Source organism: Oncorhynchus kisutch, unplaced genomic scaffold (assembly GCF_002021735.2).
Source record: "Oncorhynchus kisutch isolate 150728-3 unplaced genomic scaffold, Okis_V2 Okis04b-Okis11a_hom, whole genome shotgun sequence".
Classification (NCBI taxonomy): Eukaryota; Metazoa; Chordata; class Actinopteri; order Salmoniformes; family Salmonidae; genus Oncorhynchus; species Oncorhynchus kisutch.
This window is the reverse complement of record NW_022261981.1, coordinates 11,623,582-11,695,670: the sequence shown is the minus strand read 5'-3', so window position 1 is coordinate 11,695,670 and position 72,089 is coordinate 11,623,582. Positions and strand designations below refer to the sequence as shown.

Sequence of the window (72,089 nt, the reverse complement as noted above, 5' to 3'; positions counted from 1 at the left end):
GGAAGCCTCCTTCAGACACGTCTGGTAGTTCTTCAAACCAAGTATTTCTTCAAACTGGCTGTTGTAAAACAAAAGGTTGGCATACATGAAACACTTCCAAATAAACTGGCCAGTAGGCCCATATATCCTCATTACTTACAATTGCACTTGTTCCACTGTCAAATCCAACAGCGTGTTGATTTGTTCATGGGAAATAAGTTTCCATTGAGGGTTGGCTTTTTCAGCATCATTTTCCTGTATTAATTGGATTCAGAACACAAGTTGAGTTTGGTTAGCAGGCCAAACTAGGTTAGCTCTAGCTATGATAACAGTTTGTCAAATAATAACCAGACAAATTATGTAGTAAATATTTCAAATAATATTAAATATTAATAGGGTTTTAACATATCTTCCTACTTTGGACGCAACGTCATTTCTATCGTTTGCATTTTTATCCGCTGACTTGTTGCTTTGTTTCGCTTTTGCAGACATGTTTTAGTCACCGGCGTTACCACGGCAACATTTCCAAGGTGAGCTTCCGCTCCGGGTGATGAGCTTCTGGGCAGTCTGGTCTATCGAGATGGATAAAGCTGATTCTAGAATCGCAGTGTTGTCAACTTAGCGACTTTGTCGCTATATTTAGCTAGTATTCAGACCCCTCTAGCGACAAATAAAAATAAATTAAAAAACGAACCGCCAATAGCTACTTTCCATACTGAGGAGTTGGCAACACTGTTAGATCTGTCTAGTCAACCTGTAACCAGTGCTGTCCGGAGCACCGTACTGGTACTTCTAATTTTGGCCGAATAGCATACCGTCTCCTCTATAAAACAAAGTCAATGAAAGGACAGTATCAAGACAGGCAGAAGCTGCTTCTCCAATAGAAAACCAGGCGTTGACACAGTGTCTGGCTGAACTCATGGGTAGAGGCATGTCTTCGGGTTAACGGTTGTCTCACACCGAACTGCGCAAGCCGTCAACTCAAAGGCATTTGTTTTTGATGAAAATGAAAACGTGTAATTTCTCTCTTTCACTTGGAGTAATAACATGTCCAGCTACTTAAGACACTAGCTTAAATCTATGTTGTGCTTTTAGATTGAGAAAAATTATCAAACAAGAATGAAGGCGGGTTCTGCAATGAAGAGTGGACATTCATTTCCTGATTCAGCTTCGTACAAATGTATTTTAGGGTTGCTTTCCAAACACTTAAACGACACCCCCTGTCCGCTCAGCCCTTAAATTAAGTGGACGCTTCTGATAACGTTTCATGACGTCTGACGAGTATACACTTGCAGGGCGAAGGAGGCAGGAATGATTTTTAAATGGACCGTCCTTTCCCGGAAAGGTGTCACTCGTTCGTTCCGCGACGATTGTGTTTTCAGCCACCGGTAGTTTATGGGTGCTTTACATACGCTACAGTCAATTATGATTGCATGTCTACTTATATTAACTATATCATTATTAATATACGCCTACTGTATGAGACCTAGCAAATTAACTAACTAACGTTAGCCTGCCTAGTTGGAACTTCTGAAGAAAGAAATGTTTTTATTTCTACAATTTCCAAAAGCTAACCAAACAAAAACATCATGACTTTTATGAGACGTGTTCGTGCATTACAGACAATGCAATCGCCATCACACTGACCCATCAAATCTAATTTAAGTCACATGCGCCGAATACAACCTTACAGTGAAATGCTTACTTACGAGCCTCTAACCAACAATGTAGTTTAAAAGTATTATTTGGGGTGGGGTTTTTTCTCTGACTTGCACTGTCAACTGTGAAACCTTATATAGACAGGTGTGTGCCTTTCCAAATCATGACCAATCAATTTAATTTACCAGTTGGACTCCAATCAAGTTGTAGAAACATCTCAAGGGTGATCAATGGAAACAGGATGCACCTGAGCTCAATTTTGAGTCTCGTAGTCAAAGGTCTGAATACTAATGTAAATAAGGTATTTATGTGTTAATTTTTTATAAATTTGTTTTCGATTTGTCATCATGGGGTATAGTGTAGATTGATGAGAAAAAAAAATAATTGTATCAATTTTAGAATAAGGCTGTAACGTAACAAAATGTAGAAACGGGTCTGAATACTTTCCGAATGCACCGTATAATAATACTTCCTACATGCAACTCCCTTAAACATGTAACACTTACTTTTACTCAACTAATTGCTTTGCAATGTCGCGCTTGCATTTTGCCACCAGCAGCACCCATTGGGTATTCGTTGTGCAGAGGCTGTTTGAACGTTAAATGACGAGACAGAGGCATTGATGCGAGTAACCAGTCTTGTTCAGTACATGACAACACATCCGGGTATCTCAAGCACCCCGGTAAAACACAAGAGTTGCAGTGATGAACATTTACCAACAGAAGGCATCACTGTGCCATCTTACACCCATAACATCTTCCATTTAATAAAATAGGACAGGAGGAGTCAATTCACTAACAAAACAAACCTAGTAACAATTTCCAACATGAACAGTTTATTAAAAAAAAAAAAAATTCAGGTAACAACAACACATTTTGATATTCTCTTCACTTTTATCTCTGTCAACAATCCCTGATGGGAAACCTACAGATTAAGTATTTTTGGTGGCTGGCCCAGACGCCCGCAGCGTGAAAAGACAGGGGGCTTGTCTGCAAGGACTGCGGGTTCCCGCACAGGCGTGTCACCTGAATGTCTAAGGGGAGAATTGATGGGCGAGGGAGCGGCCGACCTGTGATCCGCTGGCTCTTCGCCCAGTGCCTCAGGCCCCATGTGACTTGCTGGGGTTCTGTCTTTTGTCATGCGACCCCTTTGGCCATCAGGGTTCTGAATAGGTGCTGGCTCAGCAATCCGAAGGTCAACCCTGTTACGACGGTACATTGATCCATTCACTTCGACCAAGTAGGAGCGTGGTGCAACTTTCTGTACACAGGATCCGAGTCTCCAGAGGCCTGTCCGGTCCCCTGGTAGTGGCTTCATTCGCACTGTTTCACCCACCCTGAGCTCAGGTAAGTCTTTTGCTGATTTGTCGTAGATGAACTTGGAGACCTGTCTTCTGTGACGTAGCTTCACCAGCACGTCTGTCACCACACATGGCTCCAGGAGAGTGCTGGCTACTGGCAGAGCTGCTTTTACGCACCGTGCCATGAGGCGCTGTGCTGGGCTGCTGTCCATGCCTTCTGTCGGGGTATTGCGCCACTGCAGGATTGCTTTCCAGGCATCTTTGCCCTCTCGCAGATCCTTTTTGCAGAGGTTCTTTGCGATTTTTACTGCGGACTCCGCCTTCCCATTAGCTTTTGGGTGTAGTGACATGCTCGAATTCCCATTCTGCAGCAAATTTTCGGATCTCAACTCCGGAGAATTGGGGTCCATTGTCTGAAATTACCCTATCTGGCTGGCAATAGCGGGCAAACTGAGCCTTGTAGCGTTTGATCGTTGTCTCTGCTGAGAGGTCGGGGAGGAGGTCGATCTCCCAAAAGTCTGAGTAATGATCGACTATCAGCAGAAAGTCTTTGCCACTGTGCTGGAAGAGGTCTAAACTTACTATCTGCCAGGGGCGCATCGGTAGCTCGTGGGACATCATCGTCTCTCTCTGTTGCTCAATGGCATATTCATTGCAGACTGTGCATTTACTGACATAGTCTTTGATTTCACTCTGCATTCCTGGCCAATATAGTGTGTCACATGCTTGTCTGTAACAGGCCTCACCTCCTATGTGACTTGAGTGCACGCGTGCCAACATCTCAGGGCGCAGAGATCGGGGAATAACGACTCTCTGACTCTTGAATATTACTCCGTTTTGAACACTGAGCTCCTCTTTGACTGGCCAATATTCTCTGACGGCTAAAGCAGTTTCTTCCCTGCAGTCGGGCCAGCCCATCAGAATCACAGACCTCAATGCCTGGAGTTGCCCGTCCCTGTCTGTGTGCTGTCTGATTTGTATAAGGCACTGGTCCGTAACATTATGGTAGTCAGCCTGGTTGATGTGTTCAACATCCACTTGCTCTGTTTGTAAGCTGCACACTGCATGTTGTTCATGCATGGAGCGTGTGTGAGTGCCTGATGCAGTAGCCCTGCTGAGCGTGTCACTCACATACATCTCTGGCCCTGGCTTATACACCACCTTGAGGTTGTAGTTTTGTAGGGCCAGTAGCATGCTCTGCAGTCGTTTTGGGGCATTCAGGAGAGGCTTGCTGAATATAGCAATAAGGGGCTTGTGATCTGTCTCTGCGGTAATATTGTCACGCCCGTACAGGTAGTGGTGGAAGTGTTGGCATGCAAACACAATGCTCAGGCACTCCTTCTCTATCTGGGCATAGTTCTGCTCTGTTGGGGTGAGTGCCCTAGAGGCGACTGCCACAGGCTGGCCCTCCTGCATGAGGCAACAGCCAAGTCCATACTGGCTTGAGTCACTCTGAATCGTGACAGGTTTTGACACGTTGCAGTATCGCAGTACGGGTGTCTGGGTGACCAGTTGTTTTATTTCCCTCACCGCTGCATCATGTTTTGGGACCCAAAGCCAGATGGTGTCCTTGTCCATGAGCCTCCTCAGTGGCTCACACACTTCAGAGAGCCGCGGTAGGAATTTGGCCAGGTAGGTGACGAATCCGACGAAGCGCTGCACTCCCTTCACGTCAGATGGGTGGGGCATTTCCAAGACAGCCTTGACTTTTTCAGGATCCGCCTTCAATCCGGTGGAGGACAAGATGTGCCCATGAAAGTGGACCTCAGGCACTTTAAACTGAAGCTTTTTTATGCTTAGCCTTAGCTTGACCTGTCTGCATCTGACCATCAGGGCCAGCAGCTTGGCGTCATGGTCACATTCTGCCTCCTCATCACTGTCCCCACAGCCCACTACGAGGATGTCATCTGCTATGGGTTCCACGCCACTGAGTCCCATCAACAGCTCATGCTGTTTCCGCTGATACACCTCTGGAGCCACAGAGACACCAAACGGAAGCTTTAACCACCTCTTCCTGCCCCAGGGTGTCCAAAAGGTGGTCATGTAGCTGCTGTGCTCGTCGAGCTTGCACTGCAGGAAGGCATCTCTGGCATCCACGAGCGTGAAGACTCTGGCCTTTGGGAGCTTGTAAAGAACATCCTCCAACGTGGGCATAATGTAATGTGAACGTCACAGAGCCCGGTTGAGGTGTTAGGATCAATGCATATCCGTAGCTTGTCTGGTTTCTTGACGATAACCATATTGCTTATCCAGTCCGTAGGCTCGGTGACGGATATGATGTCGCCATCTGCTTCGTATTTGTCAAGCTGAGCCTTCGTAGCTGCTTTCATGGCCACTGGTACATTGCGGGGTGCACACTGGACAGGCTGGATTGCTGCGTCCAACTCAAAGTGGACTTCCCCAGGAACTGACTCGACCGGTGCATTGAAGACATCATGGTACTTGCTTAGGAGTGTCTCCTTGCTCAGGGGCCCAGCCTTAACTTTGTCTATAATGTTAAGATCAGCTGGGATGGTGAAGTTAATAAGTCCAAAGCGCTCGCATGTAGAACCTGACAGTAATGGCTGTTGACTAGCCTCAACTATTTCAAACTCAAGGGTGTATTTCTGGCCACGTAAAACACACTCTGTCACAAACAGGCCTAAAGAGGTCATGAACTGGCCTGAATACAGTTTCAGCTTGGTGCTACTCTGTGTGAGTTTGTCTCTGGGCGCGAGCCTCATTTTGTCTTTAAGGCTCATAACGTTGCATGTGGCCCCTGAATCTAGCTGGCATTACTGTGGTTTATTATTAAGTAGCAGAGTGACAAACCACTTTAGTCCTTTTGCCCTCACTGCCCCTATGCACTCGCTAGCATATACATCCTCTGTGCTGTCGTTCCCTTCATCTGTGTTTGTTTCCATGGAGTGCACTTTACCCTCCTTTCTCTTGCTTTTCATGCAGGCCCTTGCGAAGTGATTAGCTGTACCACAGGATTTGCATATTTTTCCATAGGCTGGGCAGTGTTCTTTTCCTTGTCCATGAGAAATGCCACAATATCGGCATGTATTGGGGTTGTCTACTGCAGAGTTGGCTGTAGTATTAGCATTAGCTGTGGCAAAGGGGAATTTCTTTACTGGCTGCCTGAATGTAGCATTGACATTGTCCGTATGTTGCCTTTCTAGCTCCATGGACCTTATCCGTATATCAGTAAGCTCTGCTGCACGGCATGTCTCCACTGCCAAGGCCAGCGTCAGGTCACGTTCTCTCAGCAAACGTCTGCGGGTGCCCTCATCAGTTATGCCAAGCACAATCTTATCTCTGATCAGTTCATCTCTTAAAGCACCATAGTCACATGTAGATGCCTTTTCCCTTAACCTAGTGACAAAGCTGTGAATGGACTCCCCATCCTCCTGTTTGCAACGACCGAAAACATAACGCTCGTAGATGACGTTCTTTGCTGGCGTATAGTAATGTTCAAGAGCATCAAGAATAACTATAGCGTTACCTTGCTGAGCTGCTGTTAGGTTCAGGTTGTGTTTGTATACGTGTCGGCATTCAGTTCCCATTATAGTCCTCAAGGTGGCAGCCACTACCTCATCTTCCTTTTCCAGAAGTCCCGTTGCTAGCGCATAGTCCTCCCATTCACCTCTAAACGTATCCCAGTTTGTGCTCCAATCCCCGCTGAGCTTCATAACGGCGGGAGGGGGAATGTCTAACCTGCCATGTCTAACCGGTGCTAACAACAATGAAGCTAACTAGCAAACTCACTCTAGCTAAGGCCAATTCCGGGCGAAATTTTACACAAATAAGCATTTGTTTGTAAACCAGAGCAGGTGACTCTAATTTGCGGAAAGCATGGTTAGTTATCCGACTCTGACACCATGTTTGAACGTTAAATGACGAGACAGAGGCATTGATGCGAGTAACCAGTCTTGTTCAGTACATGACAACACATCCGGGTATCTCAAGCACCCCGTTAAAACACAAGAGTTGCAGTAATGAACATTTACCAACAGATGGCATCACTGTGCCATCTTACACCCATAACAGAGGCGTGCTTAAACGGTCCCTTTTTCAACAGTGTGTTGAGGTGGCTGACAGCGAGCAGACTAGAAGCATGCCCCGTTAATGAGGCAGCTGGAGTTGTATAGTATTTCTCCGACCAAGACAAAAAGATGATAGTGAAGTTTATCTGTGCGGTTGTTACCCGGTCGCTATTCCTCCTCATCTCTCTGATAGGAGTATGGAGGGTGGTCTGGGTTAAGAATAATGCTCTTTATTGGTTCTTGACGATCCTTTATCTTCCGCTGGTGGTCGAGATGATTTTAACCCTGAAGAGAAAAAAATTACAGGATTATAAATGGTAAATCTAAATAACATAGAACTGTGAAATTACTTTTTCTTAAAGTTTAGTAGCCTTGACTGTTTGTTTTTAATACCTTTTCATGTTATCTTTCCGTGTCTCCAGGTTTTCTCCTGCCATCTTCCTGTTCCTCATCAGTATCATTCCATCTCTATGGATTCTAGAGTTACATCATCAACAGAACAAAGCTACTGATTCCAGGGTAAGGACTTTGATCTTCTGTTTTATTTAGGATGTTTAATCATTTATTCCTTCACTTTAGTTGTACATTTATTTGTAACTTGCATAATGAGCGGAAATCATATACTGTACTCTGTGTAAATAATGCTGAATGGAATCATATACTGTACTCTGTGTAAATAATGCTGAATGGAATCATATACTGTACTCTGTGTAAATAATGCTGAATGGAATCATATACTGTACTCTGTGTAAATAATGCTGAATGGAATCATATACTGTACTCTGTGTAAATAATGCTGAATGGAATCATATACTGTACTCTGTGTAAATAATGCTGAATGGAATCATATACTGTACTCTGTGTAAATGATGGTGAATTAAATCATAAACTGTGTGTAAATGATGGTGAATTAAATCATATACTGTGTGTAAATGATGGTGAATATAATCATATACTGTGTGTAAATGATGGTGAATTAAATCATATACTGTGTGTAAATGATGGTGAACATAATCATATACTGTGTGTAAATGATGGTGAATGTAATCATATACTGTGTGTAAATGATGCTGTTTCTTTTCTATTGTCCATACTGTAGGCTAGAACACAGTATCGTATCAATTTAACTCATGTACTGTATGTCTGTTCATCCTCAGTGTGACAAACTGGATTCATCTGAAAACATAAAGAGCCTGTTAAACATGTGGAGAGGGAATTCCACCAATGGCAGCGAGACGTTACTCCAGGTGGGCAGAAGCCACAGTGTTTCCTGTGTCCTGCAGGTTTTTCCTACAGGCCTGTCGAGACAGAGGCGGTCTTTAACACCAGTTTGTTTGGTAATGCTGCTGGTGCACCTCAAAGACTTTATTGTGAGCTCTGACTTTTTATAACTAAAATAGATCTACAGAAGTTGTTTTTTAACGAAACAACCCTTAATAAAAACTATTACAAGCTTAGTCACACAGGACTTTTATTCATGCGGCAGCTGCTGGCTGTAGTACCCTCCCCTGGCCTGAACTGGGCTCTCCCTTAACCTCTTAGAAAACATTCATTCATGTTTTTAAGGAGATTTTGAGATACTGATCTTTAATAATAACCTCTCTGGTTGGAGTTACCTAGCCATTAGTAACCTCTAATCAGTTATACTAACCACTATGTGTCTCTCTGGTTGGTGTTACCTAGCCATTAATAACCTCTAATCAGTTATACTAACCACTATGTGTCTCTCTGGTTGGTGTTACCTAGCCATTAATAACCTCTAATCAGTTATACTAACCACTATGTGTCTCTCTGGTTGGTGTTACCTAGCCATTAATAACCTCTAATCAGTTATACTAACCACTATGTGTCTCTCTGGTTGGTGTTACCTAGCCATTAATAACCTCTAATCAGTTATACTAACCACTATGTGTCTCTCTGGTTGGTGTTACCTAGCCATTAATAACCTCTAATCAGTTATACTAACCACTATGTGTCTCTCTGGTTGGTGTTACCTAGCCATTAATAACCTCTAATCAGTTATACTAACCACTATGTGTCTCTCTGGTTGGTGTTACCTAGCCATTAATAACCTCTAATCAGTTATACTAACCACTATGTGTCTCTCTGGTTGGTGTTACCTAGCCATTAATAACCTCTAATCAGTTATACTAACCACTATGTGTCTCTCTGGTTGGTGTTACCTAGCCATTAATAACCTCTAATCAGTTATACTAACCACTATGTGTCTCTCTGGTTGGTGTTACCTAGCCATTAATAACCTCTAATCAGTTCTACTAACCACTATGTGTCTCTCTGCTTGGCCCAACAGGGTTCAGTATCTCTGTTATCGTCAGTGTGCGCTAACGACTGGATCCTGGCCCTGCACCAGACCCTGTTGATCCTGCTGGTCATAGGGAAGTGGCTGCTCCCTGTTGCAGGAGGGGTGACCAGGGATGAACTGTCTCAGCTCCTCCTCCTCTTCGTAGGCACTGCCGCTGACATCCTGGAGTTCACCTCAGAGACACTGTTGGATGTCAAGTGAGTCCCTAAACCCTGACCTCTAACCCCTAACCCTTAACCCCTAACCATAACCTGACATCCTGGAGTTCACCTCAGAGACACTCCCTGACCTCTAACCCCTAACCCTAACCTCAGAGATACTGTCTAATGTCAAGTCAGTACCTTAACCCCGACCCCTAACCCTTAACCTCAGAGATACTGTCTGATGTAGATATTTTAAGTCAGTAGACATTATATGTAGCATGGGTGCCAGTCTGTTTCTGCACTCTTCTTGCATGACAATTCCATAATGAACAGAAACAGACTGGACCCAGGCTATAGTACCATGACAATTCCATTAAGAACAGAAACAGACTGGACCCAGGCTACAGTACCATGACAATTCCATTAGGAACAGAAACAGACTGGACCCAGGCTACAGTACCATGACAATTCCATTAGGAACAGAAACAGACTGGACCCAGGCTACAGTACCATGACAATTCCATTAGGAACAGAAACAGACTGGACCCAGGCTACAGTACCATGACAATTCCATAATGAACAGAAACAGACTGGACCCAGGCTACAGTACCATGACAATTCCATTAGGAACAGAAACAGACTGGACCCAGGCTACAGTACCATGACAATTCCATTAGGAACAGAAACAGACTGGACCCAGGCTACAGTACCATGACAATTCCATTAGGAACAGAAACAGACTGGACCCAGGCTATAGTACCATGACAATTCCATTAGGAACAGAAACAGACTGGACCCAGGCTACAGTACCATGACAATTCCATTAGGAACAGAAACAGACTGGACCCAGGCTACAGTACCATGACAATTCCATTAGGAACAGAAACAGACTGGACCCAGGCTATAGTACCAGTGCAGATAAACATACATGTGAATGTTTCTGCATCTTCACACCCTTAACAATGTTAAACCATGTCTCCCGCAGGGACAGCAGTCCCAGCATGGTGTACGTCATCCTCGGAGTCTGGACGTGGAGTATGTTCCAGTTTCCTCTCCACCTGTCAGGTACTGTGTGTTTCTATCCTGGCTCCTCTTATGGTTACAGTAACCATGATGTTATTGCTCTGTTATACAGGTGATTACAGTAACCATGATGTTATTGCTCTGTTATACACGTGATTACAGTAACCATGATGTTATTGCTCTGTTATACAGGTGATTACAGTAACCATGATGTTATTGCTCTGTTATACAGGTGATTACAGTAACCATGATGTTATTGCTCTGTTATACAGGTGATTACAGTAACCATGATGTTATTGCTCTGTTATACAGGTGATTACAGTAACCATGATGTTATTTTTTTGAATTTTTTATTTCACCTTTATTTAACCAGGTAGTTGAGAACAAGTTCTCATTTACAACTGCAACCTGGCCAAGATAAAGCGAAGCAGTTCGACACAAACAACAACACAGAGTTACACATGGAATAAACAAACATACAGTCAATAATACAGTAGAAAGGTCTATATACAGCATGTGCAGATGAGGTAAGATTAGGGAGGTAAGGCAATAAATAGGCTATGGTGGAGAAGTAATTACAATATAGCAATTAACCTGAAATGGTACTGGAATGGTAGGATGTGCAGAAGATGAATGTGCAAGTAGAGATAATGGGGTGAAAAGGAGAAAGATAAATAAATAAATACAGAATGGGGATGAGGTAGATTGGATGGGCTATTTACAGATGAGCTACGTACAGGTGCAGGGAACTGTGAGCTGCTCTGACAGCTGGCGCATAAAGTTAGTGAGGCAGGTAAGAGTCTCCAATTTCAGAGGTTTTTGCAGTTCGTTCCAGTCATTGGCAGCAGAGAACTGGAAGGAGAGGCGGCCATAGGAAGAATTGGCTTTGGGAGTGACCAGTGAGATATACCTGCTGGAGCACGTGCTATGGGTGGGTGCTGCTATGGTGACCAGTGAGCTGAGATAAGGCGGGGTTTTAGCTAGCAGAGACTTGTAGATGACCTGGAGCCAGTGGGTTTGGCGATGAGTACGTAGTGAGGGCCAGCCAACGAGAGCATACAGGTTGCAGTGGTGGGTAGTATATGGGGCTTTGGTGACAAAACGGATGGCACTGTGATAGACTGCATCCAATTTGTTGAGTAGAGTATTGGAGGCTATTTTATAAATGAGTCGAAAGCCTTGGCCAGGTCGATGAATACGGCTGCACAGTAATGTCTCTTATCGATGGCGGTTCTGATATCTTTTAGTACCTTGAGCGTGGCTGAGGTGCACCCATGACCAGCTCTGAAACCAGATTGCATAGTGGAGAAGGTACAGTGAGATTCGAAATGGTCAGTAATCTGTTTGTTAACTTGGCTTTCAAAGACCTTAGAAAGGCAGGGTAGAATAGATATAGGTCAGTAGCAGTTTGTGTCTAGAGTGTCTCCCCCTTTTGAAGAGGAGGATGACCACGGAAGTTTTCCAATCTTTGGGAATCTCAGACGATACGAAAGATAGGTTGAACATGCTAGTAATAGGGGTTGCAACAATTTCGGCAGATAATTTTAGAAAGAGGGGGTCCAGATTGTCTAGCCCGGCTGATTTGTAGGGGTCCAGATTTTGCAGCTCTTTCAGAACATCAGCTATCTGGAAGGAGAAGTGGGGTGTGTGGAGGGTGCCGGGCAGTTGACCAGGGTAGGGGTAGCCAGGGGGAAAGCATGGCCAGCCGTAGAAAAATGCTTATTGAAATTCTCAATTATTGTGGATTTATCGGCGGTAACAGTGTTTCCTAGCCTCAGTGCAGTGGGCAGCTGGGAAGAGGTGCTCTTATTCTCCAGAACTTTTTTGAGTTTGTGCTACAGAATACAAATTTCTGCTTGCTCTGTTATACAGGGAATTACAGTAACCATAATGTTATTGTACTGTTATACAGGGAATTATGGTAATGACAATATTTTCCACCAGAATTTCTTGGGACCCCACTGCAAATATATTTACATTTATTTTATTCAGTCAGTATGTGGCGATATTTACACGCAGATTCTGGATTTCAATGTCACTAACTTATCCCACATGACCAGCTGACCAATGTCTCTTCTCTCCCCAGTGTCTAGCTCCAGACCTGATGAATATTCAGAGGGGGACCAGGGTGTGTCTCTGCTGGCCAGACTAAGGACAGATATCTGGAGCATGGTGGAGAGCCTCTTCGTCCAGGACGGACCCTTCCTGGTGGTCCGCCTCACCCTCATCCTCTACTTCCACGTCATACACCAGATGCTCATCTTCTTCGCCATCAAGAACTTCCTGGTGGTCATTCTGAACTTCTACCGTCTGTTTGCCATCTACTGCGACTACAAGGCTTCAGGTTGATCTGGGGTTATTGTCATGACTTCCTCCGAAGTCGGTCCCTCTCCTTGTTCGGGCGACGTTCGGCGGTCGACGTCACCGGTCTTCTAGCCATCGCCAATCCACCTTTCATTTTCCATTTGTTTTTTGTCTTGTCTTTCCACACACCTGGTTTCAATTCCATTCATTACATGTTGTTTATTTAACCCCATGTCCTTGTCCGGAATTATGTTTGTAAGTGCTTGTGCACGTTATGCTGGTGTGCGACGCGTTTTTGTACCATTTATTGATTGTTCTGTTTTCCGGTGGTTTTTATGATTAAACTGCGCCGTTGGAAACACAGTTTTTGCTCTCCTGTGAACTGATAAATATCTCTGGGTGGTAGAGGATTGGGTTAGGGTGGATAGAGGGCTGACAGCAGAGGTGTCTGTCTGAACTGATAAATATCTCTGGGTGGTAGAGGATTGGGTTAGGGTGGATAGAGGGCTGACAGCAGAGGTGTCTGTCTGAACTGATAAATATCTCTGGGTTAGGGTGGATAGAGGGCTGACAGCAGAGGTGTCTGTCTGAACTGATAAATATATGTGGGTTAGGGTGGATAGAGGGCTGACAGCAGAGGTGTCTGTCTGAACTGATAAATATCTGTGGGTTAGGGTGGATAGAGGGCTGACAGCAGAGGTGTCTGTCTGAACTGATAAATATCTGTGGGTTAGGGTGGTAGAGGGCTGACAGCAGAGGTGTCTGTCTGAACTGATAAATATCTGTGGGTTAGGGTGGTAGAGGGCTGACAGCAGAGGTGTCTGTCTGAACTGATAAATATCTGTGGGTTAGGGTGGTAGAGGGCTGACAGCAGAGGTGTCTGTCTGGATTTTTAACAGTCCTTTACCGGCCTGGACTCTTTTAGGCCCGAGGTACAGGACATTTCTGGAGGAACCAGAACTCATTGTGTTATATTGTTATGTGTGTGTGATCATTTGTTGGTAATACAACACACAAAATAATAGTTGTTTTTGAAGTTCTTTCCAATGTTTTAAGGGTTTATGAAAAGTGTATTTCCATCCTGACTTTTACATAAGTCCTTTGTATTGGTGTAGACTTGACGGACCAGATGGGACTCATTCCTGTTACGGCTTTCTTCCGTCGAAGGAGAGTCGGACCAAAATACAGCGTGATAATGATTCATGTTTAATGAAATGAATAAACACGACAAACACAAAAACGGAACGTGTGAAAACCTATACAGCCTGTCTGGTGACAACTAACACAGAGACAGGAACAATCACCCACAAAACACACAGTGAAACCCAGACTACCTAAATATGGTTCCCAATCAGAGACAACGAGAATCACCTGACTCTGATTGAGAACAGCCTCAGGCAGCCATAGACTATGCTAGACACCCCTACTCAGCCACAATCCCAATACCTACTAAAACCCACAATACCACAACACAACACAAAATAACCCCATGTCACACCCTGGCCTGACCAAATAAATATATAAACACAAAATACTAAGACCAGGGCGTGACAATTCCCTCCCAAACCAAAAGGAGAAACCAATGTTTTCTCTGGTAGGCACAACCTACCTGGCACCCCTATAAACAATAACCTCAAGTCAAAACCCTTACAGTGCAGTAATATCTAACAATTTCACAACATATACACACAAATCTAAGTAAAGGATTGGAATATAGAAATATATGGATGAGTAATGTCAGAGCGGCATAGACTAAGAGTGTGTAGATGAGTAATGCAAGATATGTAAACATTATTAAAGTGATTAGTGATCCATTTATTAAATTGCCCAATGATTTCGAGTCTGTGTAGGCAGCAGCCTCTCCGTGCTAGTGATGGCTGTTCAACAGTCTGATGGCCTTGAGATAGGTGTTTTTCAGTCTCTCGGTCCCTGCTTTGATGCACCTGTACTGACCTCGCCTTCTGGATGGTAATGGGGTGAACAGGCAGTGGCTCGGGTTGTTGTTGTCCTTGATATTTTTGTCCTTCCTGTGACATCTGGTGGTGTAGGTGTCCTGGAGGGCAGGTAGTTTGTCCCCGGTGATGCGTTGTGCAGACCTCACTACGCTCTGGAGAGCCCTACGGTTTTGGGAGGTGCAGTTTCCGTACCAAGCGGTGATACAGCCCGACATGATGCTCTCAATTGTGTATCTATAAACGTTTCTGAGGGTTTTAGGTGCCAAGCTGTTGCACCTTCACCACACTGTGTGGGTGGAACATTTCATTTTGTCAGTGATGTGATGCCTAGGAACTTGAAGCTTTCCACCTTCTCCACTGCGGTCCTGTAGATGTGGATAGGGGGGTGTTCCCTGCTGTTTCCACAATCATCTCCTTTGTTTTGTTGACGTTGAGTGAAAGGTTATTTTCCTGGCACCACACTCCCAGAGCCCTCACCTCCTCCCTGTAGCCTGTCTCGTCCCCCTGTGGGGCCCCAGTGTTGAGGTTCAGTGAAGTGGAGGTGTTGTTACCTACCTTCACCACCTGGGGGTGGCCCGTCAGGAAGTCCAGGACCCAATTGCACAGGGCGGGGCTCAGACCTAGTGCCTCGAGTTTAATGATGCGCTTGGAGTGTACTGTGGTGTTGAATGCTGACCTATAGTCAATGAACAGCATTGTTAAGAGGTATTCCTCTTGTCCAGATGGGATAAGGCAGAGTGATGGCGATTGCATCGTCTGTGGATCTATTGGTTGTGGTAAGCAAATGATTTGTACAGCCTGTGTGGGGAATGTCAGTGAATGGTTTTAATCAGTAGTCAGTATAGCTAGATAGTAGCAACGCTCATAACAGAAGAATGTAATTCCATGTCGTTTTATTATGCTGCATCTTTATTTTATTCAACAGTTTAATGTATGGCCAAGCGTTGCCTTAGCAGTTCAATCAAGTACTGTACAAATATTTTATCTTTCATTTACAATCTGTAGAAACTATGAGAATAGAACGTTTCAGAACTTGTGTGAAACATCACAGCACAGTGGAGAAAAACAATATGACAAATATAAACGAAATGGATGGTGGTCAGAGATAGATGGGAGGGGTTGAGGGGAGCTGAAGGGTGGGACTGGATGGTGGTCAGAGATAGATGGGAGGGGTTGAGGGGAGCTGAAGGGGGGGACTGGATGGTGGTCAGAGATAGATGGGAGGGGTTGAGGGGAGCTGAAGGGTGGGACTGGATGGTGGTCAGAGATAGATGGGAGGGGTTGAGGGGAGCTGAAGGGGGGGACTGGATGGTGGTCAGAGATAGATGGGAGGGGTTGAGGGGAGCTGAAGGGGGGGACTGGATGGTGGTCAGAGATAGATGGGAGGGGTTGAGGGGAGCTGAAGGGGGGGACTGGATGGTGGTCAGAGATAGATGGGAGGGGTTGAGGGGAGCTGAAGGGTGGGACTGGATGGTGGTCAGAGATAGATGGGAGGGGTTGAGGGGAGCTGAAGGGGGGGACTGGATGGTGGTCAGAGATAGATGGGAGGGGTTGAGGGGAGCTGAAGGGGGGGACTGGATGGTGGTCAGAGATAGATGGGAGGGGTTGAGGGGAGCTGAAGGGGGGGACTGGATGGTGGTCAGAGATAGATGGGAGGGGTTGAGGGGAGCTGAAGGGGGGGACTGGATGGTGGTCAGAGATAGATGGGAGGGGTTGAGGGGAGCTGAAGGGTGGGACTGGATGGTGGTCAGAGATAGATGGGAGGGGTTGAGGGGAGCTGAAGGGTGGGACTGGATGGTGGTCAGAGATAGATGGGAGGGGTTGAGGGGAGCTGAAGGGGGGGACTGGATGGTGGTCAGAGATAGATGGGAGGGGTTGAGGGGAGCTGAAGGGGGGGACTGGATGGTGGTCAGAGATAGATGGGAGGGGTTGAGGGGAGCTGAAGGGTGGGACTGGATGGTGGTCAGAGATAGATGGGAGGGGTTGAGGGGAGCTGAAGGGGGGGACTGGATGGTGGTCAGAGATAGATGGGAGGGGTTGAGGGGAGCTGAAGGGTGGGACTGGATGGTGGTCAGAGATAGATGGGAGGGGTTGAGGGGAGCTGAAGGGTGGGACTGGATGGTGGTCAGAGATAGATGGGAGGGGTTGAGGGGAGCTGAAGGGGGGGACTGGATGGTGGTCAGAGATAGATGGGAGGGGTTGAGGGGAGCTGAAGGGGGGGACTGGATGGTGGTCAGAGATAGATGGGAGGGGTTGAGGGGAGCTGAAGGGTGGGACTGGATGGTGGTCAGAGATAGATGGGAGGGGTTGAGGGGAGCTGAAGGGTGGGACTGGATGGTGGTCAGAGATAGATGGGAGGGGTTGAGGGGAGCTGAAGGGTGGGACTGGATGGTGGTCAGAGATAGATGGGAGGGGTTGAGGGGAGCTGAAGGGTGGGACTGGATGGTGGTCAGAGATAGATGGGAGGGGTTGAGGGGAGCTGAAGGGTGGGACTGGATGGTGGTCAGAGATAGATGGGAGGGGTTGAGGGGAGCTGAAGGGTGGGACTGGATGGTGGTCAGAGATAGATGGGAGGGGTTGAGGGGAGCTGAAGGGGGGGACTGGATGGTGGTCAGAGATAGATGGGAGGGGTTGAGGGGAGCTGAAGGGGGGGACTGGATGGTGGTCAGAGATAGATGGGAGGGGTTGAGGGGAGCTGAAGGGTGGGACTGGATGGTGGTCAGAGATAGATGGGAGGGGTTGAGGGGAGCTGAAGGGTGGGACTGGATGGTGGTCAGAGATAGATGGGAGGGGTTGAGGGGAGCTGAAGGGTGGGACTGGATGGTGGTCAGAGATAGATGGGAGGGGTTGAGGGGAGCTGAAGGGGGGGACTGGATGGTGGTCAGAGATAGATGGGAGGGGTTGAGGGGAGCTGAGGGGGGGGACTGGATGGTGGTCAGAGATAGATGGGAGGGGTTGAGGGGAGCTGAAGGGGGGGACTGGATGGTGGTCAGAGATAGATGGGAGGGGTTGAGGGGAGCTGAAGGGGGGGACTGGATGGTGGTCAGAGATAGATGGGAGGGGTTGAGGGGAGCTGAAGGGGGGGACTGGATGGTGGTCAGAGATAGATGGGAGGGGTTGAGGGGAGCTGAAGGGGGGGACTGGATGGTGGTCAGAGATAGATGGGAGGGGTTGAGGGGAGCTGAAGAGGGGGACTGGATGGTGGTCAGAGATAGATGGGAGGGGTTGAGGGGAGCTGAAGGGGGGGACTGGATGGTGGTCAGAGATAGATGGGAGGGGTTGAGGGGAGCTGAAGGGTGGGACTGGATGGTGGTCAGAGATAGATGGGAGGGGTTGAGGGGAGCTGAAGGGTGGGACTGGATGGTGGTCAGAGATAGATGGGAGGGGTTGAGGGGAGCTGAAGGGGGGGACTGGATGGTGGTCAGAGATAGATGGGAGGGGTTGAGGGGAGCTGAAGGGGGGGACTGGATGGTGGTCAGAGATAGATGGGAGGGGTTGAGGGGAGCTGAAGGGGGGGACTGGATGGTGGTCAGAGATAGATGGGAGGGGTTGAGGGGAGCTGAAGGGGGGGACTGGATGGTGGTCAGAGATAGATGGGAGGGGTTGAGGGGAGCTGAAGGGGGGGACTGGATGGTGGTCAGAGATAGATGGGAGGGGTTGAGGGGAGCTGAAGGGTGATTATATATGGGTGGTTATAACATTTTGGAATATACAGAGCATTCAGAAAATATTCAGACCCCTTGACTTTTTCCACCTTTTGTTACGTTACAGCCCGTTTTCCTCATCAATCTACACACAATACCCCCTAATGACAAAGCAAGAACAGAAATACCTTAATTATATCAGCATTCAGACCCTTTGCTATGAGATTTGAAATTTATCTCCGGTGCATTCTGTTTCCATTGATCATCCTTGAGATGTTTCTACAACTTGATTAGAGTGAACCTGTGGTAAATGAAATTGATTGGACATGATTTGGAAAGGCACACACCTGTTTATATAAGGTCCCACAGTTGACAGTTCAAGTCAGAGCAAAAACCAAGCCATGAGGTCGAAGGAATTGTGCGTAGAGCTCTGAGAAAGGATTGTGTCGAGGCACAGATCTGGGGAAGGGGATACCAAAACATTTCTGCAGTATTAGGGGGTCTGAATACTTTTGGAATGCACTGTATAATGTCTCTAACTCTGTGGTCTGTTATGGGAGCTATAATGTCTCTGTAACTCTGTGGTCTGTTATGGGAGCTATAATTTCTCTGTAACTCTGTGGTCTGTTATGGGAGCTATAATTTCTCTCTAACTCTGTGGTCTGTTATGGGAGCTATAATGTCTCTGTAACTCTGTGGTCTGTTATGGGAGCTATAATGTCTCTAACTCTGTGGTCTGTTATGGGAGCTATAATGTCTCTACCTCTGTCCTCAGTTATGGGAGCTATAATGTCTCTAACTCTGGTCTGTTATGGGAGCTATAATGTCTCTAACTCTGTGGTCTGTTATGGGAGCTATAATGTCTCTGTAACTCTGTGGTCTGTTATGGGAGCTATAATGTCTCTGTAACTCTGTGGTCTGTTATGGGAGCTATAATGTCTCTGTAACTCTGGTCAGTTATGGGAGCTATAATGTCTCTGTAACTCTGTGGTCTGTTATGGGAGCTATAATGTCTCTGTAACTCTGGTCAGTTATGGGAGCTATAATGTCTCTGTAACTCTGGGCAGTTATGGGAGCTATAATGTCTCTGTAACTCTGGTCAGTTATGGGAGCTATAATGTCTCTGTAACTCTGGTCAGTGATGGGAGCTATAATGTCTCTGTAACTGGTCAGTTATGGGAGCTATAATGTCTCTGTAACTCTGTGGTCTGTTATGGGAGCTATAATGTCTCTAACTCTGTGGTCTGTTATGGGAGCTATAATGTCTCTCTAACTCTGGTCTGTTATGGGAGCTATAATGTCTCTGTAACTCTGGTCTGTTATGGGAGCTATAATGTCTCTGTAACTCTGGTCAGTTATGGGAGCTATAATGTCTCTGTAACTCTGGTCAGTTATGGGAGCTATAATGTCTCTGTAACTCTGGTCAGTTATGGGAGCTATAATGTCTCTGTAACTCTGGTCTGTTATGGGAGCTATAGTGTCTCTGTAACTCTGGTCTGTTATGGGAGCTATAATGTCTCTGTAACTCTGGTCTGTTATGGGAGCTATAATGTCTCTGTAACTCTGGTCAGTTATGGGAGCTATAATGTCTCTGTAACTCTGGTCAGTTATGGGAGCTATAATGTCTCTGTAACTCTGGTCAGTTATGGGAGCTATAATGTCTCTGTAACTCTGGTCTGTTATGGGAGCTATAATGTCTCTGTAACTCTGGTCAGTTATGGGAGCTATAATGTCTCTGTAACTCTGGTCAGTTATGGGAGCTATAATGTCTCTGTAACTCTGTGGTCTGTTATGGGAGCTATAATGTCTCTGTAACTCTGGTCAGTTATGGGAGCTATAATGTCTCTGTAACTCTGGTCAGTTATGGGAGCTATAATGTCTCTGTAACTCTGGTCTGTTATGGGAGCTATAATGTCTCTGTAACTCTGGTCAGTTATGGGAGCTATAATGTCTCTGTAACTCTGGTCTGTTATGGGAGCTATAATGTCTCTGTAACTCTGGTCAGTTATGGGAGCTATAATGTCTCTGTAACTCTGTGGTCTGTTATGGGAGCTATAATGTCTCTAACTCTGTGGTCTGTTATGGGAGCTATAATGTCTCTACCTCTGTCCTCAGTTATGGGAGCTATAATGTCTCTAACTCTGGTCTGTTATGGGAGCTATAATGTCTCTAACTCTGTGGTCTGTTATGGGAGCTATAATGTCTCTGTAACTCTGTGGTCTGTTATGGGAGCTATAATGTCTCTGTAACTCTGTGGTCTGTTATGGGAGCTATAATGTCTCTGTAACTCTGGTCAGTTATGGGAGCTATAATGTCTCTGTAACTCTGTGGTCTGTTATGGGAGCTATAATGTCTCTGTAACTCTGGTCAGTTATGGGAGCTATAATGTCTCTGTAACTCTGGGCAGTTATGGGAGCTATAATGTCTCTGTAACTCTGGTCAGTTATGGGAGCTATAATGTCTCTGTAACTCTGGTCAGTTATGGGAGCTATAATGTCTCTGTAACTGGTCAGTTATGGGAGCTATAATGTCTCTGTAACTCTGTGGTCTGTTATGGGAGCTATAATGTCTCTAACTCTGTGGTCTGTTATGGGAGCTATAATGTCTCTCTAACTCTGGTCTGTTATGGGAGCTATAATGTCTCTGTAACTCTGGTCTGTTATGGGAGCTATAATGTCTCTGTAACTCTGGTCAGTTATGGGAGCTATAATGTCTCTGTAACTCTGGTCAGTTATGGGAGCTATAATGTCTCTGTAACTCTGGTCAGTTATGGGAGCTATAATGTCTCTGTAACTCTGGTCTGTTATGGGAGCTATAGTGTCTCTGTAACTCTGGTCTGTTATGGGAGCTATAATGTCTCTGTAACTCTGGTCTGTTATGGGAGCTATAATGTCTCTGTAACTCTGGTCAGTTATGGGAGCTATAATGTCTCTGTAACTCTGGTCAGTTATGGGAGCTATAATGTCTCTGTAACTCTGGTCAGTTATGGGAGCTATAATGTCTCTGTAACTCTGGTCTGTTATGGGAGCTATAATGTCTCTGTAACTCTGGTCAGTTATGGGAGCTATAATGTCTCTGTAACTCTGGTCAGTTATGGGAGCTATAATGTCTCTGTAACTCTGTGGTCTGTTATGGGAGCTATAATGTCTCTGTAACTCTGGTCAGTTATGGGAGCTATAATGTCTCTGTAACTCTGGTCAGTTATGGGAGCTATAATGTCTCTGTAACTCTGGTCTGTTATGGGAGCTATAATGTCTCTGTAACTCTGGTCAGTTATGGGAGCTATAATGTCTCTGTAACTCTGGTCTGTTATGGGAGCTATAATGTCTCTGTAACTCTGGTCAGTTATGGGAGCTATAATGTCTCTGTAACTCTGGTCAGTTATGGGAGCTATAATGTCTCTGTAACTCTGGTCAGTTATGGGAGCTATAATGTCTCTGTAACTCTGGTCAGTTATGGGAGCTATAATGTCTCTGTAACTCTGGTCTGTTATGGGAGCTATAATGTCTCTGTAACTCTGGTCTGTTATGGGAGCTATAATGTCTCTGTAACTCTGGTCAGTTATGGGAGCTATAATGTCTCTGTAACTCTGGTCAGTTATGGGAGCTATAATGTCTCTAACTCTGGTCTGTTATGGGAGCTATAATGTCTCTGTAACTCTGGTCTGTTATGGGAGCTATAATGTCTCTGTAACTCTGGTCTGTTATGGGAGCTATAATGTCTCTGTAACTCTGGTCAGTTATGGGAGCTATAATGTCTCTGTAACTCTGGTCTGTTATGGGAGCTATAATGTCTCTGTAACTCTGGTCTGTTATGGGAGCTATAATGTCTCTGTAACTCTGGTCTGTTATGGGAGCTATAATGTCTCTCTAACTCTGGTCTGTTATGGGAGCTATAATGTCTCTAACTCTGTGGTCAGTTATGGGAGCTATAATGTCTCTAACTCTGGTCAGTTATGGGAGCTATAATGTCTCTGTAACTCTGGTCAGTTATGGGAGCTATAATGTCTGTAACTCTGGTCTGTTATGGGAGCTATAATATCTCTGTAACTCTGGTCAGTTATGGGAGCTATAATGTCTCTAACTCTGGTCTGTTATGGGAGCTATAATGTCTCTGTAACTCTGGTCAGTTATGGGAGCTATAATGTCTCTGTAACTCTGGTCTGTTATGGGAGCTATAATGTCTCTGTAACTCTGGTCTGTTATGGGAGCTATAATGTCTCTCTAACTCTGGTCTGTTATGGGAGCTATAATGTCTCTAACTCTGTGGTCAGTTATGGGAGCTATAATGTCTCTAACTCTGGTCAGTTATGGGAGCTATAATGTCTCTGTAACTCTGGTCAGTTATGGGAGCTATAATGTCTGTAACTCTGGTCTGTTATGGGAGCTATAATATCTCTGTAACTCTGGTCAGTTATGGGAGCTATAATGTCTCTAACTCTGGTCTGTTATGGGAGCTATAATGTCTCTGTAACTCTGGTCAGTTATGGGAGCTATAATGTCTCTGTAACTCTGGTCTGTTATGGGAGCTATAATGTCTGTAACTCTGGTCAGTTATGGGAGCTATAATGTCTCTAACTCTGGTCTGTTATGGGAGCTATAATGTCTCTAACTCTGGTCTGTTATGGGAGCTATAATGGAATGTAGGACTGAACAAATCACCAGACTTCAAAGCCTTGTTTATAACAAGATGTTAACAGCTGATTGGCTTCAGTTGAAGTTGTTTACTCTTCACTTCCTGAATAATTAGCTGGGTTGAAGTCATTCTACACAATCCTATATTAAGTTCTGTTTATGTGAAATGGGTTTTTATTTGATGTGGAGTTGATAGTTACCTGCAATCTGACATTAATATAGCCTTTCTTCTGTAAATAAAGCATTGGTGAATTCCATGACAAATCTGCTTATCAGAATGTCTGTTGGGAAATCAAGATGGTCATATATCAAACGGAAATAAAATTCCATTCTGATCTCTCATGTACACTTTGTCTTCAAAACATTAGGAACACCTGCTCTTTCCATGACAGACTGACCAGGTGAATCCAGGTAAACGCTATGATCCCTTATTGATGTCACATGTTAAATCTACTTCAATCAGGGAGGAGACAGGTTATATAAGGAGTTTTAAGCCTTGAGACAATTGAGACACGGATACACAGAGGGTGAATGGGCAAGAAAACAGATGTAAGTGAGACACGGATACACAGAGGGTGAATGGGCAAGACAACAGATGTAAGTGCCTTTGAACGGGATGTGGTAGTAGGTGCCAGACGCACCAGTTTGAGTCAAGAGCAGCAATGCTGCTGGTTTTTCCTGTGTGGATCAAGAATGGTCAACCACCCAAAAGATATCCAGCCAACTTGATACAACTGTGGGAAGCATTGGAGTCAACATGGGCCAGCATCCCTGTGGAACGCTTTTATCATTTGGCCGCCTTTCGTTCCAGTACTCTGCTGCCTGTGACTGGAACGAATTGCAAAAATCGCTGAAGTTGGAGACTTTTATCTCCCTCACCAACTTCAAACATCAGCTATCTGAGCAGCTAACCGATCGCTGCAGCTGTACATAGTCTATTGGTAAATAGCCCACCCTTTTCACCTACCTCATCCCCGTACTGTTTCTATTTATTTACTTTTCTGCTCTTCTGCACACCAATATCTCTACCTGTACATGACCATCTGATCTTTTATCACTCCAGTGTTAATCTGCAAAATTGTAATTATTTGCCTACCTCCTCATGCCTTTTGCACACATTGTATATAGACCCCCCCTTCGTTTTCTACTGTGTTATTGACTTGTTAATTGTTTACTCCATGTGTAACTCTTTGTTGTATGCTCACACTGCTATGCTTTATCTTGGCCAGGTCGCAGTTGCAAATGAGAACTTGTTCTCAACTAGCCTACCTGGTTAAATAAAGGTGAAATAAAAAAATAAAAAAAAAATCAACTTCAAAACGGGGTGCAATTCCATATTGGGAATCTAAGGTTCCTAATGTTTTGTCCACTCAGTGTAGATGTAGGACAGAATCATTATACTGTTTAAGGAAAAGTAATGATATCATCTGTCCTCCAGGAGGAGGTATTGGGTCACTAAACAACAATAGTAATGACATCATCTGTCCTCCAGGAGGAGGTATTGGGTCACTAAACAACAATAGTAATGACATCATCTGTCCTCCAGGAGGAGGTATGGTCACTAAGCAACAATAGTAATGACATCATCTGTCCTCCAGGAGGAGATATTGGGTCACTAAACAACAATAGTAATGACATCATCTGTCCTCCAGGAGGAGGTATGGTCACTAAGCAACAATAGTAATGACATCATCTGTCCTCCAGGAGGAGGTATGGGTCACTAAACAACAATAGTAATGACATCATCTGTCCTCCAGGAGGAGGTACAGTAGACTGTTACATCATACAGTACAGTAGACTGTTACATCATACAGTACAGTAGACTGATACATCATACAGTAGCCTGCTACATCATACAGTAGACTGATACATCATACAGAACAGTAGACTGCTACATCATACAGTAGACTGCTACATCATACAGTAGACTGCTACATCATACAGTAGACTGCTACATCATACAGTACAGTAGACTGCTACATCATACAGTAGCCTGCTACATCATACAGTAGACTGCTACATCATACAGTACAGTAGACTGCTACATCATACAGTAGACTGCTACATCGTACAGTAGACTGCTACATCATACAGTAGACTGCTACATCATACAGTACAGTAGACTGCTACATCATACAGTACAGTAGACTGTTACATCATACAGTACAGTAGACTGTTACATCATACAGTACAGTAGACTGCTACATCATACAGTACAGTAGACTGCTACATCATACAGTACAGTAGACTGCTACATCATACAGTACAGTAGACTGCTACATCATACAGTACAGTAGACTGTTACATCATACAGTACAGTAGACTGTTACATCATACAGTACAGTAGACTGCTACATCATATAGTACAGTAGACTGCTACATCATACAGTACAGTAGACTGTTACATCATACAGTACAGTAGACTGTTACATCATACAGTACAGTAGACTGTTACATCATACATTACAGTAGACTGTTACATCATACAGTACAGTAGACTGCTACATCATACAGTAGACTGTTACATCATACAGTACAGTAGCCTGCTACATCATACAGTACAGTAGACTGTTACATCATACAGTACAGTAGACTGTTACATCATACAGTACAGTAGACTGCTACATCATACAGTAGACTGTTACATCATACAGTACAGTAGACTGCTACATCATACAGTACAGTAGACTGTTACATCATACAGTACAGTAGACTGTTACATCATACAGTAGACTGTTACATCATACAGTACAGTAGACTGCTACATCATATAGTACAGTAGACTGCTACATCATACAGTACAGTAGACTGCTACATCATACAGTACAGTAGACTGTTACATCATACAGTAGACTGCTACATCATACAGTAGACTGCTACATCATACAGTAGACTGTTACATCATACAGTACAGTAGACTGCTACATCATACAGTAGACTGTTACGTCATACAGTACAGTAGACTGTTACATCATACAGTAGACTGCTACATCATACAGTACAGTAGACTGCTACATCATTCTATATTAGTGGGTTAGGGTCTCCGACTGTAGTCTACAGCTCATATCCTATATTAGTGGGTTAGGGTCTCTGACTGTAGTCTACAGCTCATATCCTATATTAGTGGGTTAGGGTCTCCGACTGTAGTCTACAGCGCATGTTCTATATTAGTGGATTAGGGTCTCCGACTGTAGTCTACAGCGCATGTTCTATATTAGTGGATTAGGGTCTCCGACTGTAGTCTACAGCTCATATCCTATATTAGTGGGTTAGGGTCTCTGACTGTAGTCTACAGCTCATGTTCTATATTAGTGGGTTAGGGTCTCTGACTGTAGTCTACAGCTCATGTTCTATATTAGTGGGTTAGGGTCTCTGACTGTAGTCTACAGCTCATATTAGTGGGTTAGGGTCTCTGGCTGTAGTCTACAGCTCATATTAGTGGGTTAGGGTCTCTGACTGTAGTCTACAGCTCATATTAGTGGGTTAGGGTCTCTGGCTGTAGTCTACAGCTCATATTAGTGGGTTAGGGTCTCTGACTGTAGTCTACAGCTCATATTAGTGGGTTAGGGTCTCTGACTGTAGTCTACAGCTCATATTAGTGGGTTAGGGTCTCTGACTGTAGTCTACAGCTCATATTAGTGGGTTAGGGTCTCTGACTGTAGTCTACAGCTCATATCCTATATTAGTGGGTTAGGGTCTCTGACTGTAGTCTACAGCTCATATTAGTGGGTTAGGGTCTCTGGCTGTAGTCTACAGCTCATATTAGTGGGTTAGGGTCTCTGACTGTAGTCTACAGCTCATATTAGTGGGTTAGGGTCTCTGACTGTAGTCTACAGCTCATATTAGTGGGTTAGGGTCTCTGACTGTAGTCTACAGCTCATATTAGTGGGTTAGGGTCTCCGACTGTAGTCTACAGCTCATATCCTATATTAGTGGGTTAGGGTCTCTGACTGTAGTCTACAGCTCATGTTCTATATTAGTGGGTTAGGGTCTCTGACTGTAGTCTACAGCTCATGTTCTATATTAGTGGGTTAGGGTCTCTGACTGTAGTCTACAGCTCATATTAGTGGGTTAGGGTCTCTGGCTGTAGTCTACAGCTCATATTAGTGGGTTAGGGTCTCTGACTGTAGTCTACAGCTCATATTAGTGGGTTAGGGTCTCTGGCTGTAGTCTACAGCTCATATTAGTGGGTTAGGGTCTCTGACTGTAGTCTACAGCTCATATTAGTGGGTTAGGGTCTCTGACTGTAGTCTACAGCTCATATTAGTGGGTTAGGGTCTCTGACTGTAGTCTACAGCTCATATTAGTGGGTTAGGGTCTCTGACTGTAGTCTACAGCTCATATCCTATATTAGTGGGTTAGGGTCTCTGACTGTAGTCTACAGCTCATGTTCTATATTAGTGGGTTAGGGTCTCTGACTGTAGTCTACAGCTCATATCCTATATTAGTGGGTTAGGGTCTCTGACTGTAGTCTACAGCTCATATCCTATATTAGTGGGTTAGGGTCTCTGACTGTAGTCTACAGCTCATGTTCTAGTGGTGTGGGGGCTGTGCTTTGGCAAAGTGGGTGGGGTTATATCCTTCCTGTTTGGCCCTGTCCGGGGGTGTCCTCGGATGGGGCCACAGTGTCTCCTGACCCCTCCTGTCTCAGCCTCCAGTATTTATGCTGCAGTAGTTTATGTGTCGGGGGGCTGGGGTCAGTTTGTTATATCTGGAGTACTTCTCCTGTCCTATTCGGTGTCCTGTGTGAATCTAAGTGTGCGTTCTCTAATTCTCTCCTTCTCTCTTTCTTTCTCTCTCTCGGAGGACCTGAGCCCTAGGACCATGCCCCAGGACTACCTGACATGATGACTCCTTGCTGTCCCCAGTCCACCTGGCCATGCTGCTGTTCCAGTTTCAACTGACCTGAGCCCTAGGACCATGCCCCAGGACTACCTGACATGATGACTCCTTGCTGTCCCCAGTCTACCTGGCCATGCTGCTGCTCCAGTTTCAACTTCCACCTGACTGTGCTGCTGCTCTAGTTTCAACTGTTCTGCCTTATTATTATTCGACCATGCTGGTCATTTATGAACATTGAACATCTTGACCATGTTCTGTTATAATCTCCACCCGGCACAGCCAGAAGAGGACTGGCCACCCCACATAGCCTGGTTCCTCTCTAGGTTTCTTCCTAGGTATTGGCCTTTCTAGGGAGTTTTTCCTAGCCACCGTGCTTCTCCACCTGCATTGCTTGCTGTTTGGGGTTTTAGGCTGGGTTTCTGTACAGCACTTTGAGATATCAGCTGATGTACGAAGGGCTATATAAATAAATTTGATTTGATTTGATTTGATTTGATTCTATATTAGTGGGTTAGGGTCTCTGACTGTAGTCTACAGCTCATATTAGTGGGTTAGGGTCTCTGACTGTAGTCTACAGCTCATATTAGTGGGTTAGGGTCTCTGGCTGTAGTCTACAACTCATATTAGTGGGTTAGGGTCTCTGACTGTAGTCTACAGCTCATATTAGTGGGTTAGGGTCTCTGACTGTAGTCTACAGCTCATATTAGTGGGTTAGGGTCTCTGGCTGTAGTCTACAGCTCATATTAGTGGGTTAGGGTCTCTGACTGTAGTCTACAGCTCATATTAGTGGGTTAGGGTCTCTGACTGTAGTCTACAGCTCATATTAGTGGGTTAGGGTCTCTGGCTGTAGTCTACAACTCATATTAGTGGGTTAGGGTCTCTGACTGTAGTCTACAGCTCATATTAGTGGGTTAGGGTCTCTGACTGTAGTCTACAGCTCATATTAGTGGGTTAGGGTCTCTGGCTGTAGTCTACAGCTCATATTAGTGGGTTAGGGTCTCTGACTGTAGTCTACAGCTCATATTAGTGGGTTAGGGTCTCTGACTGTAGTCTACAGCTCATATTAGTGGGTTAGGGTCTCTGACTGTAGTCTACAGCTCATATTAGTGGGTTAGGGTCTCTGACTGTAGTCTACAGCTCATATCCTATATTAGTGGGTTAGGGTCTCTGACTGTAGTCTACAGCTCATATCCTATATTAGTGGGTTAGGGTCTCTGACTGTAGTCTACAGCTCATGTTCTATATTAGTGGGTTAGGGTCTCTGACTGTAGTCTACAGCGCATGTTCTATATTAGTGGGTTAGGGTCTCTGACTGTAGTCTACAGCTCATATTAGTGGGTTAGGGTCTCTGACTGTAGTCTACAGCTCATATTAGTGGGTTAGGGTCTCTGACTGTAGTCTACAGCTCATATCCTATATTAGTGGGTTAGGGTCTCTGACTGTAGTCTACAGCTTATATCCTATATTAGTGGGTTAGGGTCTCTGACTGTAGTCTACAGCTCATGTTCTATATTAGTGGGTTAGGGTCTCTGACTGTAGTCTACAGCGCATGTTCTATATTAGTGGGTTAGGGTCTCTGACTGTAGTCTACAGCTCATATTAGTGGGTTAGGGTCTCTGACTGTAGTCTACAGCTCATATTAGTGGGTTAGGGTCTCTGACTGTAGTCTACAGCTCATATTAGTGGGTTAGGGTCTCTGACTGTAGTCTACAGCTCATATTAGTGGGTTAGGGTCTCTGACTGTAGTCTACAGCTCATATTAGTGGGTTAGGGTCTCTGACTGTAGTCTACAGCTCATATTAGTGGGTTAGGGTCTCTGGCTGTAGTCTACAGCTCATATTAGTGGGTTAGGGTCTCTGACTGTAGTCTACAGCTCATATTAGTGGGTTAGGGTCTCTGACTGTAGTCTACAGCTCATATTAGTGGGTTAGGGTCTCTGACTGTAGTCTACAGCTCATATTAGTGGGTTAGGGTCTCTGACTGTAGTCTACAGCTCATATCCTATATTAGTGGGTTAGGGTCTCTGACTGTAGTCTACAGCTCATATCCTATATTAGTGGGTTAGGGTCTCTGACTGTAGTCTACAGCTCATGTTCTATATTAGTGGGTTAGGGTCTCTGACTGTAGTCTACAGCTCATGTTCTATATTAGTGGGTTAGGGTCTCTGACTGTAGTCTACAGCTCATATTAGTGGGTTAGGGTCTCTGACTGTAGTCTACAGCTCATATCCTATATTAGTGGGTTAGGGTCTCTGACTGTAGTCTACAGCTTATATCCTATATTAGTGGGTTAGGGTCTCTGACTGTAGTCTACAGCTCATGTTCTATATTAGTGGGTTAGGGTCTCTGACTGTAGTCTACAGCGCATGTTCTATATTAGTGGGTTAGGGTCTCTGACTGTAGTCTACAGCTCATATTAGTGGGTTAGGGTCTCTGACTGTAGTCTACAGCTCATATTAGTGGGTTAGGGTCTCTGACTGTAGTCTACAGCTCATATTAGTGGGTTAGGGTCTCTGACTGTAGTCTACAGCTCATATTAGTGGGTTAGGGTCTCTGACTGTAGTCTACAGCTCATATTAGTGGGTTAGGGTCAGATGGGGCTTCAGGTTTAAACTTCATCAAATATATTTGGGCTGTTGTGGATGAGTTTTCAGCAATTGCGGTGCGGGTGAACAAACAGCAGGTAATATAATTTTACCAATCATCAATCTACACACAGTACCCCATAATGACAGAAAACTGAAATATTACATAAGTAAATGTCTAAAAACCTGTTTTTGCTGCATCATTATGGAGTACTGTGATGTCATTATGGGGTACTGTGATGTCATTATGGGGTACTGTGATGTCATTATGGGGTACTGTGATGTCATTATGGGGTACTGTGATGTCATTATGGGGTGCTGTGATGTCATTTTAGGGTACTCTGATGTCATTATGGGGTACTGTGATGTCATTATGGTACTGTGATGTCATTATGGGGTACTGTGTGTAGATTTGATTTAACAAGGCAAGTCAGTTAGGAACAAATTCTTATTTACAATGACCGCCTACACCGGCCAAACCTTCCCATAACTTGGACAATGCTGGGCCAATTGTGAGCTGCCCTATGGGACTCCCGATCACAGACGGTTATGATACAGCCCGGGAAAGAAGAGAGGCTGTTCAGTGCTCCCAGTCCCAGTCCCAGTCCCATCTATAGTAGAGAGGCAGTTCAGTGCTCCCAGTCCCAGCTATAGTAGAGAGGCTGTTCAGTGCTCCCAGTCCCAGCTATAGCAGAGAGGCTGTTCAGTGCTCCCAGTCCCAGTCCCAGCTATAGCAGAGAGGCTGTTCAGTGCTCCCAGTCCCATCTATAGTAGAGAGGCTGTTCAGTGCTCCCAGTCCCAGCTATAGCAGAGAGGATGTTCAGTGCTCCCAGTCCCAGTCCCAGCTATAGCAGAGAGGCTGTTCAGTGCTCCCAGTCCCAGCTATAGTAGAGAGGCTGTTCAGTGCTCCCAGTCCCAGCTATAGTAGAGAGGCTGTTCAGTGCTCCCAGTCCCAGCTATAGCAGAGAGGCTGTTCAGTGCTCCCAGTCCCAGCTATAGCAGAGAGGCTGTTCAGTGCTCCCAGTCCCAGCTATAGCAGAGAGGCTGTTCAGTGCTCCCAGTCCCAGCTATAGTAGAGAGGCTGTTCAGTGCTCCCAGTCCCAGCTATAGCAGAGAGGATGTTCAGTGCTCCCAGTCCCAGTCCCAGCTATAGCAGAGAGGCTGTTCAGTGCTCCCAGTCCCAGCTATAGTAGAGAGGCTGTTCAGTGCTCCCAGTCCCAGCTATAGTAGAGAGGCTGTTCAGTGCTCCCAGTCCCAGCTATAGCAGAGAGGCTGTTCAGTGCTCCCAGTCCCAGCTATAGCAGAGAGGCTGTTCAGTGCTCCCAGTCCCAGCTATAGCAGAGAGGCTGTTCAGTGCTCCCAGTCCCAGCTATAGTAGAGAGGCTGTTCAGTGCTCCCAGTCCCAGCTATAGTAGAGAGGCTGTTCAGTGCTCCCAGTCCCAGCTATAGTAGAGAGGCTGTTCTGTGCTCCCAGTCCCAGTCCCATCTATAGTAGAGAGGCTGTTCAGTGCTCCCAGTCCCAGCTATAGCAGGGAGCCTGTTCAGTGCTCCCAGTCCCAGCTATAGCAGAGAGGCTGTTCAGTGCTCCCAGTCCCAGCTATAGCAGAGAGGCTGTTCAGTGCTACCAGTCCCAGTCCCAACTATAGCAGAGAGGCTGTTCAGTGCTCCCAGTCCCAGCTATAGCAGAGAGGCTGTTCAGTGCTCCCAGTCCCAGCTATAGTAGAGAGGCTGTTCAGTGCTCCCAGTCCCAGCTATAGTAGAGAGGCTGTTCAGTGCTCCCAGTCCCAGCTATAGTAGAGAGGCTGTTCAGTGCTCCCAGTCCCAGCTATAGTAGAGAGGCTGTTCAGTGCTCCCAGTCCCAGCTATCTGAAGAATGCTGTGTGGTTTTGATGTGTCTGACATATCTATAAAATGCCGTGTTGTTCTGATGTGTCTGACATATCTACAGAATGCTGTGTTGTTCTGATGTGTCTGACATATCTACAGAATGCTGTGTTGTTCTGATGTGTCTGACATATCTACAGAATGCTGTGTTGTTCTGATGTGTCTGACATATCTACAGAATGCTGTGTTGTTCTGATGTGTCTGACATATCTATAAAATGCTGTGTTGTTCTGATGTGTCTGACATATCTACAGAATGCTGTGTTGTTCTGATGTGTCTGACATATCTACAGAATGCTGTGTTGTTCTGATGTGTCTGACATATCTATAAAATGCTGTTGTTCTGATGTGTTGTCATCTTATATACAAGGAAAAAGCTAATTGCGTCCCATTCATTTAAATTGCTGCGGCTCATATCTAACGGATCACTGCTTTAACCTGTTAGTTTAGATAAGACAGTTTTACTTGACAGAATTTGAATGGATGCAAACAACAGGATGCGGAAAGCATGAATGATTCTGATTGGCCCTTGTCTCTACTTCAGCCCTTCCAACTGCTCTGTCTAGTCTATCACATGATTATGTTCCGTTTCCAATCTCTGTATTATTACAATGGAAGGCTTACATAACTCATTTTAATATTAATGACGCTTTTTGCAGCTGTCCTTTTTAGTGCCTGGACTTCAATGGCAGTGTCAGTTGAAACATAGTGGTCCAGATACTACTGCTTGCCCGGTACAGTATATCATTAGTGCACAAGATATTTACCTTGTTGTTAATACCACTTCAGTTATAACTTTATCAAATGTTTACATTCTGTATAACATATTTCTCTAAAATGATAAACATGTCTCCTATATTCACAGATGGCGTCGGTCGAAACGCTCAGCTCAGCAGCGTCCCTCCCTGCCCGGTTTCTCTCTGTCTCCAGCGGGACAGGCTATACAGACAAGCCTGGTGTCCACATGGATTTTGTATGTTGCGCAGTTTAAAAGTGAAGGGTGTGTGGAGACAAATGAATTCGGTTCAGTCAGTCGTCCTGATAAGCCCTTCCGATAAAGTTTAGCAACAGACGCAGCATGGCACTAGTTCAAACTTGTAAAAGAAAGTGATGTTTATTTCGATGGCCGACGGAGAAATTACTTGTAGTATTGGTCACCATCTTCAATTTGTTCCATCTCACTTGATTTTATTACGAGTAGGATAGCAGCCTACACGATAAATAACTTGTAATAGTGGTAGTAACTGTCGGGATGTCACCGTGATACAGTCTACACTGCTCAATGGGGAGAGTTTGCGCGGCAAGCCGACATCACAACATTTTTATTTAATTTAACAAGGAAAGTCTGTTAAGAACAAATTATTATTTACAATGACGGCCTACCCCGGCCAAACCTGGACGACGCTGGGCCAATTGTGCGCCGCTCTATTGGACTCCTAATCACCGCCGGATGTGATACAACAGGGGCCACATCAGTGTCATCGCTCCTGCTGGAGGTGGAAGTAGATAGATATAGTGTAGCCAATATCAGGTCAGGGTGAAAGCTAAAGCACATTCATTGTAGTGGTTTTCGCCGAAAATGTACAACTATGGCATTAATGTCGGTCTAAAGAGACATTTATATCTAAATAAATAAATAACACTATTAGTCCGGTAGAACGGAATGATTCTGAACACTCCCACGTCCCAACTTCGACAGACACGTTTCAAATGATCACTGACATTTCTAGACAAAAACATAAATCCGCTAACTGAGAATCAGGATGACTGACTGAACCGAATCCGTTTGTCTCCACTCGACTCTCAACTGCGCTCCAAACGTCATCAATTTAGGCACCCGGCGTACGCGTATAACCTCTCCCGTCGCGGGCTGAACCACCTGGTTTTCTGAATGAAACCGTAGCTCGCCTCCCGCTATAAATAGAACTGACAGGGCTTGACGTCACCATGGAAGCCGCATCACGTCGTTTTGTTCCGTGCTGTTGTGGCTGCAGATTATTTTTTCCCCCGAAGCGCTTTCGGATGGGGACGGACGGAGTACTTCTGAAGGCAGCCCGAACAATCAAGCTAGATACATAGTAGTGGTTATTGTTACATTGGGAGAAAAGGATTAACGTTCAACAAGCTGGGCCGTGATACCAGTTACGAAATGATCTTGCAGTATTTGCCTAGCTAGCGGCGAGCGATTCTTATTTGTACAGGAGCCATCGAGCTACCTGCAATTATTGAATCGCACTCTGAACTCCTGCCTGTAGTTTTGGTTGACCAGATCACACTCACTCAGCCCTAGAGAACGGTAGGTGCTTCTGTTATGACATCTTGGCCAACTGGAACGAAGACTAGGGTGTCGTCCTCTCTGTTATTTCATTACAGAGCTGTGCCTGGCACTTACACGGTAGTTGAGTCGAGAGGCACTTCAACTCATTTTAATGTGGATACAAATTATATCATGCAAGGACATCATCCTTGTTACATTATTTGATTGATTTCATTATTTGAGTCCCAAGTTAGTGTCAATTTCGAGTAAATTACAGCAGTCTGGTTGTGAAACACATTGTGGAGGTTTGGAAACGTTTAAAGACTTTGCACCTAAATGACATCACAGAGTGATTATGCCAAGCAGCAGACTCCCATCAACTATCTTCTGAAATTATAAACAAGTCATGTTTAATTATTTAAAAAATGTATGTAGCTAATTAGATTAGTTTATTAGTCACATGCACAGGGTCACAAATGTAATTGCAGGGTACAGTGAAATTCTTAAATTCTGACATGTTGTTACACTCAGGCCCCTCTTTCAGAGTAGCATCACTGGTGCTGACTAGGCTTGTTTCCTCCTCTGTCAGAGTAGCATCACTGGTGTTGACTAGGCCCGTTTCCTCCTCTTTCAGAGTAGCATCACTGGTGTTGACTAGGCCCATTTTCTCCTCTTAGCTACTGAGGTCAACTGTTCTGAATGTCATACAGTAGGACTAAATCCTACCTTTCAGCTGGCCCCTCTTTACCCGAGACCTGTCAGCTGGCCCCTCTTTACCTGAGACCTGTCAGCTGGCCCCTCTTTACCTGAGACCTGTCAGCTGGCCCCTCTTTACCCGAGACCTTTCAGATGGCCCCTCTTTACCCGAGACCTTTCAGCTGGCCCCTCTTTACCCGAGACCTTTCAGCTGGCCCCTCTTTACCCGAGACCTGTCGGCTGGCCCCTCTTTACCCGAGACCTGTCGGCTGGCCCCTCTTTACCCGAGACCTGTCGGCTGGCCCCTCTTTACCCGAGACCTGTCGGCTGGCCCCTCTTTACCCGAGACCTGTCGGCTGGCCCCTCTTTACCCGAGACCTGTCGGCTGGCCCCTCTTTACCCGAGACCTGTCGGCTGGCCCCTCTTTACCCGAGACCTGTCGGCTGGCCCCTCTTTACCCGAGACCTGTCAGCTGGCCCCTCTTTACCCGAGACCTGTCAGCTGGCCCCTCTTTACCCGAGACCTGTCAGCTGGCCCCTCTTTACCCGAGACCTGTCAGCTGGCCCCTCTTTACCCGAGACCTGTCAGCTGGCCCCTCTTTACCCGAGACCTGTCAGCTGGCCCCTCTTTACCCGAGACCATTCAGCTGGCCCCTCTTTACCCGAGACCATTCAGCTGGCCCCTCTTTACCCGAGACCATTCAGCTGGCCCCTCTTTACCCGAGACCATTCAGCTGGCCCCTCTTTACCCGAGACCATTCAGCTGGCCCCTCTTTACCCGAGACCATTCAGCTGGCCCCTCTTTACCCGAGACCATTCAGCTGGCCCCTCTTTACCCGAGACCTGTCGGCTGGCCCCTCTTTACCCGAGACCTGTCGGCTGGCCCCTCTTTACCCGAGACCTGTCAGCTGGCCCCTCTTTACCCAAGACCGTTCAGTTGGCCCCTCTTCTGACCTCAGACAATACTAAACAACAAGTGTAAATTCAACAGTAGTGTAACGGCTGAAGCAAACACAAAGCTTGGTTGGTCCATAGTCCCTACTCTGTTGAAGAGCTAAACTGATTTGTTTTGGATGCAGGGCTGCGGATTAGAGCCAGTTTCCTCCTCCTCCCTCTATTCCCTGACCTCTGGATGTGTTCTGCAGCAGTGTGGTTCTAGAGCAGCAGAGTGACAGATTAGTGGACCTCAGTGTTAATACTATCCTGTTGCCATGTCATCAGTATAATCATAAGAATGTGAATAGCTGCTTATTAGAATGTGTTTCAGGGTTGTTTTGAATGAACTGAGTGAAAATGAAGTCTTAATTTAAACGTGTACCTACATTACGTTGTTCATCTGCGTTGTTTAGGCGATCTACTACCTGACGTTGCATCATCATCATCCAATGTGATTGAGCCTGTTTTCTCTCCTGTCACACAGGGCCCTGAACAATAGTATGGACTACGAGAGACCCAATGTTGAGACCATTAAGTGTGTTGTGGTGGGGGACAACGCCGTAGGGAAGACACGGCTGATCTGTGCTCGGGCCTGCAACACCACTCTGAACCAGTACCAACTACTGGCCACACACGTCCCTACGGTCTGGGCTATAGACCAGTACAGAGTGTGTCAAGAGGTACAAACCTAACCCTGACCCCTAACCCCAACACACGTCCCTACGTTCTGGGCTATAGACCAGTACAGAGTGTGTCAAGAGGTATAAACCTAACCCTGACCCCTAACCCCAACACACGTCCCTACGTTCTGGGCTATAGACCAGTACAGAGTCTGTCAAGAGGTACAAACCTAACCCTGACCCCTAACCCCAACACGCGTCCCTACGTTCTGGGCTATAGACCAGTACAGAGTCTGTCAAGAGGTACAAACCGAACTCTGAACCCTGACCCCTAACCCCAACGCACGTCCCTACAGTCTGGGCTATAACCAGTATAGAGTCTGTCAAGAGGTACCATACCTAACCCTGACCCCTAACCCCAACACACGTCCCTACGTTCTGGGCTATAGACCAGTACAGAGTGTGTCAAGAGGTACAAACCTAACCCTGACCCCTAACCCCAACACACGTCCCTACGTTCTGGGCTATAGACCAGTACAGAGTCTGTCAAGAGGTACAAACCTAACCCTGACCCCTAACCCCAACACGCGTCCCTACGTTCTGGGCTATAGACCAGTACAGAGTCTGTCAAGAGGTACAAACCTAACTCTGAACCCTAACCCGAACACATGTCCCTACGGTCTGGGCTATAGACCAATACAGTCTGTCACTACCTGTCTCTCTACACTGCAGCTGAAACAGCCCTACCTGTCTTCAAACAGCCCTCCCTACCTGTCACCAAACAGCCCTCCCTACCTGTCACCAAACAGCCCTCCCTACCTGTCATACCTGTCATCAAACAGCCCTACCTACCTGTCATCAAACAGCCCTACCTACCTGTCATCACTCACCCCCCTACCTAAGAAAGCCTGTCCCTTTAAGAACTCAGCGATGATGTCACAGCTATCACGAGCTGGCATAGTGTTCAGTTCATTACCAAGTGCAGCTCGCTACCTACTGCTGTGAACACAAATCTGACCAATTTATTAATCACTGCGTGATTACCAGAACTGTAATTAAGGTATATGTTTTACTGATGAAAGATGTCAGTAGTTTAAGAATATTTCTTTCATTATTACAGCATTATATATCTTGTTTTTATGCTAGCTATCTAACATTATTAGCTACATTTTCGCCTATAATTGTTAGCTGGTTAGTCTGTTGCTAGCTACTTGTATTTTTGTTTCACTCATTGGATTATTTTAACAGATGGAGACTGTATCTTGTTATTGCAAAGTGAATGTGCCTTATCTTAGTATTGATGCCATTGTATTCATGTTTATTATTTCCAGACCACATGGATAAATGGACAGTTAATTGGATAATGACAGCTGAGTGACATGGCACAGATCTGCAAACATTGTTAATCTCCAATCAACATTATAGAACCCTAAACTGAGGAACTGCCTCTCTAACAGGAGTACAATCTCCATAACTTCACCGACTCAATCAGTGTATAAATTAAAGGCATCACCCTCTAATTCAAGACCTACTTGATCACTCAAGTGATCATCACTCACCCCCCAGCCTGTCATCACTCACCCCCCAGCCTGTCATCACTCACCCCCCAGCCTGTCATCACTCACCCCCCAGCCTGTCATCACTCACCCCCCAGCCTGTCATCACTCACCCCCCAGCCTGTCATCACTCACCCCCCAGCCTGTCATCACTCACCCCCCAGCCTGTCATCACTCACCCCCCACTTGTCATCACTCACCCCCACCTGCATTCTATGTACAGTATTTTAAATTAATCTAGTTTAAAAATCTGTATGTTTTCTAATATATGTCTCTGTGTGACCCGCTGTAGGTGTTGGAGCGCTCCAGGGATGTGGTAGATGAGGTCAGTGTGTCTCTCAGGCTGTGGGACACCTTTGGCGATCATCATAAAGACAGACGCTTCGCATACGGAAGGTAAGACTGACACCTGGGGCTGGGATGCTGTGGCTGGCATGCTGAGGCTGGCATGCTGAGGCTGGCATGCTGAGGCTGGCATGCTGAGGCTGGCATGCTGAGGCTGGCATGCTGAGGCTGGCATGCTGAGGTGTATTTTTCTGGAATGGCTAAGGATGAGTAGGGGTGGATTGGGTAGGGATGGGATGGGTAAGGGTGGGTAGGGATGGGATGGGTAAGGGTGGGTAGGGATGGGATGGGATGGGTAGGGATGGGATGGGTAAGGATGGGATGGGTAAGGATGGGATGGGTAAGGATGGGATGGGTAAGGATGGATGGATGGATGGGTAGGGATGGGATGGATGGGTAAGGATGGGTAGGGATGGGGATGGATGGGTAAAGGATGGGATGGATGGGTAAAGGATGGGATGGATGGGTAAAGGATGGGATGGATGGGTAAAGGATGGGATGGATGGGTAAGGATGGGATGGGTAAGGATGTGTACGGATGGGATGAGTAAGGATGGGATGAGTAAGGATGGGATGGGTAAGGATGGGATGGGTAAGGATGGGATGGGTAAGGATGGGATGGGTAAGGATGGGATGGGTAAGGATGGGATGGGTACGGATGGGATGGGTACGGATGGGATGGGTACGGATGGGATGGGTACGGATGGGATGGGTACGGATGGGATGGGTACGGATGGGATGTGTACGGATGGGATGTGTAAGGATGGGATGTGTAAGGATGGGATGTGTAAGGATGGGATGTGTACGGATGGGATGTGTACGGATGGGATGTGTACGGATGGGATGTGTACGGATGGGATGGGTAAGGATGGGATGGGTAAGGATGGATTGATGGGTAGGTGTGGGTAAGCTAGGTTAGGTAGTATCTGCTAGGTTAGGTAGTATCTGCTAGGTTAGGTAGTATCTGCTAGGTTAGGTAGTATCTGCTAGGTTAGGTAGTATCTGCTAGGTTAGGTAGTATCTGCTAGGTTAGGTAGTATCTGCTAGGTTAGGTAGTATCTGCTAGGTTAGGTAGTATCTGCTAGGTTAGGTAGTATCTGCTAGGTTAGGTAGTATCTGCTAGGTTAGGTAGTATCTGCTAGGTTAGGTAGTATCTGCTAGGTTAGGTAGTATCTGCTAGGTTAGGTAGTATCTGCTAGGTTAGGTAGTATCTGCTAGGTTAGGTAGTATCTGCTAGGTTAGGTAGTATCTGCTAGGTTAGGTAGTATCTGCTAGGTTAGGTAGTATCTGCTAGGTTAGGTAGTATCTGCTAGGTTAGGTAGTATCTGCTAGGTTAGGTAGTATCTGCTAGGTTAGGTAGTATCTGCTAGGTTAGGTAGTATCTGCTAGGTTAGGTAGTGTCTGCTAGGTTAGGTAGTGTCTGCTAGGTTAGGTAGTATCTGCTACTCTGCTAGGTTAGGTAGTGTCTGCTACTCTGCTAGGTTAGGTAGTGTCTGCTACTCTGCTTGGTTAGGTAGTGTCTGCTACTCTGCTTGGTTAGGTAGTGTCTGCTACTCTGCTTGGTTAGGTAGTGTCTGCTACTCTGCTTGGTTAGGTAGTATCTACTACCCTGCTAGGGTCTGGTTTGGTGTAGTCATTTACAGTGTAGCATAATAGACGTTATTCCTGATATATTTGGCATGGACTGATGGCTGCATGCATAGTGTAGTGATCCTGTCTAATGAGCCATGTTACAATTCCCACCGAGTGGGTTAACCCTATTGGCCCAATGCCAGCGACCTGGGTTCCCGGCTCTGGCCCTCTGGACACTAAAATATTCAGCTGATTTTAGACTTCCTGTAAATTAGTTTTCTCTCGATCTTAGTATCCGACTGTGTTATTCTTAAATGATGCCTCAGACGGTCTTAATGGAACTGGTGCCTCCGATGAGCTTTCATTGATTGGTGGATTGATCGTTGTCAAGCTGCCACCATCATCCTCTAACATCTGTTGATGTCGGCGAGACATGAGGTCGGTCTGTCTGTTTACCTAGTAGGCAGTTTAAACCCACACCCCTCTAATCATTCATTATTACCTCTGTTATAACTGCTGAACACCTGACACATTGATTTCTGACTCTAACTGGTTCTAGACCCCATTATAAGTTCTGCTTTGGCACCTGAGCCCAGGTTTGCGTGAGAGGGGACTTGGTTAGCACTTATTTGCCCTGTCTTAAATCACTGTACCTTGGCCATGACAATACACTATGGCCTTGGCCATGACAATACACTATGGCCTTGGCCATGACAATACACTGATCCTGGCCATGACAATACACTGTGATCCTGGCCATGACAATACACTGTGATCCTGGCCATGACAATACACTTTGGCCATGACAATGCACTATGGCCTTGACCATGACAATACACTATGGCCTTGGCCATGACAATACACTGTGATCCTGGCCATGACAATACACTATGGCCTTGGCCATGACAATACACTATGGCCTTGGCCATGACAATACACTGTGATCCTGGCCATGACAATACACTTTGGCCATGACAATGCACTATGGCCTTGACCATGACAATACACTATGGCCTTGGCCATTACAATGCACTGTGATCCAGGCCATGACAATACACTATGGCCTTGGCCATTACAATGCACTGTGATCCTGGCCATGACAATACACTATGGCCTTGGCCATGACAATACACTGTGATCCTGGCCATGACAATACACTATGGCCTTGGCCATGACAATACACTGTGATCCTGGCCATGACAATACACTATGGCCTTGGCCATGACAATACACTGTGATCCTTGGCCATGACAATACACTGTGATCCAGGCCATGACAATACACTGTGATCCTTGGCCATGACAATACACTGTGATCCTTGGCCATGACAATACACTGTGATCCTTGGCCATGACAATACACTGTGATCCTGGCCATGACAATACACTGTGATCCTGGCCATGACAATACACTGTGATCCTAGCCATGACAATACACTGTGATCCTGGCCATGACAATACACTATGGCCTTGGCCATGACAATACACTGATCCTGGCCATGACAATACACTATGGCCTTGGCCATGACAATACACTGTGATCCTGGCCATGACAATACACTGTGATCCTGGCCATGACAATACACTATGATCTTGGCCATGACAATACACTGATCCTGGCCATGACAATACACTGATCCTGGCCATGACAATACACTGTGATCCTGGCCATGACAATACACTGTGATCCTGGCCATGACAATACACTGTGATCCTGGCCATGACAATACACTGTGATCCTGGCCATGACAATACACTGTGATCCTGGCCATGACAATACACTGTGATCCTGGCCATGACAATACACTGTGATCCTGGCCATGACAATACACTGTGATCCTGGCCATGACAATACACTGTGATCCTGGCCATGACAATACACTGTGATCCAGTCTGACTGTTAATGATCTGGTGTAGTACTGTAGCTGTTGTCAGAGTGGTGTTGTGTTTGGTGTTGTGTTTGGTGTAGTACTGTAGCTGTTGTCTTGTCAGAGTGGTGTTGTGTTTGGTGTAGTGCTGTTGTCTTGTCAGAGTGGTGTTGTGTTTGGTGTAGTGCTGTTGTCTTGTCAGAGTGGTGTTGTGTTTGGTGTAGTACTGTAGCTGTTGTCTTGTCAGAGTGGTGTTGTGTTTGGTGTAGTACTGTAGCTGTTGTCAGAGTGGTGTTGTGTTTGGTGTAGTACTGTAGCTGTTGTCAGAGTGGTGTTGTGTTTGGTGTAGTACTGCAGCTGTTGTCTTGTCAGAGACATGGTTCAATTTAGGTTAGGTGGTTAACCGATAATTGTACTCCGACGTCCTTGTGTAGGTGGAGGGAGTCTGGAAGGGAATTTAGGAATATTTGGGTTGTATGAGAATTTATAGCATGGCTTTTGATGATCCTTGGTTGGGGTCTGAGCAGATTATTTGTTGCAAATGTAATAAAATGGTGGTCCGATCGTCCACAATTATGAGGAAAAACATTAAGATTCACAACATTTATTCCACGGGACAAAACTAGATCCAGAGTTTGACTGTGGCAGTGAGTAAGTCTTGAGACATGTTGGACAAAACCCACTGAGTCGATGATGGCTCCGAAAGCCTTTTGGAGTGGGTCCGTGGACTTTTCCATGTGAAAATTAAAGTCACCAAAAACTAGAATATTATCTGCCCTGACAACAAGGTCCGATAGGAATTCAGGGAACTCAGTTAGTGACCCTGCATACGGCCCAGGAGGCCTGTAAACAGTAGCTTTCTGTGTGTCTTTCTGGCTCTGATTATCTGGTGTCTTTCTGGCTCCTGTCTGTTCTCTCCAGGTCAGACGTGGTTGTGCTGTGTTTCTCCATCGCCAACCCCAACTCTCTGCATCACGTCAAGACCATGTGGCACATGGAGATCAAGCACTTTTGTCCCAGGACGCCTGTCATCCTGGTGGGTTGTCAGCTGGACCTGCGTTACGCTGATCTGGAGGCCGTCAACAGGGCCAGGAGGCCACTAGCCAGGTATAGAATCAGCATTATGTCACCATGTGGCCGTCAACAGGGCCAGGAGGCCACTAGCCAGGTATAGAATCAGCGTTATGTCATCATGTAGCTGGTTTTGGTTGACGAAATCTATACATTTGTGTTAGTTGAAACTCTGTGCAGTAACTACTGACATTTTATTAAATTAAGCAAACTCGTTTACATACATTTCATAAATAATGACTTTGTATTCTTCCGTATTGAGAATAGCTCTTATTTCCTCCCCACCAGGCCGATAAAGCCCGGAGACATCCTTCCTCCAGAGAGTGGCCGGGAGGTGGCCAAGGAGCTGGGCATCTCCTACTATGAGACCAGTGTGTTCGACCAGTTTGGTATCAAGGACATCTTCGACAATGCCATTCGAGCCGCGCTCATCTCCCGTCGACACCTGCAGTTCTGGAAGTCCCACCTCCGGAAGGTCCAGAAGCCCCTCCTCCAGGCGCCCTTCCTGCCACCCAAAGCACCGCCCCCTCTCATCAAGATTCCAGAGTGTGTCATCAACAACGGGGAGGGTCCTGGCCTCCTATTGGACAGTCCTCTTTGTGCTGACGTCATGTTCATCCTCCAGGACCACATCCACCTCTTCGCCCACAAGATCTACCTCTCTACCTCCTCCTCCAAGTTTTATGACCTGTTCCAGGTAGTGTCTCTCTGCCTGGTTCCTCTCTAGGTTCCTCTCTAGGTTCCTCTCTAGGTTCCTCTCTAGGTTCCTCTCTAGGTTCCTCTCTAGGTTCCTCTCTCGGTTTCCTTCCTTCTAGGTTTTTATTCCTAGCCACTGTGCTTCTGCCTCAGTATTGCTTGCTCTCTGTGGTTTCCGGTTGCGTTTCTGTAGAGCACTTTGTGACATAAAAAACCCTGTTATAAATGTGATTGTTTCCAGATGGACTTCAGTGACGAGTCCCAGTGCCTGGTGGTGACGGAGCGGCATGCCCGGGACTCTCTCCTCAGGACCCTTAGTCTGGACACAGAGGAGGACGTGGCTGTGCTCCCCAACCTCTCCCCCTGCTCCCTCCGGGCCTCTAAGAGTGACGGCACCCTGAAGATGATGAGCTTCTCTGGTAAGCACCGGCGCACCAAGCTGTCCTTGGCCTCCTGGAGCAAGGCCTTCTACAGCATCCACAAGGAGAGTGTGACCAACCCTGTGACGGGCTCCCCGGCTCACATGACGGTGGTGAAGATGGACTACTCCATCCAGCTGGGTCCGTTCAGTGCCGTGTTGAGGTTCCTCTACACTGGGGAGCTGGATGAAGAGGAGCGGGATCTGATGAAGATCGCCCAGATCGCAGAGGTCCTGGAGGTGTTTGACCTGAGGATGATGGTGGAGAACATCATGAACCATGAAGGCTTCATGAACCAGGAGATCACCAAGGCCTTCCACGTCAGGAAATCCAACCGCATCAAGGAGTGTCTCAACAAGAACACCTTCACAGGTAAACCATGCTGCATCGTAGATCAAAGTGTTTTCTGTTGCTTTTGACTAGGAAGTGATCATGTGTTTGGAACTTTGGATGGGGGTGATGTGTTCTGTTTAATGTGTTTCTCTGGGGCACACATCACCTTCAGGTTGTTATAATGTCTCTGTCTCACACATCACCTTCAGGTTGTTATAATGTCTCTCTGTCTCAGACATCACCTTCAGGTTGTTATAATGTCTCTCTGTCTCAGACATCACCTTCAGGTTGTTATAATGTCTCTCTGTCTCAGACATCACCTTCAGGTTGTTATAATGTCTCTGTCTCACACATCACCTTCAGGTTGTTATAATGTCTCTCTGTCTCAGACATCACCTTCAGGTTGTTGTTGTAATGTCTCTGTCTCAGACGTCACCTTCAGGATGTTTTTATAATGTCTCTATCTCAGATGTCACCTTCAGGTTGGAGGATGGAACCATCAATGCTCACAGACCTCTGCTCATCTCCTCCTGTGATTGGATGGCTGCTGTGTTCGGAGGATCCTTCATGGAGAGTGCTAACAACGAGGTGAGTCGACAACACAGAGTAATATCTAGTGTTGGGGTTAGGGTGCTTTGTTCGGAGGATCCTTCATGGAGAGTGCTAACAACGAGGTGAGTCGACAACAGAGTAATATCTAGTGTTGGGGTTAGGGTGCTGTGTTCGGAGGATCCTTCATGGAGAGTGCTAACAACGAGGTGAGTCGACAACAGAGTAATATCTAGTGTTGGGGTTAGGGTGCTGTGTTCGGAGGATCCTTCATGGAGAGTGCTAACAACGAGGTGAGTCGACAACCCAGAGTAATATCTAGTGTTGGGGTTAGGGTGCTGTGTTCGGAGGATCCTTCATGGATAGTTAACTTGTCTACAGCACAGTCTGGGTTAGGGTAATCTTCGTCCCAAATGGGACCCTATTCCCTATGTAGTAAACTACTTTTGAGCAGGGTATTTTATTTACAAGCAAACAGGAAGTACCAGTGAGGAGTTCAACACATCAGCCACTGGCTTCATTAAGTACATTGACGAAGTCATCACTCCACATACAATACCCTATAATGACAAAGAGAAAATACATATTTTATTTTATTGCACTTTTATACAAAATTAAATATAGAAATACCATATTTACATAAGTATTCAGACCCTTTGCTATGAAACTCTAAATTGAGCTCAGGTGCATCCTGTTTCCATTGATCATCCTTGATGTTTCTTCAACTTGATTGGAGTCCACCTGTGGTGAATTCAATTGATTGGACATGATTTGGAAAGGCACACACCTGACCAGGATCCATAGGGATTACCAGGATCCATAGGGAATATAGGGAATGGGATGTTGTCTCCAGTTGACCAGGATCCATAGGGAATATGGGATGTTGTCTCCAGTTGACCAGGATCCATAGGGAATATGGGATGTTGTCTCCAGTTGACCAGGATCCATAGGGAATATGGGATGTTGTCTCCAGTTGACCAGGATCCATAGGGAATATGGGATGTTGACCAGGATCCATAGGGAATATGGGATGTTGACCAGGATCCATAGGGAATATGGGATGTTGACCAGGATCCATAGGGAATATGGGATGTTGACCAGGATCCATAGGGAATATGGGATGTTGACCAGGATCCATAGGGAATATGGGATGTTGACCAGGATCCATAGGGAATATGGGATGTTGACCAGGATCCATAGGGAATATGGGATGTTGACCAGGATCCATAGGGAATATGGGATGTTGACCAGGATCCATAGGGAATATGGGATGTTGACCAGGATCCATAGGGAATATGGGATGTTGACCAGGATCCATAGGGAATATGGGATGTTGACCAGGATCCATAGGGAATATGGGATGTTGACCAGGATCCATAAGGGAATATGGGATGTTGACCAGGATCCATAAGGGAATATGGGATGTTGACCAGGATCCATAAGGGAATATGGGATGTTGACCAGGATCCATAAGGGAATATGGGATGTTGACCAGGATCCATATGGGATGTTGACCAGGATCCATATGGGAATATGGGATGTTGACCAGGATCCATATGGGAATATGGGATGTTGACCAGGATCCATATGGGATGTTGACCAGGATCCATAGGGAATATGGGATGTTGTGTCCAGTTGACCAGGATCCATAGGGAATATGGGATGTTGACCAGGATCCATAGGGAATATGGGATGTTGACCAGGATCCATAGGGAATATGGGATGTTGACCAGGCTCCATAGGGAATATGGGATGTTGACCAGGATCCATAGGGAATATGGGATGTTGACCAGGATCCATAAGGGAATATGGGATGTTGACCAGGATCCATATGGGAATATGGGATGTTGACCAGGATCCATATGGGATGTTGACCAGGATCCATATGGGATGTTGACCAGGATCCATATGGAATGTTGACCAGGATCCATATGGGATGTTGACCAGGAACCATATGGGAATATGGGATGTTTACCAGGATCCATATGGGATGTTGACCAGGATCCATATGGGAATATGGGATGTTATCTCCAGTTCATTTATTAAACCCCAGGTAGCAGTAGGAACAGTGACATGACAGGTTCATCAGAGTAACGAGTAAAAATAGACGTCATTCAGAGATCTTTAAATAGCCGTTAGGACAAGGACACTGTCTGAACACAGAGTCCTGTTCTGTTTCACTGCTCTCAGGCAGGCAGACCAGCAGGCTAACAGGCAGACCAGCAGGCTAACAGGCAGACCAGCAGGCTAACAGGCAGACCAGCAGGCTAACACTACCTCTCTCTGAACACAGTCCTGTTCTGTTTCACTGCTCTCAGGCAGGCAGGCTAACAGGGAGACCAGCAGGCTAACAGGCAGACCAGCAGGCTAACACTACCTCTCTCTGAACAGAGTCCTGTTCTGTTTCACTGCTTACAGGCAGACCAGCAGGCAGACAGGCAGACCAGCAGGCAGACAGGCAGACCAGCAGGCAGACAGGCAGACCAGCAGGCAGACAGGCAGACCAGCAGGCAGACAGGCAGACCAGCAGGCAGACAGGCAGACCAGCAGGCAGACAGGCAGACCAGCAGGCTAACAGGCAGACCAGCAGGCTAACAGGCAGACCAGCAGGCAGGCTAACAGGCAGACCAGCAGGCTAACAGGCAAACCAGCAGGCTAACACTACCTCTCTCTGAACACAGAGTCCTGTTATGTTTCACTGTTCTCAGGCAGGCAGACCAGCAGGCTAACAGTCTAACACTACCTCTCTCTTTATAACCATGGGGACATCTTTATTTTAGTGTGGTAGCAAGCTACTACCCGGTGTCCTAGTTTTTACAGAGCCTCTGTAGTCTGCTGCTAGTCTTCACAGGGCCTCTGTAGTCTCTAATGTTGGTTTTTACTGACATTGAAACAGGACATTTAGATGTTGTCAAATGATTTGTCTCTGTTCTTTCCTGTGTGTGTCTGTGTCTGCCTGCGTGTGTATCTGTGTGTTTAGGTCTCGTTCCCAGGCACCAGCAGGGTGTGTATGCAGGCTGTTCTGGAGTATCTCTACACCAATCAGCTTTGTCCCATGGCAGAGCTGGACCCTATGGAGTTGACGGCCCTGGCTAACAGACTCTGTCTCCCCAGACTGACTGCTCTGACAGGTACTAACCCTGGCTAACAGACTGTCTCCCCAGACTGACTTCTCTGACTGGTACTAACCCTGGCTAACAGACTGTCTCCCCAGACTGACCGCCCTCACAGGTGCTTGATCCATCAGCAGTCTGCTCTGCCCAGAGCCATCTGTTTTGAGATTTGGGCTTTTAGACTGTAGAATATTGTTCTAGTTCTAGACCTTCAGTTACATAGCATTCAATATCCCCATGTAATGTCAATGGGGAGATAACATCGCTGCAGAACTCCAATGTCCCAACTCTCTAAGGGGGTGTTCCTAAATTGACTCCAATGTGTGAATGCTCCTCAGTGCATTCTGGGTCATTCATAAATTCATAGTGTTGACAGATTGTTTGTTCGAAATCCACTGGCTGAGGAGCGGGGTCGATCAGGACACACTGGCTGAGGAGCGGGGTCGATCAGGACACACTGGCTGAGGAGCGGGGTCGATCAGGACACACTGGCTGAGGAGCGGGGTCGATCAGGACACACTGGCTGAGGAGCGGGGTCGATCAGGGGACACTGGCTGAGGAGCGGGGTCGATCAGCACACACTGGCTGAGGAGCGGGGTCGATCAGGGGACACTGGCTGAGGAGCGGGGTCGATCAGGGGACACTGGCTGAGGAGCGGGGTCGATCAGGGGACACTGGCTGAGGAGCGGGGTCGATCAGGGGACACTGGCTGAGGAGCGGGGTCGATCAGCACACACTGGCTGAGGAGCGGGGTCGATCAGGGGACACTGGCTGAGGAGCGGGGTCGATCAGGGGACACTGGCTGAGGAGCGGGGTCGATCAGGGGACACTGGCTGAGGAGCGGGGTCGATCAGGGGACACTGGCTGAGGAGCGGGGTCGATCAGGGGACACTGGCTGAGGAGCGGGGTCGATCAGGGGACACTGGCTGAGGAGCGGGGTCGATCAGGGGACACTGGCTGAGGAGCGGGGTAGATCAGGGGACACTGGCTGAGGAGCGGGGTAGATCAGGGGACACTGGCTGAGGAGCGGGGTCGATCGGGACACACTGGCTGAGGAGCGGGGTCGATCGGGACACACTGGCTGAGGAGCGGGGTCGAACGGGACACACTTGCTGAGGAGCGGGGTCGATCGGGACACACTGGCTGAGGAGCGGGGTCGATCGGGACACACTGGCTGAGGAGCGGGGTCGATCGGGACACACTGGCTGAGGAGCGGGGTCGATCGGGACACACTGGCTGAGGAGCGGGGTCGATCGGGACACACTGGCTGAGGAGCGGGGTCGATCGGGACACACTGGCTGAGGAGCGGGGTCGATCGGGACACACTGGCTGAGGAGCGGGGTCGATCGGGACACACTGGCTGAGGAGCGGGGTCGATCGGGACACACTGGCTGAGGAGCGGGGTCGATCGGGACACACTGGCTGAGGAGCGGGGTCGATCGGGACACACTGGCTGAGGAGCGGGGTCGATCGGGACACACTGGCTGAGGAGGAGAGTTGAGCTGATCATTCTGACATTTTGAACGTTGACCATTTTACTTTCTCTAGCAAAACTGGTTGAACTGTTTTCATGTTGTCTTGAGGGTGAGTGACTGTAACTGTTCTGCTGGCAGCCATTTCTGTTTCAAAATGATTTTATTTTGAAGGTTATTAAATCAGGCATTTTACTGTATGTACAAGATGATTCCTCTGCTTCTTTTGAAACATTGAAACAGAATATACAACAAACCAAACGGAATGGAAACATCAACAACATACCAAACAGAATGGAAACAACAACATACCAAACAGAATGGAAACAACAACAACATACCAAACAGAATGGAAACAACAACAACATACCAAACAGAATGGAAACAACAACAACATACCAAACAGAATGGAAACAACAACAACATACCAAACAGAATGGAAACAACAACAACATACCAAACAGAATGGAAACAACAACAACATACCAAACAGAATGGAAACAACAACAACATACCAAACAGAATGGAAACAACAACAACATACCAAACAGAATGGAAACAACAACAACATACCAAACAGAATGGAAACAACAACAACATACCAAACAGAATGGAAACAACAACAACATACCAAACAGAATGGAAACAACAACAACATACCAAACAGAATGGAAACAACAACAACATACCAAACAGAATGGAAACAACAACAACATACCAAACAGAATGGAAACAACAACAACATACCAAACAGAATGGAAACAACAACAACATACCAAACAGAATGGAAACAACAACAACAACAACATACCAAACAGAATGGAAACAACAACAACAACAACATACCAAACAGAATGGAAACAACAACAACAACAAACCAAACGGAATGGAAACAACAACAACAACAAACCAAACGGAATGGAAACAACAACAACAACAAACCAAACGGAATGGAAACAACAACAACAACATACCAAACAGAATGGAAACAACAACATACCAAACAGAATGGAAACATCTACAACAACATACCAAACAGAATGGAAACAACAACAACAACATACCAAACAGAATGGAAACATCAACAACAAACCAAACAGAATGGAAACAACAACAACATCAACAACATACCAAACAGAATGGAAACAACAACATACCAAACAGAATGGAAACAACAACAACAACATACCAAACAGAATGGAAACATCAACAACAACATACCAAACAGAATGGAAACATCAACAACAACATACCAAACAGAATGGAAACAACAACAACATACCAAACAGAATGGAAACAACAACAACATACCAAACAGAATGGAAACAACAACAACAACATACCAAACAGAATGGAAACAACAACAACAACAACATACCAAACAGAATGGAAACAACAACAACAACAAACCAAACGGAATGGAAACAACAACAACAACAAACCAAACGGAATGGAAACATCAACAACATCAACAACATACCAAACAGAATGGAAACAACAACATACCAAACAGAATGGAAACAACAACATACCAAACAGAATGGAAACAACAACAACAACATACCAAACAGAATGGAAACATCAACAACAACATACCAAACAGAATGGAAACAACAACAACATACCAAACAGAATGGAAACAACAACAACATACCAAACAGAATGGAAACAACAACAACATACCAAACAGAATGGAAACAACAACAACAACATACCAAACAGAATGGAAACAACAACAACAACAACATACCAAACAGAATGGAAACAACAACAACAACAAACCAAACGGAATGGAAACAACAACAACAACAAACCAAACGGAATGGAAACAACAACAACAACAAACCAAACGGAATGGAAACAACAACAACAACAAACCAAACGGAATGGAAACAACAACAACAACATACCAAACGGAATGGAAACATCTACAACAACATACCAAACAGAATGGAAACATCAACAACAACATACCAAACAGAATGGAAACAACGACAACAAACCAAACAATGGAAACAACAACAAACCAAGCAATGGAAACAACATCAACAACATACCAAACAGAATGGAAACAACAACAACAACATACCAAACAGAATGGAAACATCAACAACAAACCAAACAGAATGGAAACATCAACAACATCAACAACATACCAAACAGAATGGAAACAACAACATACCAAACAGAATGGAAACAACAACATACCAAACAGAATGGAAACAACAACAACAACATACCAAACAGAATGGAAACAACAACAAACCAAACGGAATGGAAACAACATCAACAACATACCAAACAGAATGGAAACAACAACAAACCAAACAGAATGGAAACAACAACAACAAACAGAATGGAAACAACAACAACAACCCAAACGGAATGGAAACAACAACAACAACAAACCAAACGGAATGGAAACAACAACAACAACAAACCAAACAGAATGGAAACAACAACAACATACCAAACAGAATGGAAACAACAACAACAACATACCAAACAGAATGGAAACAACAACATACCAAACAGAATGGAAACAACAACATACCAAACAGAATGGAAACATCAACAACAACATACCAAACAGAATGGAAACATCAACAACAACATACCAAACAGAATGGAAACATCAACAACAACATACCAAACAGAATGGAAACATCAACAACAACATACCAAACAGAATGGAAACATCAACAACAACATACCAAACAGAATGGAAACAACAACAACAAACCAAACAATGGAAACAACAACAAACCAAGCAATGGAAACAACATCAACAACATACCAAACAGAATGGAAACAACAACAACAACATACCAAACAGAATGGAAACAACAACAACAAACCAAACAGAATGGAAACATCAACAACATCAACAACATACCAAACAGAATGGAAACAACAACATCAACAACATACCAAACAGAATGGAAACAACAACAACAACATACCAAACAGAATGGAAACAACAACAACAACATACCAAACAGAATGGAAACAACAACAACAACATACCAAACAGAATGGAAACATCTACAACAACATACCAAACAGATTGGAAACATCAACAACAACATACCAAACAGAATGGAAACATCAACAACAACATACCAAAAAGAATGGAAACAACATCAACAACATACCAAACAGAATGGAAACAACAACAACAACATACCAAACAAACATCAACAACATACCAAACAGAATGGAAACAACAACAAACCAAACAGAATGGAAACAACAACAACAAACCAAACGGAATGGAAACAACAACAACAACAAACCAAACGGAATGGAAACAACAACAACAACATACCAAACAGAATGGAAACAACAACAACATACCAAACAGAATGGAAACAACAACAACAACATACCAAACAGAATGGAAACAACAACATACCAAACAGAATGGAAACAACAACAACATACCAAACAGAATGGAAACAACAACATACCAAACAGAATGGAAACAACAACAACAACATACCAAACAGAATGGAAACAACAACAAACCAAACGGAATGGAAACAACATCAACAACATACCAAACAGAATGGAAACAACAACAACAACATACCAAACAGAATGGAAACAACAACATACCAAACAGAATGGAAACATCAACAACAACATACCAAACAGAATGGAAACATCAACAACAACATACCAAACAGAATGGAAACATCAACAACAACATACCAAACAGAATGGAAACAACAACAACAACATACCAAACAGAATGGAAACAACAACAACAAACCAAACAGAATGGAAACAACATCAACAACATACCAAACAGAATGGAAACAACAACAACAACAACATACCAAACAGAATGGAAACAACAACAACAACATACCAAACAGAATGGAAACAACAACAACAACATACCAAACAGAATGGAAACAACAACAACAACATACCAAACAGAATGGAAACAACAACAACAACATACCAAACGGAATGGAAACAACAACAACAACAAACCAAACGGAATGGAAACAACAACATACCAAACGGAATGGAAACAACAACAACATACCAAACGGAATGGAAACAACAACAACATACCAAACAGAATGGAAACAACAACAACATACCAAACAGAATGGAAACAACAACAACATACCAAACAGAATGGAAACAACAACAACAACATACCAAACAGAATGGAAACAACAACAACAACATACCAAACAGAATGGAAACAACAACAACAACATACCAAACAGAATGGAAACAACAACATACCAAACAGAATGGAAACAACAACATACCAAACAGAATGGAAACAACAACATACCAAACAGAATGGAAACATCAACAACAACATACCAAACAGAATGGAAACAACAACAACAAACCAAACAATGGAAACAACAACAAACCAAGCAATGGAAACAACATCAACATACCAAACAGAATGGAAACAACAACAACAACATACCAAACCGAATGGAAACATCAACAACAAACCAAACAGAATGGAAACATCAACAACAACATCAACAACATACCAAACAGAATGGAAACAACAACAACATACCAAACAGAATGGAAACAACAACAACAACATACCAAACAGAATGGAAACAACAACAACAACATACCAAACAGAATGGAAACAACAACAACAACATACCAAACAGAATGGAAACAACAACAAACCAAACAATGGAAACAACATCAACAACATACCAAACAGAATGGAAACAACAACAACAACAACAAACCAAACAAACATCAACATACCAAACAGAATGGAAACAACAACAAACCAAACAGAATGGAAACAATAACAACAACAAACCAAACGGAATGGAAACAACAACAACTACAAACCAAACAGAATGGAAACAACAACAACAACAAACCAAACAGAATGGAAACAACAACAACAACAAACCAAACAAACATCAACAACATACCAAACAGAATGGAAACAACAACTACAAACCAAGCAGAATGGAAACAACAACAACAAACCAAACGGAATGGAAACAACAACAACAACAACAAACTAAACAGAATGGAAACAACAACAACAACAAACCAAACAGAATGGAAACAACAACAACAACAAACCAAACAGAATGGAAACAACAACAACAACAAACCAAACGGAATGGAAACAACAACAACAACAACAAACCAAACGGAATGGAAACAACAACAACAAACCAAACAGAATGGAAACATCAACAACAACAAACCAAACGGAATGGAAACATCAACAACAATAAACCAAACGGAATGGAAACAACATCAACAACAACATACCAAACGGAATGGAAACAACATCAACAACAACATACCAAACGGAATGGAAACATCAACAACAAACCAAACCAAACGGAATGGAAACAACATCAACAACAACATACCAAACAGAATGGAAATATCAACAACAAACCAAATGGAATGGAAACATCAACAAACCAAACGGAATGGAAACAACAACAACAACAAACCAAATAGAATGGAAACAACAACAACAACAAACCAAACAAACATCAACAACATACCAAACAGAATGGAAACAACAACAAACCAAGCAGAATGGAAACAACAACAACAACAAACCAAACGGAATGGAAACAACAACAACAACAAACCAAACAGAATGGAAACAACAACAACAACAAACCAAACAGAATGGAAACAACAACAACAACAAACCAAACGGAATGGAAACAACAACAACAACAAACCAAACAGAATGGAAACAACAACAACAACAATAAACCAAACCGAATGGAAACAACAACAACAACAAACCAAACAGAATGGAAACAACAACAACAACAACAAACCAAACAGAATGGAAACGACAACAACAACAACAAACCAAACAGAATGGAAACAACAACAACAACAACAAACCAAACGGAATGGAAACATCAACAACAACAAACCAAACGGAATGGAAACATCAACAACAATAAACCAAACGGAATGGAAACATCAACAACAACATACCAAACGGAATGGAAACATCAACAACAACATACCAAACGGAATGGAAACATCAACAACAAACCAAACCAAACGGAATGGAAACAACATCAACAACAACATACCAAACAGAATGGAAATATCAACAACAAACCAAATGGAATGGAAACATCAACAAACCAAACGGAATGGAAACAACAACAACAAACCAAACAACATCAACAACATACCAAACAGAATGGAAACAACAACAAACCAAACAGAATGGAAACAACAACAACAACAAACCAAACGGAATGGAAACAACATCAACAACAACATACCAAACAGAATGGAAATATCAACAACAAACCAAATGGAATGGAAACATCAAACCAAACGGAATGGAAACAACAACAACAACAAACCAAACGGAATGGAAACATCAACAACAAACCAAACGGAATGGAAACATCAACATCAACAACAACAAACCAAACGGAATGGAAACAACAACAACAACAAACAACGGAATGGAAACAACAACAACAACAAACAACGGAATGGAAACATCAACAACAACAACATACCAAACGGAATGGAAACAACAACAACATACCAAAAGGATTGGAAACCTCAACAACACGAGAAGTCAATGGTAGAGGAGAAAAAAATGAAACAAGTGCAGCACAGCTCTTGATGTGTCCACAATAGTACCCTATTCCCTTTATAGTGCCCTACTGTTGAACAAGGCACAAGGGGGAGGATGTGTCCACAATAGTACCCTATTCCCTCTGTAGTGCCCTACTGTTGACAAGGCACAAGGGGAGGTTGTGTCCAGAATGACCCTATTCCCTTTATAGTGCCCTAGACAGGCTCTGCTCAAAAGGGACTAGGATGCCATGTTGGAGACGTCCTCTGCCCTGGAGACGTCCTCTGGCTCCGGAGACGTCCTCTGGCTCCGGAGACGTCCTCTGGCCCCGGAGAGTATTGAGATTCATAGTGTATTTGTACCTGTGTCATTGTAGTTACAGTATTACTACAGTATTAAAACTGTAACTACAGTGCTGCGGTAGCTGGGATTGCATACTGCTGGAGTGAACCCTTTTTAACCCTTTCTGTATTGTTTTTCTTGGGTGCCTTGTGACCGTGAAGCATCGTCTATAGAATATTGCTTTCAACTCTGGTTCTGAAACTCTGTGTAGTTTATTATAAAGGTTGTCTGAAGAGGTTCTCTGTCTGCTCCACAGAACACTATGCTGTGAGTGAGCTGGTGAAAGCCTCCAAAGATGGACAGGATATAGACGGCGAAGTACTCACCTATCTGGAACTGGCTCAGGTTGGTTTACTAGAACAGGATATAAACGGCAAAGTACTCACCTGTCTGGAACTGGCTCAGGTTGGTTTACTAGAACAGGATATAGACAGAGAGGTACTCACCTGTCTGGAACTGACTCAGGATGGTTTACTAGAACAGGATATAGACAGAGAGGGACTCACCTGTCTGGAACTGGCTCAGGTTGGTTTACTAGAACAGGATATTGACTTCAAAGTACTCACCTGTCTGGAACTGGCTCAGGTTGGTTTACTAGAACAGGATATAGACAGAGAGGTACTCACCTGTCTGGAACTGACTCAGGATGGTTTACTAGAACAGGATATAGACAGAGGGACTCACCTGTCTGGAACTGGCTCAGGTTGGTTTACTAGAACAGGATATTGACTTCAAAGTACTCACCTGTCTGGAACTGGCTCAGGTTGGTTTACTAGAACAGGATATAGACAGAGAGGGACTCACCTGTCTGGAACTGGCTCAGGTTGGTTTACTAGAACAGGATATAGACAGAGAGGGACTCACCTGTCTGGAACTGGCTCAGGTTGGTTTACTAGAACAGGATATAGACAGAGAGGTACTCACCTGTCTGGAACTGGCTCAGGTTGGTTTACTAGAACAGGATATAGACAGAGAGGTACTCACCTAGGATGATTGTTCTGCAGGTTTTAAATATAGGATGATTGTTCTGCAGGTTTTAAATATAGGATGATTGTTCTGCAGTTTAAATATAGGATGATTGTTCTACAGTTTAAATATAGGATGATTGTTCTGCAGTTTTAAATATAGGATGATTGTTCTGCAGTTTAAATATAGGATGATTGTTCTACAGTTTAAATATAGGATGATTGTTCTGCAGTTTAAATATAGGATGATTGTTCTGCAGTTTAAATATAGGATGATTGTTCTGCAGTTTAAATATAGGATGATTGTTCTGCAGTTTAAATATAGGATGATTGTTCTGCAGTTTTAAATATAGGATGATTGTTCTGCAGTTTAAATATAGGATGATTGTTCTGCAGTTTAAATATAGGATGATTGTTCTACAGTTTAAATATAGGAGGATTGTTCTACAGTTTAAATATAGGATGATTGTTCTACAGTTTAAATATAGGATGATTGTTCTGCAGGTTTCAATGTATTTCCCTTCGTTTTGTTTTTCTTCCAGTTCCATAATGCTAACCAGTTAGCAGCTTGGTGCTTACATCACATCTGCACTCACTACAACAATGTCTGTGCCAACTATCGCAAAGAGATCAAGGCCAAATCTGCAGGTGAGTTATTTGTCCGCTGGTTCTGATCAGCACACAACCAATCACAATCAATGAACGGTGAACACTGAACAGTTTGGTTTTGGACTTCTATTCATGTGTTTCCTGTCAGATACCCTCTTCTCTTGATAATGTCTGCTGCTTTTTGTTATTTCCTTTCCATTTGTGTTTAATGAAGACCTAGAAAACAAGGTGATTGGACTGCCTAACTAATCAGTGACCTTAATGGATCAATCAAGTCCAAGGGAAGAGTGAAAACCTTCTATGGAATGAGTTTGCCACCTGTGTTCTGTACTGCCCAGTCTGTGGTAGCTACACTACATGTTGTCTGATGGTCTGTCGGTGTTGTGTTTCCCTCCCAGAGAACCAGGAATATTTTGAGAAGCACCGCTGGCCCCCAGTGTGGTACCTGAAGGAGGAGGACCACTACCAGCGGGTGAGGAAGGAGAGGGAGAAAGAGGACGTGGTTCTCAACAAACACCACAGCAGACGACGTTGGTGCTTCTGGAGCACCTCCCCTGCCGTGGCCTGAGAAGTCTGAGAAGGGTCTGCCTAGCCCCAAACCGCCCAGGGAATCTGCCTCCTGCCCCGTGCTCCAGCTTCTAACCCTGCACCCCGCAAAGAGGTCCCAACAACACACGCTGTACCAATGTTTTACTGCTAGATCATCTGAGCATCAAAACAGGAAATAACTATCTGACGATGCACTGTCATGTGCCACCCTCTTCTCTTGATGAACTGTCAGGTCCTACCCTCTTCTCTTGATGAACTGTCAGGCCCCACCCTCTTCTCTTGATGAACTTTCAGGCCCTACCCTCTTCTAATGTCAATACACTGTCTGGTCCTACCCTCTTCTCTTGATGATACTCTGTCTGGCCCTACCCTCTTGATGATACACTGTCAGGCCCTACCCTCTTGATGATACACTGTCAGGCCCTACCCTCTTCTCTTGATACACTGTCTGGGCCTACCCTCTTCTATTGATGAACTGTCAGGCCCCACCCTCTTCTCTTGATGAACTTTCAGGCCCTACCCTCTTCTCTTGATGCACTGTCAGGTCCTACCCTCTTCTCTTGATGCACTGTCAGGCCCCACCCTCTTCTCTTGATGAACTTTCAGGCCCTACCCTCTTCTCTTGATGCACTGTCAGGTCCTACCCTATTCTATTGTCAATACACTGTCTGGTCCTACCCTCTTCTCTTGATGATACACTGTCTGGCCCTACCCTCTTGATGATACACTGTCAGGCCCTACCCTCTTCTTTCGATGACACACTGTCTGGCCCTACCCTCTTCTCTTGATGATACACTGTCAGGTCCAACCCTCTTCTCTTGATGATACACTGTCAGGTCCAACCCTCTTGATGATACACTGTCTGGGCCTACCCTCTTCTATTGATGAACTGTCAGGCCCTACCCTCTTGATACACTTTCAGGCCCTACCCTCTTGATGATACACTGTCAGGTCCAACCCTCTTCTCTTGGTGATACACTGTCAGGTCCAACCCTCTTCTCTTGGTGATACACTGTCAGGTCCAACCCTCTTCTCTTGGTGATACACTGTCTGGCCCTACCCTCTTGATGATACACTGTCTGGCCCTACCCTCTTGATGATACACTGTCTGGCCCTACCCTCTTGATGATACACTGTCTGGCCCTACCCTCTTGATGATACACTGTCTGGCCCTACCCTCTTGATGATACACTGTCTGGCCCTACCCTCTTCGCTTGGGTCCACATGAATAACCTCCACATGGCAGGGCTCTACAGAGGGTACATTTTACTTACATTTTGCGCCTAAATATTTTGCTGTGCAACCTGGAATTTGAATTTAGGAGCACCAGTGCACCTATAAAAATGAAGTATTCTAGCTACATTGTTCAACCTGTCAACGTAGTGTGGTATGTGCTTTCTGTTAGACAGGTAACATTATGGATGTAAATTGTGATTGTTGATGTTAGCTGCAGCCACCGACACCAGCCCTGGATCTAAGTCTGAATCATAAATTATGCAAAAATAACTCTGAACCTGATTAAACACAGGACCTGTTCATAGACGGTGCTTCATGCAGCATATCAACAACAACAACGTTGAAAGTACGTCTTGTGCTCACTGGGATACCGATACAGCTCCAGGGATAAACAGAGCTCCTGATTGAATCGATCCCCAGGTCGGTATGTTGAACCCAGCTGGACGTGTTTCTCTGTATTCTGAAACACCTGTTCCTTTACCCACCTGGTGATGGTAAAGGGGAAACTCTATACTTGAAATCAATGTGTTTTTATTCATCAGCTGTATAGTAGGCTTTCTTTAGTTAACCAAAGCCATAACTAGTCAGTTTATCATATTTTAATATATATACCATGTGATTATTTATTTGTTGGTGATATTTACTATAGAAACCAAGTGGCTGGTTCTCTTGGTTCCTGCTGTCAAAGGTCTTTGATCTAGCTGCTCATCATCCTTCATCTTCTTTATAACCAAGTGGCTGGTTCTCTTGGTTCCTGCTGTCAAAGGTCTTTGATCTGGCTGCTCATCATCCTTCATCTTCTTTATAACCAAGTGGCTGGTTCTCTTGGTTCCTGCTGTCAAAGGTCTTTGATCTGGCTGCTCATCATCCTTCATCTTCTTTTTCTTATTTAAAGGGAATGTTGTTGAATAAATTATTTGACTTAATTGCTTTATTCTAGTTTTCCTTTGAAGTGCCCAGTGTATATCCTAGGGTCTGGACTGTTGGTCTAAAGGTTAATGCAGACAATATGTACTGTTTCAATCCTCATACTGAGACGAGCCTGAGTGCCAGTCTGTTCCTGCTAATATGTTTGGGTTGACAATTCCATAAGGAGTTGGCAAGAGAGCAGAAATGTTTGTTTCACATACCTGTCAATAATACTATATGAATCAAATTCAGATGTAATGTTTGTTTCACCTATTAATAATGCTATTGTAATCATGGGTTTATGCTTTTGAGTGGAGCACCATCAGCTGAACCCGTCATGTAGAACAAGTTATTCAACTGATTAGAGTTCAGTACAACACTATTATATAGAAGGATATGTTGCTGTTATGAAAGTGTAAACATCAGAGGGAGAGAAAGGTTTGGCAACAACCACTCAGCCTCACTCTGTCAGGAGAGGAGGGGAGGGGAGCAGAGCAGCCTGTACCCAAGCTGTCACTCAGCCTCACTCTGTCAGGAGAGGAGGGGAGGGGAGCAGAGCAGCCTGTACCCAAGCTGTCACTCAGCCTCACTCTGTCAGGAGGGGAGGGGAGCAGAGCAGCCTGTACCCAAGCTGTCACTCAGCCTCACTCTGTCAGGAGAGGAGAGGAGGGGAGCAGAGCAGCCTGTACCCAAGCTGTCACTGAGGAGCCAGACCAACACTGTATACATAACAGCTTTGGAACACAATGTCACATTCTATTATTAGTAATGATCATCATTATATTGCCTGGTGATTCTATAACCAATGTCAACATGAGTGTATTATAATCAACCTACAATAAAAGTAAGTTGTAGTTCCAGTATATGGACTGTAAGAGTGTCTTCATTTCCTTCCTGTCTTAAGTCCCAACCTATTATAACAGCTGTTATTCATGTTAATATTCTAGAACATTGTTAACCTTCTAGAAGATTTGCATTCCAGAACCTTGTTAACCTTCTAGAACTTTGATGGCATTATAGAATGTCGGCACTATAGAATATTGTCGGCACTATAGAATATTGTCGGCACTATAGAATGTTGTCTGCGTTATAGAATGTTGTCTGCATTATAGAATGTTGTCTGCATTATAGAATGTTGTCTGCATTATAGAATGTTGTCTGCATTATAGAATGTTGTCTGCATTATAGAATGTTGTCTGCATTATAGAATGTTGTCTGCATTATAGAATGTTGTCTGCATTATAGAATGTTGTCTGCATTATAGAATGTTGTCTGCATTATAGAATGTTGTCTGCATTATAGAATGTTGTCTGCATTATAGAATGTTGTCTGCATTATAGAATGTTGTCTGCATTCTAGAATGTTGTCTGCATTCTAGAATGTTGTCTGCATTCTAGAATGTTGTCTGCATTCTAGAATGTTGTCTGCATTCTAGAATGTTGTCTGCATTCTAGAATGTTGTCTGCATTATAGAATGTTGTCTGCATTATAGAATGTTGTCTGCATTCTAGAATGTTGTCTGCATTCTAGAATGTTGTCTGCATTCTAGAATGTTGTCTGCATTCTAGAATGTTGTCTGCATTCTAGAATGTTGTCTGCATTCTAGAATGTTGTCTGCATTCTAGAATGTTGTCTGCATTCTAGAATGTTGTCTGCATTCTAGAATGTTGTCTGCATTCTAGAATGTTGTCTGCATTCTAGAATGTTGTCTGCATTCTAGAATGTTGTCTGCATTCTAGAATGTTGTCTGCATTCTAGAATGTTGTCTGCATTCTAGAATGTTGTCTGCATTCTAGAATGTTGTCTGCATTCTAGAATGTTGTCTGCATTCTAGAATGTTGTCTGCATTCTAGAATGTTGTCCGCATTCTAGAACGTTGGCCCTTGCGATCTCTGCTTTGCACATCCCACAGTCATCCTGTCTTGTTTGTGAGAGAAGAGGAAACTCCTATTACATAAGAGGAGTGGTGCAGAGCAGGGTGCACTGCCACTGACCGTGTATGTGGTGCTGGATTGTGTGTCAACTGAAGATTGCACTAAGTCCCAGGCTTGGCAGGATGAGAGGAGTTACGGCGGGACACTACTGGGATAAACCGCAGGAAGAGGAGCGGTAATCACATTCTGAGCTGCTGGACAGGGAGCAAGGTGGTGTTAGGGTGGGACAGGGTACAGGGTGGTGTTAGGGTGGGACAGGGTACAGGGTGGTGTTAGGGTGGGACAGGGTACAGGGTGGTGTTAGGGTGAGACAGGGTACAGGGTGGTGTTAGGGTGGGACAGGGTACAGGGTGGTGTTAGGGTGGGACAGGGTACAGGGTGGTGTTAGGGTGGTACAGAGGTAGGGTGGGACAGGGAGCAGGGTGGTGTTAGGGTGGGACAGAAACCGGGTGGTGTTAGGGTGGGGCAGGGAGCAGGGTGGTGTTAGGGTGGGACAGGGAGCAGGGTGGTGTTAGGGTGGAGCAGGGTGGGGCAGGGAGCAGGGTGGTGTTAGGGTGGGACAGGGAGCTGGGTGGTGTTAGGGTGGGACAGGGAGCAGGGTTGTGTTAGGGTGGTACAGAGTTAGGGTGGGACAGGGAGCAGGGTGGTGTTAGGGTGGGACAGGGAGCTGGGTGGTGTTAGGGTGGGACAGGGAGCAGGGTGGTACAGAGTTAGGGTGGGACAGGGAGCAGGGTGGTGTTAGGGTGGGACAGGGAGCTGGGTGGTGTTAGGGTGGGACAGGGAGCAGGGTGGTGTTAGGGTGGTACAGAGTTAGGGTGGGACAGGGAGCTGGGTGGTGTTAGGGTGGGACAGGGAGCAGGGTGGTGTTAGGGTGGTACAGATTTAGGGTGGGACAGGGAGCAGGGTGGTGTTAGGGTGGGACAGGGAGCTGGGTGGTGTTAGGGTGGGACAGGGAGCAGGGTGGTGTTAGGGTGGGACAGGGAGCAGGGTGGTGTTAGGGTGAGACAGGGAGCAGGGTGGTGTTAGGGTGAGACAGGGAGCAGGGTGGTGTTAGGGTGGGACAGGGTACAAATCAAATTTATTTATATAGCCTTACATCAGCTGATCAGCTGATATCTCAAAGTGCTGTACAGAAACCCAGCCTAAAACCCCAAACAGCAAGCAATGCAGGTGTAGAAGCACGGTGGCTAGGAAAAACTCCCTAGAAAGGCCAAAACCTAGGTAGAAACCTAGAGAGGAACCAGGCTATGAGGGGTGGCCAGTCCTCTTCTGGCTGTGCCAGGTGGAGATTATAACAGAACATGGCCAAGATGTTCAAATGTTCATAAATGACCAGCATTGTCGAATAATAATAATCACAGGCAGAACAGTTGAAACTGGAGCAGCAGCATGGCCAGGTGGACTGGGGACAGCAAGGAGTCATCATGCCAGGTTGTCCTGAGGCATGGCCCTAGGGCTCAGGTCCTCCGAGAGAGAAAGAAAGAGAGAATTAGAGAGAGCATACTTAAATTCACACAGGACACCGGCAGGGGCAGAAAATCCCAGTGGAAAGAGGGGAACCGGCCAGGCAGAGACAGCAAGGGCGGTTTGTTGCTCCAGAGGATTTCCGTTCACCTTCACACTCCTGGGCCAGGCTACACTCAATCATATGACCCACTGAAGAGATGAGTCTTCAGTAAAGACTTAAAGGTTGAGACCGAGTCTGCGTCTCTCACATGGGTAGGCAAACCATTCCATAAAAATTTAGCTCTATAGGAGAAAGCCCTGCCTCCAGCTGTTTGCTTAGAAATTCTAGGGACAGTAAGGAGGTCTGTGTCTTGTGACCGTAGCGTACGTGTAGGTATGTACGGCAGGACCAAATCAGAGAGATAGGTAGGAGCAAGCTCATGTAATGCTTTGTAGGTTAGCAGTAAAACCTTTAAATCAGCCCTTGACTTAACAGGAAGCCAGTGTAGGGAGGCTAGCACTGGAGTAATATGATAAAATGTTTTGGTTCTAGTCAGGATTCTAGCAGCCGTATTTAGCACTAACTGAAGTTTATTTAGTGCTTTATCCGGGTAGCCGGAAAGTAAATCAAATCAAATCAAATTTATTTATATAGCCCTTCGTACATCAGCTGATATCTCAAAGTGCTGTACAGAAACCCAGCCTAAAACCCCAAACAGCAAGCAATGCAGGTGTAGAAGCACGGTGGCTAGGAAAAACTCCCTAGAAAGGCCAATACCTAGGAAGAAACCTAGAGAGGAACCAGGCTATGTGGGGTGGCCAGTCCTCTTCTGGCTGTGCCGGGTGGAGATTATAACAGAACATGGCCAAGATGTTCAAATGTTCATAAATGACCAGCATGGTCGAATAATAATAAGGCAGAACAGTTGAAACTGGAGCAGCAGCACAGTCAGGTGGAAGTTGAAACTGGAGCAGCAGCATGGCCAGGTGGACTGGGGACAGCAAGGAGTCATCATGTCAGGTAGTCCTGGGGCATGGTCCTAGGGCTCAGGTCAGTTGAAACTGGAACAGCAGCATGGCCAGGTGGACTGGGGACAGCAAGGAGTCATCATGTCAGGTAGTCCTGGGGCATGGTCCTAGGGCTCAGGTCCTCCAAGAGAGAGAAAGAAAGAGAGAAGGAGAGAATTAGAGAACGCACACTTAGATTCACACAGGACACCGAATAGGACAGGAGAAGTACTCCAGATATAACAAACTGACCCCAGCCCCCCGACACAAACTACTGCAGCATAAATACTGGAGGCTGAGACAGAGCATTGCAGTAGTCTAACCTAGAAGCAACAAGCATGGATAAGTTTTTCTGCATCATTTTTGGACAGAAAGTTTCTGATTTTTGCAATGTTACGTAGATGGAAAAAAGCTGTCCTTGAAACAGTCTTGATATGTTCTTCAAAAGAGAAATCAGGGTCCAGAGTAACGCCGAGGTCCTTCACAGTTTATTTGAGACAACTGTACAACCATTAAGATTAATTGTCAGATTCAACAGAAGATCTCTTTGTTTCTTGGTACCTAGAACAAGCATCTCTGTTTTGTCTGAGTTTAAAAGTAGAACGTTTGCAGCCATCCACTTCCTTATGTCTGAAACACAGGCTTCTAGCAAGGGCAATTTTGGGGCTTCACCATGTTTCATTGAAATGTACAGCTGTGTGTTGTCCGCATAGCAGTGAAAGTTAACATTATCTTTTCGAATGACATCCCCAAGAGGTAAAATATATAGTGAAAACAACAGTGGTCCTAAAACGGAACCTTGAGGAACACTGACATTTACAGTTGATTTGTCAGAGGACAAACCATTCACAGAGACAAACTGATATCTTTCCGACAGATAAGATCTAAACCAGGCCAGAACTTGTCCTTGTAGACCAATTTGGGTTTCCAATCTCTCCAAAAGAATGTGGTGATCGATGGTATCAAGAGCAGTACTAAGGTCTAGGAGCACAAGGACAGATGCAGAGCCTCGGTCTGATGCCATTAAAATGTAATTTACCACCTTCACAAGTGCAGTCTCAGTGCTATGATGGGGTCTAAAACCAGACTGAAGCATTTCGTATACATTGTTTGTCTTCAGGGAGGCAGTGAGTTTCCAGTTTGGTGCTGCGCCATTTCCGTTCCAGTTTTCTGGAAGCTTCAGGGCTCTGGTATTTTCTGTATACCAGGGAGTTAGTTTCTTATGACAAATGTTTTTTTTTGTTTTTAGGGGTGCAACTGCATCTAGGGTAATACGCAAGGTTAAATTGAGTTCCTCAGTTAGGTGGTTAACTGATTTTTGTCCTCTGACGTCCTTGGGTAGGGCGAGGGAGTCTGGAAGGGCATCAAGGAATCTTTGTGTTGTCTGGGAATTTATAGCACGACTTTTGATGCTCCTTGGTTGGGGTCTGATGGGGTTATTCTACTGCTGTAATAGATCTGTAGTCCTCTCTGGGGCCCCCTGCTTATAAATGGGGTTATTCTACTGTTAAAGTATGGATCTGTCGTCCTCTCGGTGTCCCCCTGCTCTTCAATGGGGTTATTCTACTGTTGTAATAGATCTGTAGTCCTCTCTGGGGCCCCCTGCTCATCAATGGGGTTATTCTACTGTTGTAATATATCTGTCGTCCTCTCGGGGTCCCCCTGCTCTTCAATGGGGTTATTCTACTGTTGTAATAGATCTGTAGTCCTCTCTGGGGCCCCCTGCTCATCAATGGGGTTATTCTACTGTTGTAATAGATCTGTAGTCCTCTCTGGGGCCCCCCTGCTCATCAATGGGGCTATTATATTGTTGTAATAGACTACTTCAACTCCATCAGAACTTTCTCACACATCCAATATAATTCACAGTAGCAGTCAGTGCTGCTAGCTGAACCGAGGTGCACTGTAACTGAGACTAAAGCTATGCAGAAGTAACAGCAGCATATTGATAAACTGAAGCTATAGTTTCCTTGTACCATGTAGCATATTGAATATCAAACCTTATCAAATATTACAACAGTATAGTTCCCGCCCCAGTGTTCAGAAATATAGAGCTAGGGAAGCTATAGTATGAGTGTGCTCTCTGTGCTGATGTAACAGATTTAGAGAGTGGTCAACAGTGGTATGAGTTGGAATTGACTGGCCCAGATGCTGTACTCTGGCTCCCTCTAGAGGTCCAGAAACATAATGACAACACTGTAATGTAGTTTAGGAGGGTGTTAGGAACCCCTTATGTCACAACCATTTGTTAATGTACAAATTGTATCATATTTTTCCATGAGAAATAACGATCTAATTATTTATAATAAAAAATGAAATGATCAGGCTGTTTGACAGAGAGGCCGGCCTGTTTGCTGAATATGTCCAGAACCCCATGTTTAGCTAATTCACTATCTCTGTCTCTATTTTGCTTTAGGCTACTTAATGTTTAAAAAATATATATATTTGATTACTGTGAAGGGAATATTATAATGGCTGCCTGGGTTAAAATGTTTCTGTTTATGTATCTATGTATCTCTACTTGCACATCATTATCTGCACATCTATCTCTCCAGTATTAATGCTAAATTGTAAATATTTTCACCTCTATGGCCTATTTATTGCCTTACCTCTCTTATCTTCTACATTTGCACACACTGTATATAGATTATTCTACTGTATTATTGACTCTATGTTTATTCCATGTGTAACTCTGTGTTGTTGTTTCTGTCTCACTGCTTTGCTTTGTCTTGGTCAGGTCGCAGTTGTAAATGAGAACTTGGCCTACCTGGTTAAAAAAAGGAGAAATAAAAATAAATAAGCGATCTCAGAAAACGATGGTTTAACATCTAGTTCATAGTGACAGAACTGCATTACACTGTCCTAATAATACACAAGCTCCTAATTGAATCCTCCCAGTAGCACTTCTGTGATGAAACAGAGCAGTCGGGGCAATGACCACTGGGTAATAATCTCCTGGTAATAATCTCTGGGTAATAATCTCAGGGTAATAACCAGTGGATAATAACCAGTGGGTAATAATCTCTGGGTAATAGCCACTGGGTAATAATCTCTGGGCAATAACCACCAAGTAATAACTAAGCCAGTCCGGGTAATAACCACTGGGTAATAACTGAGCCAGTCGGGGTAATAACCACTGTGTAATAATCACAGGGTAATAACCACTGGGTAATAACTAAGCCAGTCCAGGTAATAACCACTGGGTAATAACCACTGGGTAATAACCACCGAGTAATAACTAAGCCAGTCCGGGTAGTCAGGCGACTCTACCTGCACGCTCCATAGAATGACACTACAGCTATCTCGCGCCACATACACGTTTTGCCCGGGAAATATCAGGACGTTCGAGAATGAAAACTTGTTGAAGACGAAGGACTTGATTCGTTTTTTAAATAATATTATAATATAATAGCTTCGTGATAATTCATATTTTCTATACGTTTATGGATTTTGCACGACTGAAAATCTGAGCAGCTGTCCGCGGTTGAGAAGTCTTCAACATGGCTTCCTCCACAGGTGACCGCCGAGACTCACAGGTGAGGATCCTTCCTTCCCTGCACACAGGTACCAATACACCGCTGGCGAAACACTGCTTCATTTAACAGTTATACTATGGCGAAACACTGCTTCATTTAACAGTTATACTATGGCGAAACACTGCTTCATTTAACAGTTATACAATGGCGAAACACTGCTTCATTTAACAGTTATACTATGGCGAAACACTGCTTCATTTAGCAGTTATACTAAACACTGCTTCATTTAACAGTTATACTATGGCGAAACACAGCTTCATTTAACAGTTATACTAAACACAGCTTCATTTAACATGTATACTCATACACCTGATCATTCAGCATAATCATGCTTTCTGAAATTACACAGACTTTGTGTTGTGTTATTTTGCAACTGGGCAAACAGTATTGTGTCGCAACAACGTGGAGTGAAAGTTTTGCTTTCACTTACTCTGTTGGTAAAGCATGATTTAGAGAGATTTAGTAAACATATATAGACTACAAATCGGAAACAGTCAATTGACATGTCAACTTTTGCCTGTTCATATGGGAGTTTACTCGTTTTTCTCTACGCTATTTTTCTCTGTTAACCTACATACGCTCATATATTGTTCATTCAATTCGTATACAAACATTTTCTGCAGACTTTTCTAGTCGTCGTATTATTATGCTACTTTATGCTAATCAGTTAGTTGCACATCTTGCTTACTGTTATACTGTTATAAAGGGTTATAATGCAATTACATGACATTGGATCCACATAATGAATTTGATATGAAAACCTTGGTAGTGACACATAAAGTGTAGGATTGTTTTTATTGTAGAATAGTTGTTAGTTGTTCTATGTAAAGCGCATAACTGATCACTCATAACAGCCTACCAACATCAGCCTGAACAAAACACATTCAGAGTTAATGGCTGATCTATTCTGTGGCTATAAAGCAACCTCAACCCCAGTAATCCCTATAGTCTATAAGTCAAGGAGTGGTTTTGGGAAAGAACAAACAAACTAAAAGCCTTGCTCTAGGGCAGAGTCCCAAATGGCACACTATTTGCTACATAGTGCCCTATGGGTTCTAGTCAAAGAAGTGCCCTATATAGGGAATAAGGTGCCATTTGGGATGTATGCTTAGATCCTAGTGGACTCAAGATTCTGGAGAAACAGGTTCTGAGGTAATGGTGTCGCTGATTAACAGTATCCTGGGAATGACTATGGTTGTATCTCAAACAGCATCCTATTCCCTATATAGTGGCCTGGTCTAAAGTAGTGCAGCACCCTATTCCCTATATAGTGGCCTGGTCTAAAGTAGTGCAGCACCCTATATAGTGGCCTGGCCTATAGTAGTGCAGCACCCTATTCCCTATATAGTGGCCTGGTCTAAAGTAGTGCAGCACCCTATATAGTGGCCTGGCCTATAGTAGTGCAGCACCCTATTCCCTATATAGTGGCCTGGTCTAAAGTAGTGCAGCACCCTATGTAGTGGCCTGGCCTATAGTAGTGCAGCACCCTATTCCCTATATAGTGGCCTGGTCTAAAGTAGTGCAGCACCCTATATAGTGGCCTGGCCTATAGTAGTGCAGCACCCTATTCCCTACATAGTGCCCTGGTCTAAAGTGGTGCAGCACCCTATTCCCTACATAGTGGCCTGGCCTATAGTAGTGCACTATGTAGGGAATAGGGTACCATTTGGAATACAGACAGTCTTTAAAGGGACTTGTGGTTTGGCCTGTGGAGACTTGCAGATGCCCGCTGACTGCATCTTCATGGCGTCTTGAGTGGTGTTGTTTACTAATGCACTTCTAAAGTCCTGTGTTTAATATCACGGTCTGTCATTCTGCTAGTGCTTTAGAAACAGTGGAGTTAGGGGGGGGGGGGGGGGGGGGGGGCTTTTAGTCAACCAGGTGAGGGGAGTTCTTTACTCATTAGTGACCTTAAGTCATCAATCAAGTACAAGGGAGGAATGAAAACCTGCAGATACTCGGGCCCACCGTGGAATGAGTTTGGCACACGTGAGTCAGAGCATGATGTCAGTGGCGCGTTGGGGAGAAGGCTGGTAGGTCTACCATGTTAGTGACCTAGTGTGGTGCATGATGTCAGTGGCGCGTTGGGGAGAAGGCTGGTAGGTCTACCATGTTAGTGACCTAGTGTGGTGCATGATGTCAGTGGCGCGTTGGGGAGAAGGTTGGTAGGTCTACCATGTTAGTGACCTAGTGTGGTGCATGACGTCAGTGGCGCGTTGGGGAGAAGGCTGGTAGGTCTACCATGTTAGTGACCTAGTGTGGTGCATGACGTCAGTGGCGCGTTGGGGAGAAGGCTGGTAGGTCTACCATGTTAGTGACCTAGTGTGGTGCATGACGTCAGTGGCGCGTTGGGGAGAAGGCTGGTAGGTCTACCATGTTAGTGACCTAGTGTGGTACGTGAGTTAGAGCATGATGTCAGTGGCGCGTTGGGGAGAAGGTTGGTAGGTCTACCATGTTAGTGACCTAGTGTGGTGCATGACGTCAGTGGCGCGTTGGGGAGAAGGCTGGTAGGTCTACAATGTTAGTGACCTAGTGTGGTGCATGACGTCAGTGGCGCGTTGGGGAGAAGGCTGGTAGGTCTACCATGTTAGTGACCTAGTGTGGTGCATGACGTCAGTGGCGCGTTGGGGAGAAGGCTGGTAGGTCTACCATGTTAGTGACCTAGTGTGGTGCATGACGTCAGTGGCGCGTTGGGGAGAAGGTTGGTAGGTCTACCATGTTAGTGACCTAGTGTGGTAACGCCTCATTCTAAGGCCGTTCCGTTCTGGAGACAAACAGTCTCCTTCTCTGGTTTCTCTTAGTGCTTTAGAAACCATGACAACGCACTAACTAGAGAATGACATCAGTGGCGCGTTAGGGAGAAGGCTGGTAGGCCAGTCATGTGTCGTAGCATTGTAGTGACCCTAGTGATAGCGTTGTGACTTGTCCTCATCCTGAGCCAGTTCTGATAAACAGATAATGCAGTGATTCCCTGCTCTGATGCCAGAACCCCACGTGCTGCTGGTGACGGGCTGAGGCTGATACAGCTCTGGAGACAATGGAAGAGGAATGAAAGATCCCTCTATCAGTCCTGCTGACCTAGAGTCGCACCCTGGCACCCTGTTCCCTATACAATGCACTATACTACAGCCCTATTCCCTCTATCAGTCCTGC

General features: G+C 45.1%; 3 protein-coding genes across 7 annotated transcripts in view; 2 read left to right on the top strand and 1 right to left on the bottom strand.

The window, feature by feature from the left end:
- The window catches only part of LOC109881043 (ciliary-associated calcium-binding coiled-coil protein 1-like), a 9,865-nt gene extending 8,130 nt beyond the window's left edge, over nucleotides 1-1,735 (bottom strand). Inside the window, exons 1-3 of one of the 2 annotated variants that reach the window (XM_031813005.1) lie at nucleotides 1,689-1,735; nucleotides 140-234; nucleotides 1-58 (exon numbers count right to left, since the gene is read on the bottom strand). The exon at nucleotides 1-58 is cut by the window's left edge and continues 112 nt beyond it. Coding sequence is in view for 1 of the 2 variants with exons in the window: in XM_031813004.1 (XP_031668864.1) it covers nucleotides 1-58; nucleotides 140-234; nucleotides 397-471 (228 nt within the window). In the remaining variant the exon portion in view is untranslated. Of the gene's footprint in view, nucleotides 59-139; nucleotides 235-396; nucleotides 790-1,688 lie in introns of those variants that run through there. The other variant, XM_031813004.1, reaches the window with a different exon arrangement.
- Nucleotides 1,736-6,962: 5,227 nt separating this feature from the next.
- LOC109886780 (transmembrane protein 26-like) lies at nucleotides 6,963-13,122 on the top strand. The gene is made up of 6 exons (XM_031813207.1): nucleotides 6,963-7,283; nucleotides 7,389-7,485; nucleotides 8,124-8,213; nucleotides 9,278-9,486; nucleotides 10,418-10,497; nucleotides 12,542-13,122. Exons 1-6 carry the CDS (start codon nucleotides 7,096-7,098, stop codon nucleotides 12,802-12,804), a joined length of 927 nt encoding a protein of 308 aa, XP_031669067.1. The 5' UTR covers nucleotides 6,963-7,095; the 3' UTR covers nucleotides 12,805-13,122.
- Nucleotides 13,123-33,212: 20,090 nt separating this feature from the next.
- LOC109878547 (rho-related BTB domain-containing protein 1) lies at nucleotides 33,213-61,875 on the top strand. Of its 4 annotated transcripts, none has more exons than XM_031813150.1 (11): nucleotides 33,213-34,597; nucleotides 36,674-36,869; nucleotides 38,658-38,761; nucleotides 43,070-43,255; nucleotides 43,508-43,916; nucleotides 44,157-44,706; nucleotides 45,137-45,255; nucleotides 48,197-48,347; nucleotides 57,001-57,089; nucleotides 58,252-58,357; nucleotides 58,717-61,875. In XM_031813150.1, exons 2-11 carry the CDS (start codon nucleotides 36,690-36,692, stop codon nucleotides 58,884-58,886), a joined length of 2,064 nt encoding a protein of 687 aa, XP_031669010.1. In that variant the 5' UTR covers nucleotides 33,213-34,597; nucleotides 36,674-36,689; the 3' UTR covers nucleotides 58,887-61,875. The 4 variants fall into 4 exon arrangements, with proteins under 4 accessions (XP_031669010.1, XP_031669011.1, XP_031669012.1 ...); XM_031813151.1 differs by lacking the exon at nucleotides 33,213-34,597 and adding an exon at nucleotides 38,141-38,302 and having other exon boundaries at nucleotides 36,756-36,869; XM_031813153.1 differs by lacking the exons at nucleotides 33,213-34,597; nucleotides 36,674-36,869 and adding exons at nucleotides 37,782-37,869; nucleotides 38,141-38,302.
- Nucleotides 61,876-72,089: the final 10,214 nt, after the last annotated feature.

What these genes read in the sequence shown, in the direction of transcription:
- LOC109886780 (XM_031813207.1), top strand. Translation starts at nt 7,096, where the DNA reads ATGATAGTGAAGTTTATCTGTGCGGTTGTTACCCGGTCGCTATTCCTC. An exon ending in GCAGCGAGACGTTACTCCAG is followed by an intron (nt 8,214 to 9,277) that starts GTGGGCAGAAGC and finishes TTGGCCCAACAG; the next exon opens with GGTTCAGTATCTCTGTTATC. An exon ending in GAGACACTGTTGGATGTCAA is followed by an intron (nt 9,487 to 10,417) that starts GTGAGTCCCTAA and finishes TGTCTCCCGCAG; the next exon opens with GGACAGCAGTCCCAGCATGG.
- LOC109878547 (XM_031813150.1), top strand. Translation starts at nt 36,690, where the DNA reads ATGGACTACGAGAGACCCAATGTTGAGACCATTAAGTGTGTTGTGGTG. An exon ending in CCTATCTGGAACTGGCTCAG is followed by an intron (nt 57,090 to 58,251) that starts GTTGGTTTACTA and finishes TTTTTCTTCCAG; the next exon opens with TTCCATAATGCTAACCAGTT. An exon ending in GATCAAGGCCAAATCTGCAG is followed by an intron (nt 58,358 to 58,716) that starts GTGAGTTATTTG and finishes TTTCCCTCCCAG; the next exon opens with AGAACCAGGAATATTTTGAG.